The 72,089-nt window shown below is 39.4% G+C and overlaps 1 protein-coding gene across 1 annotated transcript; it reads left to right on the top strand.

The window, feature by feature from the left end:
- Window positions 1–38,537: 38,537 nt before the first annotated feature.
- On the top strand, window positions 38,538–70,172 carry ube2e2 (ubiquitin-conjugating enzyme E2E 2). The gene is made up of 6 exons (XM_017453856.3): window positions 38,538–38,692; window positions 45,937–46,119; window positions 50,345–50,395; window positions 65,673–65,805; window positions 66,998–67,145; window positions 69,400–70,172. The coding sequence occupies exons 2-6, from the start codon at window positions 45,944–45,946 to the stop codon at window positions 69,495–69,497; spliced, it is 606 nt and encodes a 201-aa protein (XP_017309345.1). The 5' UTR covers window positions 38,538–38,692; window positions 45,937–45,943; the 3' UTR covers window positions 69,498–70,172.
- Window positions 70,173–72,089: the final 1,917 nt, after the last annotated feature.

Genomic DNA, 72,089 nt, shown 5'->3' with positions numbered 1-72,089 from the left:
TCAGACACTGGCTGCACTTACTTACTTACTTAAATCGTAATAAGACCAGTTTATATAGAGACCTTTACAAGTGCTGCACCAGCCAAAGTTACAACTAGACTTATCGAAGATTGGTTTTAGCTGTGCGCGTTTACGTGAATGCGTATATAATAAAAATGGTTGCTAAGCCACCTTTCAAATGTCACCTATTTCATGATAGCACCAGTGAGATTTTTTTTTTAAATAAAAAGCATACTTTTTTTCATTTTTTTCATTGTAGATTTTTCTATAAACTAGTGATGTCATTGAATTCGACTATGTGAAAACGCTCCCTTTCTGAGCTAATTTAGCCCCGTAGCTAGTCTTTGTTCTAATGAGCTGGCTTCAGCTAAATAATTTACAGAAATGCCGGTTCATGTTTAGAAATATGGAGTTGATGAACTACAGGCAGTTTTTCGGTTCAGTTGAATGAAATACTTTGTTGGACTGCAATCTGTCTATCAGTTCCAGAAAGACAGAAAAATACCATTCGGTCAAGGAAAGAAATGATGTATGAGTTTGGAGAAAGCATCCAACCAGAGCAGGAGTGCTTTCTAATGTATCGAGTTAATATCATCTCCGAAGAAGTGCTTTTCCATGGATACCTTCAAGTTCCTCTCTAATTTCAAAGCCTGCTAGATATAAATTTGAAACACATTGGGCTGATAACTTTTAAAGCAGTTTCCATAAAAGCATGGTTGTCTGGGAAAACCCGTCGAACTGCCATTGAATCTTTGCTGCATGAATCTACAGCCTGGGCTAGAAAGAAATCAGTCTCAGCCTCGCCTTTTCATACCATCCTCTGTATGAAGTCTCTTATGACCATTAGTGGTTCCACGTGGTTCCACAAAATCTGTTTAAAAAAAATGTAACTTTTTATATTTATTTATTTATTCATCAACGAAAGACCTTAGCGATGCTCGCCCAGTTATCCCAGTTGTCCCTGCTCTAGCTAACGTACAGCGTCTCATGCGGGTAACGCTGCTCCCTTTCCGTTTCATTTCATCACATGTCCAAAAAACTGAGAAATTTGACTTTAGAGCAGATTCTATAGCTTCTTGCATTTCTTAAAATGTCTAAGGAAGACTAGACAGAAATTCAAGCATCTGTTACAGAGGTGAAGTTTGAAATGTCAGTGTCTGGATGATTAAGTACAAGAAGACGGCCGTCGCTGCAGGCTCTTTGCTCTTGCAAACACTGCAGTGGCATGTGTCTGGCTGATCAGCATCCGCAATGAGAATTATACCATGCTAATGTATTAATGTATTCGCTGTGTATTTAGCTTATAGCTCATTAACAATGCTGTCACATTCGGAGCTGGGTCTCAGGGGCGCACGCCTCCCCACCTTATCACGGGTCTCTGGGCGCATACACGAGCGCTTGTATTCTCGTGCATTAGCATAACGGTGACTATTATCCAGACCACCATGTGAGTTAACAGTTTCTTGAGTCATTATGTACCATTAACCCTGATGGAAGCTTTAAAATGATAATATAGTATAACATAATAAGGAAATAGAATTATGATTATGATACACCAGTCTAGTTTACGACATTACCATTACTTTGAAATATCATATTGAATATTACTTTCGACCAAATTAGGAGAGTTGCCAAGTAATAAATCCCTCTCTGGGTTTGTCTACAGTGATGAGCAATATGCCAAAAATATCCAAATATTCAAAGACATCTTCATGATATATTTATAATATTTACCATGATATACAGGTTTGCCATTAAAAATAGTGGCACGATATTATGAAAAGCCTAAAGTTCCAACATTTATCCAACATTTACAAACATTTTCAGGTATCCATAGCTTTGAAGCAACTGGCTCCAGAATATATGAAAATATTAAACATGGGAAATAAGTGGTCCAAAAATAGATTTATGATAATGAGTCTTTATTTATCACATATACATATTCACAGCGAAATTCTTTTCTTGGCATACCCCAGCATGTCAGGAAGTTGGGGTCAGAGTGCAGGGTCAGCCATGATACAGCGCCCCCTGGAGCAGAGAGGGTTAAGGACCTTGCTCAAGGGCCCAACAGTGGCAGCTTGGCAGTGCTGGGGCATGAACCCCCGACCTTCCGATCAGTAATCCAAAGAATTTAATAAATACACTTATACCACACTGCTGTTTAATTCTTGAATCTGATCCATCAGGAGATTTCCAATACTTATATTAATGTGCTTCTTCTAATGCATTGCCATTTGTATGCGAACAGATGATACTGCTCTATGGTGGAAGCTCTGTATAAATGGCTTTAAAAATGTGTCATTTTGGATAATTATAGCATTTTTGGAAGGAGTCTCCAGTATCAGTGCTTTGTAACAGTCTGAGGTAGAGTTTTCCACCATGGGAAAGTCTTCAGGATGGAGGACTTTGTGGTTTCTTGGTAATATGACAAGCGGCATTTCTTGAGCCTTTATCGTCAAGAAAGACAGAGAGAAAAACATGACAGAATAACTGCTCATAGCTGCTAGAAGGTAAGTTATAACAGGAACTAAATTGTTTCATGGATATTCCACAGCATATAATGTAACAATAAATGGTATCATTGGTTATCAAATTGCTCTGGTAGAAGAGGAATAAAACACTTCAGGATGTGCTGTTATTGGAAAATAATCAGGGATAAGCTGGTGTGATGTTTCCCCTATAACACCATGTCCGATTGTGTTGTATTCCATGTTGTACATGTTGTTTCTTAGAAAACTGATCACAGAATTGTGAGTGATAATCATGATCTCAATTTTACACTTCGGATTCTTATTTCATCAAGCATCATGCATCCTTAATTCAGTCTCCTGTATGAATTATACATGCATGTAACTTGTTATTTATTAATGAGACCAAGGAGGGGATCCGTAGTGAGTTTTTCCTCCATTTCTGTTTGGCAAACACTACTGCAATGGAATGCAGGGGAAAAAATGAAGAGAATACAGAAATGGAGCAATGCCAGAACCCACAGGATAAAATTGGTCCAAAATGACTCGAGCCAATCATTTGTTGTAAAGAATTTGCATAAAAGTAAGAACATTCAAATGTTGTGCGACTGTTGTTGTTGACAGGTTGTTGTTGTGGAAATAAATGATTGCATTTCACTTTGTTACTTGTTAGTGTAAATTCAGGACACTGGACAGTCATATCATGGGTTTGTCATAACGTCCCACAAAATGTGAAGCAAACCATTCCTGGTGGATTTCCAGTATCATGGCTATCTTGGCAACAATCCTAGCAACCATAAATTTACCGCACTGTATCCCCAACAGAGCACTCATCCACAATTTTATTTACAGTCTTCCAACGGCCATCACGCGACAGGCAACGTCTGGAGAGAGAGTGTCCTCCTTGTTACCGAAAGTCCAGTAAATCCTCAAACGGCCTCTGAAGCCAAGATGGATGCTCCGATCCACACTGCTACTGTCAAGGACGGAGATAAAGGCTTTTATATCACTCTCCATTCTTGCCTGAAGCCTGCGCAGAAACACACAATCCGCCCAGAATGAACAGACCCATTATTTCCAAGCTGACATTATTGTTATATGCGGTTCATTGAGGAAACTTGGACCAGCCCCTACTTCCAACTGACCTTAAAGTGAACTATGGTAGGCTCCAAAAATCCTGAGTCTACAAAAAAAAAAAAAACAGTTTTTTTATTTCATCATTGTTATTTATTAATAAAAAATACACTTCTGTGGAATTATATTTCTCATTATTGTATTGAACAGCCCTGTGCAACGGTAACTGATAAATGTCAAAATAGCGAGAAAAATTCCTCGTTTGAAAGGTATTTGTAGAACATCGCTGCTGAATTCTTGAATCTGATTCGATCAGACGGTGTTGATTAATTTTCTCTAACAGCAGGTCTGGCAGTAGCTCTGGCTCCAAGGCAAATCAAGTTGTTTGTATTAATGTGCTTATTCTAATATGTCATATGTTATACTTTATTACAGATGATTCACATAAATAATTTTTTTTTAAAAAGTGTAATCTTTGATATTCTGACATTTGGACGCTGATGTTGAAACCGCTGCATTGAGAAACAGTATTGACTGGCTGTCACTTTAACCTAAAAGCGTCTGCAGTCTGAAGACTGTGAAAGGAACGACAGCAGGCGAGAAATAAGGAGCAGGTGGAGAAAATGCACGAGATTGACACATGAGTAATGGTAAGCTCGGGGTCGGTGTGCTGCACGCGTTAGTCCTTGAAAATTTCCAACGAGCTGTTTATTAGGCAGACACACATCAGTGGCTGTAATTACCATTCAGCACCGAACGGGACGGCCGTGAATGATGGACGATTTGAGTGATGCTTCCAGAGCCTGAAAACAACGCCCTCACCTCGACCTTCAGGTTGTAGGCGAGTGGGAGTGTACGGACACGACCGATAAATCCTGCTTCCTGTGGAACCATTAAAGCCGGCGAGAGAAAAATCGGACTCGCCGAGCCGTTCGTCAAGTTTTGTACCAAACTATAAAGGTGTCGTAATTAATAAAATGGATATTGTAATGTAGAGCACCAAAGATCGCTGTTTATGCAGATTAACGGCACAAAGCACCAGCATTTGTGTTTATTATGTTCGGAAACATAACAGAGAGTAGGAAAGCATGCATCGTGTACTTTCCTTCACGTTCATCTAAGAATTGAGACACTGCATTGAAACATTCTGACTTTGACAGCATCTTCAACAGGCAGGAAGTGAAGCCATACTTTATATACATACTCAACACACTCTAGGGGTTGCTTTTACACTCACCGGCTCTTTTTCGTGAATCTTAAAACAAGATTGATAGCAGATTTATCTTAGTGCTGTGCACATGATCCAACAGTACAAAGCTGTCAGATAGAATTTAGCTTTAGCGGTAGTAAAGAAAGCGTCTCAAATCGCATTATGAACTTATGAACTCTTCTAGAAGTTATTTGTGCAATAAAGATAAATGTACTGCGATAAAAAGACTAGGATGGATTATATTTATCGAGCAAATGACATTTGCAGCAGAGGACACGATTTTTTTGCACTAGTGTCTCGTGAGTACATTGAACAAGATTGTTTTTTGGGCCTAAATGAGAACTGAGAGGCAGGGCTTCTTCAAAACTGACCTTTTTAGGTCTACTAAGAGTCTGGATAAGAGCCTAGGGGATCCGTTGACATACAAACAAAACCTTTATGCGTGGCCATCTGGGAAATCCCCTATTGGGTGTCTCTGTGGCTGAAATATGACACACTTTGTCACTTCGACTTTAAGAAATTATAAATATCCATCACCAAAACTGTTCGGAAATGTTTTTATTTATAGTTAGGGTTTCTGCAACGATCATGTTGGGTAAGGAAGCCCAGAGCCATAGATCACAATATTCTTCTACACAGACTAGATAATGCTGTTGGAGTTAAGGGAACAGCACTTCCCTGGCTCAGGTCTTATTTGACTGACTACTATCTGTTTGTAAATCTTAATGGTGACTTCTCTAGGCATATAAAAGTAAAGTCTGGTGTACCACAAGGCTCTGTTCAGGCTAGGTCAGACTACTGTAACGTCTTGCTGACTGGCTGTTCCAGTAGGTGCATAAGCAAGCTCCAGTTAGCCCTGAATTCAGCAGCCAGAGTCATTCCTAGAACCAAAATGTTTTTATCACATAACCCACACTAGAGTACACTGGATTTCACGTTTCGTGTTTATGATTATAAAATACTACTACTGTAGCAGGACCTGGTGATTTTTTTTTTTTTGGCCTACTATGATAAAATAAACCTTGGCTTCTTCTATCAAAAGGTGCAGCTTATTTATTAGTACCTCGAATAATGAAGTCTACAGCAAGGGGCCGAGGTTTGTCCTACAATGCCTCCCAGCTGTGAATCAGCCTTCCAATTTGAGTTCAGGAATCAGACACAATCTCAATCTTTACGTCTATGTTGAATACCTATTTGTTTAGTCAGACATTTTGTTAAATAGGTTTTCTCGCAGGTGAAGGTGTAGATCTGCGGGTTCATGGACACAGAGCGTTATGGTAAACTGGGATGTTTTGATGCAGGTTGGGGATTTGAAATGGCTTCTACTTCCTGTAATGCATTCTTTTTTATATTGATAGGCCCAGGGTAACGTTCATATGCAGTATAGTACCTCTATCAGCAATTCGATGCACAAATATTCTACACACATAGGCCAGAAATGCCTTTTGCAGAGCCCCTTGCATTGTTGCGTGCATTGGCATGTTGGCAAGTGTACACGTCGCTATCACCTCTTATGCATCAGGAATTTAGGGTGTTTTTTGTTTCATAAGAGTCAGGAACTACAGATGGTTAATTAGGGTTAGTTCAGGCTGTTCAAAGTGAAATTGTAATGATATATAAAATAAAATAAAAACATCCAAATCCGAACTTCCAGAGCCCAGCCTCTCACATTGGTGATTATGCAGTTAACATTTCATGCTCAAATCCCAGCACTTCCAAAGAGCTTCTGTTGAGCCTTCAAGCAAGAACCTTACCCCTAATTTGTTCAGCTCTAGGCATGGATTGGCCTCCTTTGTAAGTCGCTTTGGATAAGAAGATTTTACAAACATAACTTTTGTGGAATAGCTACTACGCGTTAGCACTTGTCTGGCCCTGGGCAGAGAGCGAGAAAGGAAACGAGAGCAGATATTATTAGAGCATACTGCAAAACCCACCTGAATGTTTTCTGCACGAAAGAATTAATAAGTAAAACACCAACGCTTATACATCAGAGAATATTCAGGACCTGAATTCTTTTAGTACCTTGCAATATATGTGTCATTCCATAAAGTTCTGTAAAAGTCACTGAATGCCTACATAATAGGACTTCATCTGATTTAGTTGATCTGATTTAGTTGCATAATAGTGATGCTAGTGATGGATCATTATAAAGGAGAGCAAGTACAGACACCTTTCTCTCTTCTTTTGTTCAAGTCGCTGGTATGAACACAATCAGAAAATATTAAAGCATGGTGTGTGTGTGTGTGTGTGTGTGTGTGTGTGTGTGTGTGTGTGTGTGTGTGTGTGTAGTCATGTTAGGATAATGGTGGTCTGGAGTATGTAAAAAATAAGTATGCTTGAAATGTGACCTAGAACAAAAGTTTCTATTATTTATATCATAGTACAGTTGAATTCTTGATTCTGATTGGTCAGAAGGTGTTGAATCATTTTCTCTAACTGCAGCTCTGAGAGTAGTGCTGGTGTCTATGAATGCAATCGTTCTAATACATGATCTTTTTTTTTTTTTTGTAAAAACAAGTTACGAGTACAAAAAGGTTTGTTTAAAGAAAGAAAGAAAGAACGAATGAAAAAGCAGTAATTGTCGATATGGTGAGGCTTAGAGATGTTTATTTAGCATTTATGGAGGAAGACTCCGGTGTCAGCGTGTTGTAACCATCATAGATAAAGCTGTAACTTTTCCTCATAGGAAAGTCTTCAGGACATACGACAAGTTAACTATGAGAACTAGCTAGATAAACTACAGTTGCAGGAATATGGTATCCAATTAAGGTGAGTATGGACGTATGTTCTAATTTGTGATACGCAGGTTTGCAGAAATGGCTTATACATGTCTGGTAATGTGGTGGTGGATGTCCAGAAAGAGTCCCATGAGGGCTAGGAATGTAATTGCTCTGACACACTCTGATCCACATTACTACTCTAATCAGTGCTTGTGATTTATTACATCTTTGTGTCCAATAAAAACTCTCTATAATGTGCTCTGAAACCAGCATGACCACTGGTGCTAATGTTGATGGCAATGTTATTCACTACACAATGTGCAAAAAAAAAAAAAAAAAAAAAAAAAAAACGACCAGAAACTTGTAAACTTGATTTTGTTGTGTTTGTTTAATTGACACATTGAGGCAGCCAGGAAACTATGGAGTGTCCTAGTTATGGAGAACCGGTGGAGCACCATGAAATTGGGACCTCTCACAGTTTTGGAAATAAAATGAGAAAGCTATACGCCAGCGCAGGCTGGATTTTACGTAAAAGAAACAATACCAGAATTACACTTCCTGCTGAGATACAATGAAGCCTGATGCACAATATGGCTCCAATTGGAAAAACTGGTTCGGGCATGCTAATTCCCCCCCGAAATTTCCTTATTTCGCTTGTGCAATTACCCTCTTAAAGGTTTTAAGAGGCTTGCGCTCGCCTCGGGCCAGCACAACAAAGAGACCTCTGAGAATTAAAGAACCTCATTTTAACACACAACTGAGAGGCAAAAAGAGATCCCTATTGAAACAGATGTGTTAGGATGTGGCTTTACGGCACAATATAGTATTCATGAGGCTAATGATTTCAAATTGACTGACTGAAGTCTCTTATTTGATTCCTCACTGACTTGGTGTTCATTACACTGCCTCTAATGGCTTATTTAATGCCATGTTTTTTACCCAAATTACTGCTTGAACATGCCATACAGGCCATACTCTGTCTTCAAACTGACGTTCACTCAGTGGATATTTCAGGCCCTACCTATACAACAATGTGCCAATGTTGGCAGTGGAGAGCTTTTCATAATATCCTTGCCCAAGTTGACCCGATACCTGCCCAGTGTTGGCAAGGCACCCTGCCACTGCTGACCCTCCTGATGTTGCTCCAACATTGGCAAGGTGGATTTAAAGATGGCAGAAAGTTAAAGATGGCCCTGCTGACCCAACGTCGGCCCAATGGACATTATTAATGTTGACCTGATAATGTTGACCTGACAGAATGGCTGGCATTCGCACAACTTTGGCAAGCTGGATTTAAAGGTGGCTGAAAATCTTTTGGCCCAATTGAAAAAAATACACGTAGACCTTGGTCTGATTTTCTGTTAAATACCCTTTCTCACCATTATTCTCCATCACTGTTCTTCTTCATAAATAACACAATCGTCTTCTCCAGTATGAAATCAGTACATATTTTATTACTAATACTGATCAGCACAAATAAATACCGCATCGCTGTTTGACTGAAACTCGAATTAATGTACTGTACATCTTCCCATCATTATTTTCTGCATCTAAATAATTAACAATAAGCACAAAATGGCCATTCGGTTGAAAATAAAAGGGGGTTCTCTAGCTTTTGCATAGCACTCTATGATTCTTATTCAGATGAACTTTAAAAAATGTGGTAGACCTTTCCCAAGACCGAGTTTGCCTCCGCCATGCTTCACAGAAATTTAATTTAAATTTAAGTACTGCTGGGACTCTTCTTAAGTAGGCAGGGTGAGGTTTTCAGACACAGGAACAAGCTAATCACACTCTCGGACTTGTTTCATTTCAGTGCATGAACATTTCATTGTCGTCCACGCCCCACCCGGCAATCGTCAAACCAAAGTGAACAAGCATGCGAAAATCCAATTCTGTTTTCATAATCCCGTTCTTAGTGCTATTTGCTGGCGCAAACGTCTCTAGCAAAAGTCACCATCGTCTGTCATGTTAGTAGGCTTGCTTTTATATCTCTGCTCTGGGTCCTCTTGCGCTTCAGAAACACAATAAACTCTCTTATAAAAGCAGCCTGGGGTCAACTAGAGGAAGTGTGTGTGTCAGTGATCAGACATCCTGCAGGGAAGCAGCTGGCAAGGATTTCCAAAAGCAGAGGTGAGCTCTGATCGTTCAGTATTGGGGGGAAAAAAACCTTAGTTTCCTGTCTAGGTTCGATTGTACAGAGTTAACGAATGAGCGAATGCGGCTAGAGACTAAACGAGCGCGTCTGGTTCTCAGCAGGTGTCGACGAAACAGGCGTATTTTCTAGCGCATACCTCGTGCTTGCGCGATTACTTCACTGTATCCATCAGTGCACAACAAAGAACGAGCGAGCTGGAGGTAAACAACTTTACAGAGCAGACCCTGAGACTTTGTGGAAAGAGCATGGTGCACCTGTTTTGTGTTTTCGGGATTGAAATGTTTCGCCGTGAAGAAAGAAAGCTGTACTGAGTACTGAGGGTTAAGATGGATGGTTGTACACCCTCCTCCTCTTCCTCCTCCTCCTCTTCCTCCTTCTCCTCATCAGGCTTTGACGATCGACCAGTTAAATTCCAGAAGAGTCCGGCCCTCGGGTATTTGTCATCCGTCATCTCTGCTTTGATCCCCTTGCAAATCTCGGCCTTCCAAAGCTCCCTTTCCCATCAGCCTTTTCTAATTAAGACCAGGCTCTCTCCGTGCACTCAACCCCGCTCTTCGGTCAACTCCGTAAAGCCAAGCGACTTTAAGCCGGAGCGACTTCTGCACACATAAATTAAAGCGGGTGCGTATTCATGTGCATGGAGATGGACTTTATTTATATTTCCATACGTTCTTCTGAAACAATGGTCAGGTCCTCAGGTGAGTTCATCAGCACTGAGAAGTGTGTTAGAAATGCTTAAGTAATAAAGTTGGTCTTGTTCATATCTAGTAGCTTATCATTGCTATTCTTAGGATGTATTTATTGTGTTTTGACGAACGCCTACATTGTCTCAATTCACTTTCATTCTGAATAAAATGGAGGTAATACATGCAGAGCACTGAATTGAATTCTTCAATCTGATTGGTCAGAACGTGTTGAGTAATTTTCCATAAAATGTTTAAGTTAATGTGCTCATTCTAAGACTGTATGTTGTTGTTTCTATAGTAACAGCTTATTCAATTGTACAGCAGGAACTTGATTAGAGATTTTATTTTATTTTTTAAGTGTAGCTGATGAAGTGGTGAACTTTTCAGTAAGGAGATGTTTATTTAGCATTTTGGATGGAGTCTCCAGTGTCAATGCTTTGTACAGTAGCATTCAAGCATAAAGCTACAGGTGTTCCTTTAAGGTTCATCATGGCAAAGTGTGCAGGACAGAGAGTTTATGTTTTGTGGTTTTTTGCTAACATGACAAGCTGCGATTTTGTTGTTGAAGGAACGAACTTGTTTCGTGTACGTTCTACAACATTAAACGTAACTATAAATGGATAAAGAGTGAGAGAGGCTGGTGAGGGATTTTTTTTCGTAATTAACTGTTTGTAAACAGATAAATGAATTTTCAATGAGTAAAAAAATGTATTGTGCAAATTGGTGTAGAATAAGAGAAATAAAACATGTCAGGATTCGCTGTTATAGGAAAATAATCAGCATTTGGGGTGGTAACAGGAACTCTGCTTCATGTCGGACCCCTTCACACCACCGTGTTGTTGATTATTTTCCTGTAACAGCACAACCTCAAATGTTTTATTCTTCTTTTTGAAATGTGAGGGAGCAAACAGATTGAGTCTTCTTTTGCGATGTCATGGGTCATACTTACAAGATCATTTTCATATAAAAAAGTTATTCACTGCCTCCAAAGTCGAAATTTTCTCCAACTTGAGATAATGTTAAATTAGCGGTCAATGCTAAACGTAATGCTAAGTGCCTTTTCTCAGTTATTGACCAACACATCTGAGGAAAATGTTGGTTTTTCTGGACCACTTTATCAACTTTCGACTGCCACATTGACTTTACTTTGTCGGTATATGAGTTTTAACAGCTATCTACTAGCTAGCTAAATTGTTACGCGCTGTCATTACTTAGCTTAGTGTTGCTAAGCTAGTGCTTCCCTCAGTGGTCATTGCTAAATGTAATTTTACTGTGTGATTATAATCATGCACAGCTTTTTCTCAGTGATATACCGACACGTCTGAGGAAAATGTTGGTACTCCCGACCATTTGATCAAATTTCCACTTTCATTCTGACTTCACGTTGTCTGACTATAACGCTTAACTATGTGCTAGCTAGCTAAATTGTTCGGCTCAGTCGTTCCTTAGCTTGTGCTAACTTTAACTGTGAGCACATTGTGTGTGCACCCTCTGATGATGAAATTAAGAATTTCTTATCATTACAGTAACATACAACATGAAAATGATACAAGAATATGTGCTCTCAAAAATTGGCTAAAAGTTTTTTTTGTCAAGTGTGCCCTGCTGGAAAAAAACACAAACACAATAGAAACCCTCATAGAATGTGTAATGGTTTTAATTGTTATAATGGGAATTGTATTTGTGTTAATGGAAACTGTAATGTTCCCTGTGGGTCTCTTAGTCAATTGTTTTGCCTTGTACTCTATAGGTGGCATGTTAAGTATAGTGGATACCATTAAGGACCAATAATGATAATGGTTTAATGATTAGCTGTTTGTTTGTAATGGTATTTGTAGTGGAAACCATTAGAATTTCTGTGATGGTTTCTATTGGTTTTTTTGTTTTGTTTTTTTCAGCCGGGCAGATTTTGGTATTTATTTTTTCAAGACATCTAGAAGGTGAAAAGTGCAAGATATGCAATTAAACTAACAAACACCTGGTCATGCGGGCGGTAAAATATAATAAAAAAGACAGCTTCTTTTAAGCATAGCACATTAGGAGAAGAGGACCTGCAACATTTATGGAACTCGTTTCATGCCATTCATGGGACTCGCATTTAATGCCAGCTGCATACCCCACAGCACCCAACATTATGACCTTTAGAATGAGTTGTGACTGAGTTAGCGCTACATCACCTCTAAGTCATTGTCCTAACATCCGGCAAGGCGACGTGCGGCCATTCGTCACGTGCCATCACTTCTACCGTGGCATCTCATTCTCTTTCCTCTACACTCCGCTGCCTTTGACCTTCCCAGAACAGCTGAGCTGCTGAATTAAAGGTTTACAGGCTTTACGCATGCTACGGTTACGGCTAGACCTGCTGTCTACCTCTGTGATTCAGGTACGTTGATACTCAGGGATTCTTTTACAGTAGGGTTGAAAAGTATGAAAGACTTAAGCAATTTTTTCCCTTTTGATATGTACGCTTAAAGAATACATGAATCCAAAAAGGTAAACAAAATTATATTATATTCACTAACAATTGGCTTGACATAGCAACAGAAATTAAGGCTCATCAAAAAAAAATTCTATAAATGTATAAATAAATGAAATAAAGGCTACGATAAGGTTTCAAATCCGTTCCTGTTTTACAGCCTTCATTTGCATACTGGAACAGGATTGGCTCTTATATTTTATGATGCAATAACTCTTGCTATTCATTCACATTCAGTACTAACTCAGATTTTCCAGAGCAGTTCTCAACTCCCAACTTTAAAGTTACTTTAAACCCCAATTTATAGGCAAATCCATGCTTAACTGTTACCCATGAATACTCTTCACATGAAAATCTTTTTTTTTCTCTCTACTTATTCCCCGAAATGTTTGTGACACCAAATATTTTATCTAAATGATAACAGATGTATTGCTTATTGAACTTGCCTACTAAAAAACATTTTTATTTGACATTTTTTCTCTCTCTAGTGAATAAGAATCCACTTTTATTGGGTTTATTTTGACAGAAATTTAAATATGACCGAAAAATGACAGAATCATGTTTGAGAAACTTGAGAATTTGATAGCGTATGAAGTTAAAACTGTTCTTCAAAGAGTGTTGTCCTACATTTTTGCCCAGTTTCCCCCCTAATTTTATCCTTACCAATCCCCACTTTGAGTGTTCTATTACTTTTATACGACAATTTACAAGGTACGGAAAGAAGTAAACTTAAAAATGAATGAATTCAAATCAAATATCAAGTTTCAAATATCTGTTTTTAACTACAAAGTAGTTCCATAACAAATGATTTCTGTAGAAGGATGAATAATAAATGGATTTTGTCGAGCCTGTAAACCAGCGGCTAGTCTTTATGCTTCATTCAGTCCCTCCAGGATATTGCGATCACAAAAATGAACACAAAGTCAAGGAGACTCTGTAATCTTCGCAGGAGCTTGAAATTTTTCAACATGACTCCAGGTTTTCTGCAGATTTGGGAAAAGATACGTCACGTGACGTCATCACGATGCCCCTTCGATTCACGTTCGTCGAACATGAGTACAGCTAAAAGGTCTCATTTAACAACGTACATCACTGTGAAAGACAATTTCACCAATTCAAGTAGTTTTCCACAAATTTTTTAAAAAGCCGCCAACGGAATCAAGCATTTTCGGCCGCAGCAATCACCAAAAAAAACGTGAAATCCTATATGGACTGTTCATTAGCTGGCTCTTTAGCATAATAGTTCATATAGTTATCATGTTTAGTAGAAACTGGTGATAAATAATGAATGGTTAATAAGTAATCAATAGCAGGTGGCACATTTGCCTCGCACCTCCAGGGGTGGGGGTTCGAATCCCTGCATGTTCTCCATGTGCTTCAGGGGTTTCGTCTCGGTACTCTGGTTTGCTCCCCCAGTTCAAAGACATGCGTTGTAGGCTGAATACATTTTGGCCAAATGTCAAATTTATAAAATTTTCACCTTCCTTTAATGGTAATTTTTTTTTTTTTTTTTACCAGAAGATGGTGTGGATTATGTGGATGATAGCAGTTCAATTGTAAACTTAAATATTCAAATTTGTCAAAATTGACTTTCCCTGATGTTTTAAAAAAAATTTTTTTTACAATATATTGAAAATGAAATTGCATGCCTTAGAAATCACTAAGTCGAGTACATTAACATTTGGCTCTGTATTTATGGAAGAAATTAGGTGAGAGACTTCCACTAGTTTTTGGAAAATGTGCTCATAATAAGACATAAGACGTAAAACATGGCTCGATTAAATTTCAGGTGCAGGGAAAATTGTGGGTTTTTTCCCCCCCGAACAATTCCGGAAAGATTTCCCATTCTGCTTCAGAAAGGCAGTGTGTGATCTGTTCTGACGCAAACCCCGTCGCAAATCTGCATTTCCAAAGCAACAAGCAAGGTGACGTCGGTGATATTTATTATTAGTGCTGTTGTTATTATTAGACAGTTTATAGAACTGGAACATGGAACAGTGGAAAACTGAATGGTAAAAGTGTGATAAAGAGCAAGGGAAAATCGCAGGTCTGAAACGAGAGCTTGACAAAAGTCACTGCAAATCATGAACACAGGAACATGAAGCAATAAAGATAAGCAGTGTGATGTGTTTGACATGCAGCTACATGTATTCTTCATAGCCGATTGTGGAAAAAATGTTGACGAGAGAGAGACAGAGAGAGACAGAGAGAAAGAGAGAGGGACAGAGAGAGAGAGAGAGATAAAGAGACAGAGAGAGAGAGAGAGAGAGACACAGAGAGAGACAAACAGCAAGAGAGAGAGAGACAGAGAGAGAGAGAAAGAGACAGAGAGAGACACAGAGAGAGAGACAGAGAGAGACAGAGAGAGACAGAGAGAGACACAGAGAGAAAGAGAGAGGGACAAAGAGAGAGAGAGAGAGACGGAGAGAGAGATAGATAGAGAGAGAGAGAGACAGAGAGAGAGAGAGATGGAGAGACAGAGAGAGAGAGACAGAGAGAGAGAGACAGAGAAAGAGAGAGAGAGAGACAGAGAAAGAGAGAGAGAGAGAGAGAGACAGAGAGATGCCACTGTCTGATAAAAGAACATTCCAGAACGTGTCACATCATCACTAGGTACACACACACACACACACACACAGACACACACACACACACACACACACATTTGAATTATCCCTCATGAGCCTACAGTAGGCTGAGGTTCCTATTTATAGTTTCCCATCTACCATATACAGTGCTGTGGTAAAGTATTTGCCCCCATCCTGATTTCTTCTGTTTTTGTGTAAATCTCATCCTAAATAGTTTCAGATGTTCAACTGAAATACAAAATAAAACAAAAGCAACCTGACTAAACACACAATACAGTTTTTATTTAAGCAAAAAAAAAGTTATCCAGCACCTATCACCCATGTGAAAAACTAATTGCCCCCTTAAACGTAAAATCTGGTAGTGCCATCTTCAGCAGCAAAAACGGCAACCAAACTCTTCCGATAACTGGAGATCAGACTTTCACATCGCTGTGGTGGAATTCTGGCCCACTCTTCTTCACAGAACTGCTTTAGTTCAGCCACATTGGAGGGTTTTCGAGCATGAACTACCTGTTTAAGGACCTGCCACAGCATCTCAATTGGCTCAAGTCAGGACTTTGACTACGCTACTCCAAAACATTAATTTAGCCTTTTTTGAGCCATTCAGACATGGATTTATTCCCATGCTTTGGATCATTGTCTTGCTGCATAATCCAGTTGCACTTGAGTTTCAACTTACGAACTGAAGACTGGACATTCTCCATCAGGATTTTCTGGTAGAGAGCCGAATTCATGTTTCCCTCAATTATTGCAAGTTGCCCAGGCCCTGAAACAGTAAAGCATCCCCACACCATCACACTTCCACCACCATGCTTGACCGTAGGTATGATGTTCTTTTTGTGGAATTCAGTGTTTAGTTTACACCAGACATAACGGGACCCCTGTCTTCCAAACAATTCCACTTTCGACTCATCAATCCACAGAACATTCTCCCAAAAGGTTTGAGGATCATCAAGGTGTGTTTTGGCAAAATACAGATGAGCCTTAATGTTCTTCTGGGTTAGCAGTGGTCTTCACCTCACCACTCTTCCATGGACGCCATTTTTGCCCAGTGTCTTTCTGATAGTGGAGTCATGAACAATGACCTTTATTGATGCAAGAAAGGCCTGCAGGTCCTATTCTGGAGTATAATATAATAGCGTGATCAGTAATAATGTCAGAATTATAAAAATAAAGATTTATAGATGGTTTAAGAAGAAAAGCAAATAAGATAAACAAAAACAGAACGTATACTTGTTAGGAAATGATAGGAAAAATTTGATAGACGTGTACAGATTTAAATCAAGGGAAATCCACACCTCATCGCCTTTCCCTAAGATAACAGCTGCCACTTGTCTGGTAATTTTGTCGATACCGTGATGCCATGAATATCAAATATAAGTTCTTCAGAAAGTTCAACAAAGACATGAGTGGTTTAAAGTCAGGGGGAAAAAAAACAACTCTTAACTAGCTGAAGCGACATAAACTTTGTCTATTTAAAGAACAATCTAATGCAATACAGATAACTATGCTAATTTCTGCTAGCATTGTCCTGTTACTGCTAAGCTAAGAATAACATACAGTGGTGCTTGAAAGTTTGTGAACCCTTTAGATTGTCTATATTTCTGCATAAATATGACGTAAAACATCATCAGATTTTCACACGAGTCCTTAAAGTAGATAAAGTGAACCCAATTAAACAAATGAGACAAAAATATTATACTTGGTCATTTATTTATTGAGGAAAATGATCCAGAGTTACATATCTGTGAGCGGCAATAGTATGTGAACCTTTGAATTCAGTATCTGGTGTGAGCTCCTTGTGCAGTTAAATGTTTGCGGTAACTGTTGATCGGTCCTGCACATCGGCTTGGAGGAGTTTCAGCCCGTTCTTCAGTACAGAACAGCTTCAGCTCTGGGATGTTGGTGGGTTTCCTCGCATGAACTGCTTCCATGACATTTCTATTGGATTAAGGTCGGGACTTTGACTTGGCCATTCCAAAACATTAACTTTATTCTTCTTTTTGGTAAAACGACTTGTGTGCTTAGGGTCATTGTCTTGCTACGTCTTGACCCACTTTCTCTTGAGACTCAGTTCACGGATAGATGTCCTGACATTTTCTTTCGGAATTCTCTGGTATAATTCAGAAGTCATTGTTCCATCAATGCCGGGTGCACGCAGGAAATTTAAACACGTTATTACTTTTTCTGACCCAGCTGTAAATTATTCCGTAAAAATATGCAGCTTGATATAATAATAAAAATGTCAGTCAGGAAGCTGGATGAGATAATATAACTATCTTTTACATTGTATTTTTTGTGCTTATGCCAAAGACTTACTTCAATATACGGGACTCAATGACACCCACATTCCCGTATATGGTCGTAAGGGCACGCCCACTCGCAGCTGCTCTGATTTTCATATACGATCTGAAAGACACACCTTCAGACCTTATTGTTTCAATCTGCTGCATACTTTTGAAGGCTGTGTGATTCACAGTGTCCTTTAAAGAATATTTTAGGTGATTTCCAGTTCATGATGTCAACGTGGACGAGATTATGGGCTTGCTACCCAGCATGCATTTCAACAGCACTATATCCCACGAGTTGTGCTTTATCAGGACGACCACAGCGACGATACACATGTATCGGTCGGGGGAGGTGAACACTCCAGATGTTTTCTCTCCGTATGCATGGCACATTAGCTGTTTTTTTTTTTTTTTGGCAATTACACATATTTTTCCAGATTTCAAAAGAATCTTATATTTCTTTCCATCACAGCCAAGCTTGCACTTATGATTCATAATTTATGATTCATAAAAAGCGTCACAGAGTTTCTTGGTTCTAAAAAAAAAAAAAATCCCCCCTTTGTCCAGCTGAGGATGTTCCTCTTCTGCATATTTTTATTCTGCAGAGTTTGGTGTGTATGGGCTGATGAATGGGCCTAGCCTTTGTCTTGGCACTGAAGCACACATGCTCTTTATGAGAACACACACACACACACACACACACACACACACACACACACACACACACAGGAATGACTATTCATCACTCTAAACTTCGTGCAGCTGGAGACACAAACGCACCAACCTATAAACACAAGGATTTGAGGTTGTTGTTTTTTTTTTAGCGTGTGTGTGTGTGTGTGTGTGTGTGTGTGTGTGTGTGTGTGTGTGTGTATAAGTGTGGGAAAGTTTAAAAATGAGAACGACTCGCTTTGGCCAAACCTTTCAAAGTTGGAACGTTAATCTTGGCTAGTTTTTTTTTACCTTTCTGATTAGGAGTGTGCCTGGAAAGCGTGAGAGAATATCTTTCCCTGTTCTTTTTCCAGCTCTACCTTGGACACACCTTTTTTTTTTTGCATCTATACACCCAAACATACACATTCACACACCTACTCTGCACCTACAGTACACTTTTATAAAGAAAATGTTCCCAAACACTGAGTATAATTAAAGGAACCAAAAAAAAAAAAAAAAAAATTTGCTGATAGGTGTGTGGGAAAGGGGCGGGGCTGAAAACGTTCATGCAGTTTTTTTCCTCCGCTGGACAGAAATACAGCAACAAAAAAACAGTAAACAAAGCGTTGATAAGTGTGCATGGGGCGTAAAAAAATGTAAATAATTATTGCAATAACTTATTTTAGAGCAGGAGTAATTTTATAGATAGATATGAAGCTTTCTGGACAAAGATAAGCCACGTTCATTAACTTGGGAGCATTTCGGATGTGTGCTTGTAAATTCTTTATCGTGATCAGGGTCACTTTCGTTTAAATTAGTAGTTAGTTTATATTTTGGGGAAAAGTACGTTTCAAAATATTGCAGATATTGCTGGAGTGGGACAGTACACTATGGTATGTGCAGCCAATCGGATCGCAGCCTTCGAGATCCTGAAGCTTGTGGCCAGAAAAGTGTAGAAAACATTTGGGGTGTTGTAGGCTGTGGGCGGAGCATCTGAGGTCGGTTACTAGGTCGGTTTAGAGTGTTTAAATGGCATTAGAGTTCAATAGGATGTAAGAAGAGAGAAAGGGAGGGTTTTTTTATTTTTATCCCTATCTTGAACCTAGAGAATACACAGAAGCATGTGTTTGGAGCAGGGAGAGAAGGATAGATAGGTAGATAGATAGAGAGAGAGAGAGAAAGAGAGGGGGGTCTGGAGATAATTTACTGAATGTCAGTTCCTCCTATAGAAGGTGACAGCTTGACACTTGCGTGCCAGAGGATGATGCGATTTTGTTTGAAGAGCTAAATGAGAATGTGTGTGTGCGTGTGCGTGTGTGTGTGGGACACATTATGCAGCCTGACTCCACCGTACCTGGCCAAGAAGCTTCACAGAGGGACGACAGGATGGAGAAGGGTGGGGATTCACCATTCATTACATGCACCGCTACCTCCAGCAAAGCCTCGTCTCCGAGACACAGCCGTCACCCATGCATGTCCCCCTCCGGTCCTCCAGACACGGACCATTTCTCTTCCAGAGGCCTACGGGCTCGATTGTGATGTTAACACACACACACACACACACACACACACACACAGAGCCATCATAGTAATTCTGACCAGCTATTTTACTCCACACACAAGATGAAACACTTCAAATTGAATCATTGTGTGTTTGTAATCACTCACAAATGGCCGAGTGCTGTTCTTTTGTATCATCGTTCTAATCTAAAACGAGACCTTTTCTCCGCCCAGACGACCTGTCAATAGCAGATCCTTCGATCACGCTAGCATCATCGTCTCGCCTCCCAGAGGTCGTAGGTCACGTTGCATACTCCACTTTATTCATATTGACAAAGCATACAGTGCTGCGAGACGGAGCAACAAAGAGGCCATGCTGAGGAGTCTTGGCCACTGCCCAAGGTATTGACTTGCTGCTGGATAGTAGACTGGAATCGCAGTAAATAAATAAAAATGGTTCCAACGCACTAAAAACTGTAAGCATATAGCTAGGGTTCACATCAGCGTAGCAAGCCTGTTCACGATATCAAGCGCTAGACTAGACTTGCAAGCCTGGTTAAAAGTATTCGCTAGAGAGTCTGGTATGTTTAGTCAATAAACGTGGCCAAGAACCAACAACTTTCACAGAAAGAGGCAATTTTATTTATTTGTTATTATTAAAATATTTGTTTTTCTGTCTCAAACTGCCACACAGAGGTGCAGAGAACCAATCAGGATGCAGCCTTCAAGATTCTGAAGCTTGTGGCCAGAAAAGTGTACAAACCAGATCAGATGCTGTGTGGTCTATGGGTGAAGTGTTTGACTCTGAGGTTAATGAGGTGCTTTATTTCTGCTTTATAAAGCACTATTTCGCCAATTAACTAGTTGTTTACTGGTTAACTCCTGAACTCACTGCAATTGTACAAAGTTATTAAATTTCTTCTCTACTGATAAGGACTCCACATACTAGCATCCATTTTTGGATGCTTGCTACACTAGCTCTGATTTCGTTCGATCTGATCGACGTTCGGACAAATCAAATTGCTAGGCAGATTTGGATGACGGCGCTTGACAAATGGCCGTGGGACTTGGATGGATTTTTGCACACGTAGCACTGTCTTCATCATCAATTATGCCTCTGTTATCAATATGTAATTATCTCCAGTGTGTGATGATGTGGGGTGGGGGGTTCATTAATTTTAAGAGAGAGTGCGTGTGAAGTGGTTGATTCTCAGCTATATTTTGGCTATTATAAGGGCTCGATGGCAGGTTAAACAAGGCAGCTGTATGTCTGAACAAAAGCACTTAAGATGAATTGCTTCATCAGATAGCAATCCCGGGAAAATGGTTCACGGCGTAAATCCAGCAGTATGAGCCAAGCAATGATTTCTGTAAGGCTACAATGTCAAAGGTCACATTTCTCTGTGACAGTAAAGGTAGTCCTGAAGATATGTTGCACCGTTGAACCGGATTTTAAATCATGCTGCTAGCTCTGGACAGTTTTACCTAGAGTCCTGGTGAACATCATACTTCAACATGACCAATGATTCCTCAGCTCGGTTCACATGAGCGATTCATTTCCTACATTTTCGTTGTGCTGTTGAAGTCTCGAATCTGATTGGTCAGAAGGTGTTGAGTAACTTTCTATAACAACAGGTCACAGATTTATACGAATTATGTCACTTTGCATTTAGTAACATATTACACAGAAACCAATGGGAAAAAAAAAAAAACACGTGCGTAATTGTTGATTTTGTTTCTGTCAGGAGACGATTATTTAACATTTTTGAAAGGTCAGCATTTTGTAACAGTCAGAGGTTACGTTGTAACTTTAATTTGTCATTTTTTCTGACAGTCTTCAGGACAGAAGAGAGAGAACTTCAAGAGAAAGAGAGAGAGAGAGAAAATGTAAGTGATATCGGGAACTAACTTTCGTGGATGTTCCACAATATTAAAATCCCTGTGAAGTGCCTTGGAACGTGCATTGTTATTCAATGTAGTGATGCAATTTCCACTGAAACAGGAAGTCAGGGCAGGACATATCGAGCGGCTCCGCACCCTTTTAAAATAGCATTAGCAAATAGCAAATAGTGTTTAGCTTATTTCACAGCACGGGCTAAGCCGTACTTGAGAGTTAGTACCATGGGGTTTTATAATGTTGGGGGCGGGACACTTCAGATTCTAGAGAGCATTTGATTGGGCAGAAAATCGGACGAGGAGCTGAAGTGCAGAACGATGTCGTGAAAATTGTTGACCCGTATTGGTGGTAGAGAAAGAGTGTAAATGCATATATCTTCTAAATGTTCCAAATTGTCATTGCTTTGGAGTACACTAGCTTATAGATAACCTTAAGGCTAACATGTTTATGCTAAAAGTCACAGAACTCCAAATTTGATTTCATGCGGACTTTACAATAGACGTAAGTATGAATGGATAAAAACTACGACGCGTCGTTCTTTAATAAATAAAAAGAAACCACTCAAGTTGGCAAATTGCTGTGGTAGAAGAGGAATACAAACATTTGACATGTTGTTATAGGAATATAATCAACTTTGAGTTAACGGTAACTTTATTGAGTATTGATTATTTTCCTATAACAGCATGAGCCCGGTGTTTTATTCCTTATGCATCATATATAGTAACGACTCAGAGGTGATCAAGTTTGAGAAGTACCGGGTGTCACGAAATCCACGTAATGGAGGTTAGGACGGATGCAAACGCAGATAAGAGCTTTTAATAGAGAGAGGCAGGCAGACAAATCCAAATCATGAGACAATAGCGTGGTCAAAACCGGACATAAACGAGGCAAGGCAGGACTCGAGAACGAGGAACAAGAAGCAAGATCAAAGAACATGAACAGGGTACAAACGCTTGGTACGGTGATAACACTCAATACTTCGCAAAGTCATTGTGTTCAAACAGTCTCTTTATACTGTGGTCGTGAGTGCTGTGAATTTGATGCAGGTGTGCGTGATTAGAATGACTGTGAGTGTTCTGGGAATTGTAGTCTATGGCGGCCATGTTTGTAGGCCGCAGTGCAGGATGGGAAATGTGGTCACTGGTTTGCTGTGATATGACACCGGGCCTCGTCTACGTGAGGTTTTCGTTCCTTTTTACATACAAGTAAAGAAAATAGACATAAACTTGTAAATTGTACAGACTTTGAGTGACATTTATTACTTCGTAGGCATTTTATACTTCATGCCATTCAGTCACATTGTTTTGTTCCGTGTGCTCTCGGTGATTTTGCAGTAGCAGTGTGGGTTTTGAATAATGTTTTCGCTCTTTATGTGGAGAATCTTCAACGATTTGAGTAACTCCTGTAAAGGCAGGAAATGGTGCGAGCGTTTCCTTTCTGAAAAGTTTTCTCTTTTCTGCTTTTTCCGAGGAAGAAGATCTGTTGAAAATTTCTCATGAAAATGTTATTACTTTATGACTCACAAGCCTTTTTTTTTTTTTTTTTGGGATAAAAGTAAGAGCTTAGAGCCATGTTCCAAATAACTCAGTTCCACAAAACATGGGTCACATACTTGGCTGATCTTCTATAGTTTAGTGGATTGGATACAGATATCAGCATGAAGCTTCGCATGAATGTGGGAGAGGGTTGTGAATAAACTGACAATGAGGTTAAGAGTATCAGGTCAGTAGCTGGTGTCATGTTTACTGCATGGATGTCTTAATATGATTTTTATTGAATTCCCTACTTCTGCTTGCCAGGCTATCCTGTTAAAGAGGAATGAAAGTGTTTGTGGTATGTTGGATTGTTTTTCTGTGCATTTGAATCAAAAGCAGGCAAAATAAATAATAAGAATAGGAAAGAACATCAGTTATGAATATCAGACTCTTCACTTATCACAAAATAATGTAATCAGGTCGTGTGTTTTCATTGCATGGAATCTTTATGTTCAGATATCTGAGGCACAAAGGTCACACTTCCTTCCCCAAGACTTACCAACAGAGGCCATGCCTCCTTCATTAGAACTGACAGGCACAGAGGCAACACCTTCTTCAATTTGACTGACAGGCACAGTGGCCACGCCCCTGTGTGACTAACAGGTACACACCTTCTTTAATTTGACTGACAGGCACAGAGGACACACTTCCTTCAATTTGACTGACAGGCACAGAGGACACACCTTTAATTTGACTGACAGGCACAGAGGCCACACCTCCTTCAATTTGACTAATAGGCAAGGGGTCTACACCTCTTCACTGAAACTGTCAGATACAGAGGCCGCACCTCCTTTAGTGTAACCGACAAATGCACAAGCCACACCTTCCTCAATGTGACTGACAGGCACAAAGGCCACACCCCTCATCACTAGGCCTGGCAATCAGAGGCCACGCCTTCTAAACTGGGACTTACAGCTACAGATGACCTGCCACCAACAGTCACAAAAGCCACACCCCTATTTAGTATGCCTGCTGGTCACAGAGACCACGCCTCCTCCACTGTACATTGTAAAACGACTGAGGATGTCATCGCTCATGTGTTTTATTTGTTGATTTAATTATCGATTTTAATTATTTTTACTTAAATCTAAATCTCTGAGGTTTCTTGTACGGCATCGTCTGTGTTTAATCAGGAGGAAACAATGAAATCCATTTTTATTCTGTTTAAAATGTAAGACCATGTCCTGAGTTATCTTTTTCCTCAGAGACTGATGTGAATTATCTCTGTCAGACTCGGAGTGCATGGAGCTGAGATTCTGCGTTAGATGTGAGACAGCTAATCAATGTGGCCTCCTGTCGCCCTGCCGCTATCTACACAGGAAGCTTGAGCCACCAGAAGAGCTTTTTTTCTACTGAAAGCTGATTACAGATGAGCGGACAAGCTCCTGAAACCTGTTTCTCTTCTCACGTTCATCTCTATAGCCGGGTTTGACTCAGTATAACTACAATTACTCTTACAGTGTCTTTCACATAACACTTTTTATTTTATTTCATAATTCATTCATTTGTTTTTATTTTATGGATAATTTCAACACTTAAACACGCATTCAAATTAAACACCCATTTTTCATAGCACTATATTTGATTTAATGTTGTTTTATTTTACCGCTGTTGACGCCTGTATTCCATATACCACTACTTTTCATATCTCAAATTGTTTTCAACTTAATTGAAGTGACAGAAATAAAAAATATTTATTTTTATTTTTTATTAAATTATCATTTAGTTTCAATTTTTATTCTTTTAAAATGTATCTCATACTAGTGACCTTGATTTTCCACATACCGCAAATTTTAAATTTAATATTTCATTTATTATTATTATTATTATTTTTTTTTTTTTTTTTTTTTTTTTTAAATTTATTTTATTATTATTCTTTCAACTAATGACTAATGATGGTTCAAACAGTAGCTTTTTATGTTAAATTAATGGATTAATATTTTGGTTAATAATTTTGTTTTAATAAATGTTTAAATATTTAGCATTGGATTTATTACATGTAATATTTTATCCCTGTTGTCCTCTTCACCTTTTTTAATTGTTTTTATTTATTTCATCACTAGTGACTTCTATATTTTACTTTTTAATTTTTTTTATTTTAGCCAAAACTTTTTAAACATACTCTAAATTTAATTTTATTCCATTTTGCGTTCGTGTTATTATTTTATTCGATATAGTAAGTATAATATAGTGACTCTTTTATCCTTCACGTGTGTTTCTAAATATGTTTCTTCATTACTTCACCACCTTTCAAACAGCACGCACTTTATTAGATTTTATATTTCGATATTATACAGTATTTATTGTGTGTTTATTGAATGTATTGTACCTGTCTCTGGATCCAGACAGATCTCTGCTATCTGTCCCATCTGATAGCGGCACTATCTGATTATCCTCCTCAGATCAAGGCAAGGTCAAGGTCAGATTGCTGCACATTTGAGGTGAGATAACGATGCTGTCATCTGCTCTCATCTCTGCTAGTTCAATTCAGCAGATTTACAGAGCGCGGGTATCACACACAGCCTGTCTCACTACCTGTCTTACCTCCTGAACCCTCCCCTGATTATCCCTAGCATCTATTCCTCCAGTTTACTCTTGTTGTGTCTGATTAACCTGTGTGTGTTTAAAGTGTTGGGTTAATTACTGAGCGAATGTAGCCCAGCTTCTGACGGTTAATTACCTCACTAAAGATTTCATCAGTATTGTAATGATTTATATTTCTAAATATGTGTTTTATTAGACTTCTGAACAGAATAATCGTGTACTGTTTGTTCACTGACTACTTTTATTACAAAAAAAGAGCTGATGTGTTTCTTTGCATGGGTAGGTTTTATTATTATTTTATTTATTATTATTTTATTAATATTCTATTACTAAGGTTTTATTATTATTACTTAAGTTGAAACACCAGTGTCAGGTTGTTGGTTTGTTTATTATTATTATTATTATTATTATTATTATTATTATTATTATTATTATTATTATTATTATTAATCGTCCAGGTTTGTTATTTTATCTCAGATCCTAAAATAATTAATAAATAAATAAATAAATAAATAAATAAATAAATAAACAAAACAACAACCTGACACTGGTGTTTCAACTTAAGTTACTGTGACACTATTTATTTTTTTCTATTTAATACTATAGTACTTTCTTCTTAATCTAATATTAACTTTAAATCTCTATTTTATCAAAGTACATTTAAATAATAAAATGTTGATAAATAAGGATTTTTAGCTAAATCCCTTAAATATACATGTGTGCTTATGTCACATATATTTAAGGAATTTAGCAAAAAAAATCCTAAAAAATTTTTTTTTTAAAAACCCAAACAAACAAACATAGGTTAATTGTTAGAACCTCATTATTATTTATTTATTTTTATTACTACTACTACTACTAATAATAATAATAATATTCATAATAATAATGCACATTTTCACATGATTGTTTTTCTCTCAGTAATTAAAAGTTTCACTGCAAGCATAATGACAGAATAAGAAAGGCTTACAAAGCCATTTAGACACCAATAAAAAAAAATTCAATAAAATTATAAGTATTAACTGGCACCCTTTAAGTGAATGGACAAATACTGTATACATTGTATAAAATAAACAATTTACAATTCGAATCTTTCACTAAAAACAATCAGAGACACTATTTACATTTCTGTTCCTAAGAACTTTTTTCTTTTCATAAATAACAGCATTTCCCTGGCAGGTAGAGTTGGTGACTCACAGTTCCACGACCCAGCCTTCGTTCATGTCAAAATGATTGGCACCCCACACATAAATTTGTAAAGCACATGCCAACAAATTGTCATCATTTAAAAAGCCCAGAGAAACTTTATTGTTGGTTTTGGCTTAATTTGAAGTTGCACAGATGCAAAATCCATCCATCTCCAAGAGCAAAACCAAACTCTGCCATTGTTATTACAGTATTTATGCAGTTACATGCAGTAAATTCTATGATTTTTACAAAATATCATATCTGCACACTATCCTTATCCATGTGCTTTGTCAAGTCTTGTGTGTTTTAGTGCTGCAATTCTTAGCCACTTAATTCTTTAGGCTGCTAAAGATCCAAGTCACGATTATATCGTTTTCTGCTGTTGACCCAAGGCTGGTTGATTTGCATGGTTATGGATTCGTCTCTTTACTGTGTGTATCAGTGATCTGACCCCCGCTCTGCACTATGACCATAAATATTGGATGAGCCCTAATGAAGAGACTGCACTTACGTGGAAGTTCCGTACATTCGTTACAGCATAAAGAATGCAAACAGCTGAATATCAACGCTCATTTGTATTCTGTATACTCGTATGTACTTCTACAGACACTCCACTGTTTAAAACCTGGTCTCTCTTTTTTTTTTTTTTTTTTTTTATGAATATGGATTTGTATGTTGGATTAAAGAAAATGTTTGGCTTAATGTTAAAAGTGACATATTTTTCCTCTTATTCAAATAGTCGTCTAACAGCCAAGGCACGTTAAATGTGGTAATAATAATAATATGTTTCACTTATATAGCACCTGTCCAGAGCTCAAGGACGCTACACAATAGCAATGCAGTGATACCTAAACAATGAACAGTCGCGGACAAACACAAAATGTGGAAAGCTATGAGCAATCAAATACAGAAAATGAACTGCACAGTACAGAGAAAAAAGCATAGCAAGAGATTACAACAGAGAAAAAAGTAAGTACAAACATACAGTGCCATCCACTAATATTGGCACCCTTGGTAAATCTATATTGTTTATTGTTTAACCTTTTGTTTAACCTTTTATATATATATATATATATATATATATATATATATATATATATATATATATATATATATATATATATATATATATATATATATCTTAAATATAGGTGTGCAACAATTATTGGCACCCTTTTAGACAATACTTTGCCCTGATGAGGTTGGAGAATACATGGCCGTTCCTCCATACAGAATCTCTCCAGATCCTTCACATTTCGAGGTCCATGCTGGTGGACTCTCCTCTTCAGTTTACCCCACAGGAAACCTTCAGGTCAGGGGACTGGGATGGTCATGGCAGGACCTTGATTTTGTGGTCAGTAAACCATTTTTGTGTTGATTTTGATGAATGTTTTGTTTTCATTGTCATGCTGAAAAATCCAACCACGCCCCATTTTAAACTTTCTGGCAGAGGCAGTCAGGTTTTCAGTTAATATCCATGATGCCAAGATGAGTCCGTGATGCTATGTATTCTAACAAAATGTCCAGGTCTTCCGGCAGAAAAACAGCCCCAAAACATTAAAAAGCCACCAGCATAGTTAACCGTGGGCATGAGGTACTTTTCCGTATGGCTACCTCTCTGTGTGCACCAAAACCACCTCTGGTGTTTATTACCAAAAAGCTCTATTTTTGGTTTCATCTGACCAGAGAACCCGATCCCATTTGAAGTTCCAGTAGTGTCTGGCGAACTGAAGACACTCGAGTTTGATTTTGGATGAGAGTAGAGGCTTTTTTCTTGAAACCCTTCCAAACACCTTGTGGTGATGTAGGTGACTTCGGATTGTAACATATGTAACATGTAACTAACTTCTGCAATTCTCCAGCTCTGATCCTTTGGAGAGTTTTTGGCCACTTCACAGTGCGTTGAGACGATATAGCCACGCGTCCAATTCCAGATTGATTCATAACATTTCCAGTTGACTGGAACTTCTTATTTATTACCCTGATTGTGGAAATGGGCATTTTGAATGCTTGTGCTATTTTCTTATAGCCACGCCCCATTTTGTGAAGCTTTCATTGTTATAAGGTTACACATAATTCTCGCGTTTTCTGCAGTTTTACTTTTTATTCTGGAGTTGCCTGTTGTTTTATGCTTTGACATACATATATGTAATGTATATTTATATGTATGTCTAAATTTCACTTTGCGCATTTTTGATGTAGCATGGCAGTGATTATGAAGTTGACTGTATCTTGCTACCAATGTTTCTTTTTTTCCCCCCACTAGCAATGATGTGCCATGTAATAAACTAAAAAAAAAAAACCTCACTGAATATGAATATTTACTCAAACACTCAGTGAAGGTGATGACCGCTTAATAAAATATGCAGTGAAGTGGAGTTCATTAGCTAAAAAGCCATCATTATTGCAATTTTACATAATAAACGATGCATCTATTATGGTAATTAATGATAATACTGGCACTTGACAATAGACCACACTAACCGACGGTAATGTAATTCTTACCATACCTGATAACAAAAGGCCTCTTTATTTAAACACAGCTGAATATTAAACTCTAAGCACGCATTCACTCTGGAAGAGATTTGGAAACTTGTCTTTAGTCCTAATATTTTGACCTGCTAAAAGCCAGCTCACTGCCACGAGCATGAAAACACTAATTATCAGGAGAAGCAGAAGCCATTAAAAGTTTCCTCTCGACAGAAATGACATTTTGACATTTAAAAAAAAAAAGTGTGTATCAAAAATGCAGAATTGAACTCTACCAATTATTACCTATTTAAATTCAAATGAACTTTATCAGCATATTTATGGCCAAAGCAATCAATCTAGATCATAGAAACATAGATAAGAGACGGTATAACAGGTCTGTGTTGCCAGGTCCGTGAATTTTCCTCAGAATATTTACATTTGATTTTAACCTCTTCCTGCATGTTGAATTTGTGTGTGTGTGTGTGTGTGTGTGTGTGTGTGTGTGTGTGTTGGTCATTTCACATACATGAGATGAATTATACAGTACGTAACTGGAATATTTTTTGTTTGTTTTGTTTCCTGTGATTATGATTTCATAGAAATAAAAGCTCCAGTAACTATAGTAAATGCAATAAATGCCATAATTGTGGGAAGAAAAAGCCGAAGAAAAATGTATTACATCATAACACTGCTGAATCCTCAATTCTCATTGGTTAAAAAAAAAAGAAGTACTGATTAAGCTTCTATAACCACAACTGCGACAATAGTTCCTTTGTTTATAAATCACAGGTTTATATAATCCTTTCCTAATCCATTATCATTCCTATAGTAACATATATATCTAATACATGTATGGCCTGCTTCTGATCGCTAATTGAACCCTTCGCCTGCCACTGTGATGTTACACACCATTTAACATTATCCTCTTTGAGGATGTGAAGTTTTAAGCAGATACTGCGATGTTCTAAAAACCAGAGCCGCATCCAAAGCTTGTGTTAATTATTTACAGCACCGAGGCTGCGTCTGGGCCAGATAAGTGTGTGTTTGAAACCCCGCTGTGCTCTCTGGGCCGTTTAGTCTGAGCAGAGTGCACCATCATTCCAGTTATCAGCCACTTTATCTTCCAGAAAAACATTCTTCTATCCAGACAGCCCCAGTGTCTGTTAATAAACAGGGACTCTGTGTGTGATAAGCCGTATATGATTCCAAATTCAAAAGAATTCACAGAAGCCAGTTTGTATAAAAAGGGGGGTTTATTTATTTATTTATTTATTTCAAATATATATATACAGTGCACTCCGCTAATATCAGCACCCTTGGTAAATATGTGCAAAGAAGGCTGTGAAAAATTCTCTTTATTGTTTAACCTTTTGTTTTGTTTTGTTTTTGTTTTTTTGGGGTTTTTTTTTTCAGACAGGATTACTGGAGGGATTTATGGATATTACTTGAAAATCCCTTCAGAAATCCTGTCAGGTTACATATTATGAAGATGTTGAACATGTCTGAGTGGCCAACAAAATATGTAATTATATATATATATATATATATATATATATATATATATATATATATATATATATATATATATATATATATATATATATATATACACACACACACACACAGTATGTGAACATAGGAATGGGAATGTTTTCTAATGCTAGTTAGTGCTTCTCTAAAAAAAAGTGGTATCTAGTGTACACCATTTTGTCCAACATGTGTGTGTTCGAGGTGTACAAACATGTTTCCAATTTTCTTTCTTTCCTAAGATCTTCTAATTGTGGTGTATCTAGATGTTTCCGTGTTTGAGCCCTTCCTGTTTCATTTAAACTGATTTATCACTGGTGTCCAAGTGAACTACCCACTACGCTGAGCATGTCGTTGGCCTCCTGCTGTTACAGCTTCATTGCAGAGTGTCCTTGGGTCTTACTGTATGAAACTGAATGTTATTATTTATACTGCAGTTGTTGTTTTTTTTGTTGTTGTTTTTTTAATCATAGAAATGACCAGGCGAAATCTCTGCACTCTGTAGTAAAAACCACAGACTGTTAAGGGTTTTTCTTCAATTCTAACCACTAACAACTCCTTTTGCTTCAGAGCTCCTGTATGTGTCACTGCGGTTCTAAAAGAAATGCCCACTGCCTTTGAAGGAAATGGGAGATTGTGCTTTTTTGTTGTTGTTGTTGTTGAATCCATTTTTCATGCCGGATCATATCTGATGATGGGTTACTTCTGCTCAGATGTTTTCCTCGGAGGGAGGAAAGGAAAAAAGAAACAGAGAGAGAGAGAGAGTATGTGCTTGTACCAGACGCAGAAATCTTTGCTCTCTGCAAGACCTCCATCATGGCGGCTCCGAACCGTGACCGACGTTGTTGTGTTGCGCTGCTGCTGTGCTCCAATGAACAAATTAATTCCTGCAAACACAGAGTACCTTACCCATAATTCCACTCTACATACTGAATAACAAAAGCCAATTTCTGCATACATACTTCATATTACTCCATATTACTGCATATTAGAGTCAGATGAGTAAAGGTTACTCGGGGAATTGACCCTTTTGTTAGAATAACAGCAATGGAAATGACTAAAGAAAGACTTCACTACAGTGACTGTGAAAATCTCTCTTACTGCCTGTCAATCAGTGGGAAATTATAGTGCTGAAAAAGTTGAGTTATTATGGCTAAAGTTAGAAGAAGGAAAATCTGTCTACAAGTGCGCTACTACCATCTGCTGTGTGTATGCTGCAATGCAAGACAAATCAGTTTTTCGCCTGTATACTCTTCCAAGAGCTTCTAATTTCTCGACCAGGGTTCCAAGGACTCCTTGTGGTATGTGGCATAATTACAGCGGCGCCGTGGGATTGTTTCTAAAAATATGTAAAAGTGGTATTTTTGTTAAATATGAAAGGTTTTTTGTTGTTGTTGTTGTTGTTAAAAATGATACTTTAAATACATTTGTCGGCCCATTACATTTCAGAAAAGCTGCAGACTTACTGTTTGTTTGTTTTTTGTTGTTGTTGTTGAAAATTTCAAGAAAATCAGATATGAAGCTTATACAGAGACAAAGAGATTAGAAATTAAGGTTCTTATTAAAAAATACACCTTAAAAACAAATTATACAGTATATAGACATATTTATCTCATTTTTAAACTTTAAAATTAATTTTTAAAAATCTAAAAATATTTCTTAGTAATAATCTCCTAAGGACATACAGTATATATATAAGCAGAAACATTTCTAGACTATAAGAAATAAAGCCGTTCAGTGATAAGTTATAGACTATAGCTTGCCTCCTGAGACTTAGCATGCTATCACGAGCTAATCTCTTCTGAAGGTCATCATTGCCTCTGTAAACACATAATTACAGCTGATAAGAGTTTCCTGTTCTAATATGAGCCATAAAAGCTACAGCCAGGATGGTTTACTCAGTCATGACCCCTATCATTTAAAACACTTGGAATTGGACCTAAATAAACAAACCATCGATGCTAATTTGCAGACACTGCAAAGGTCGTGGAAGAAATGCAGGTCCATAAATAGCAGTTTTATCTGCAGCAGTTTTCATGAAGGCTGTCCAGGGTGTCACGGTGTTTGAATAAGCGTCATGGACATAGTAACTAAAATAGGCTCGTGTTTATGCTACTGACACTAGCGCTAGGAAATTTAAGATTGATTTTAACCCCATGAGTTCATGAACATTTCTAATTTGAACACTTTTCTATGTTCTTTGGAGTTTCTGTCAGGCAGGAAGAAGGCTTACTAGTTAGCCTAGTGTGTCCAGTTCCACAAAGAGCTAGCTGCTTGTGACAAAACCAACATTGGTCTAATGCTCTAAAGGTGACAAAGATTTCATTTCAAACTTTTACTGACTCCCCTCTTCATTCCCCCTTTGTTAAAACCCTGATGGCTTTTTTTTTTTTTAACAGCCATTATGCTATGTTTATCATCTAGAGAAAGAAGAGGTCTGAAGATTAGCCAGCTAGCTAGACAAAACCAATTAGCATGTCAGTTACTTAGCATGTTGTACATAATTAAACAGTGTACGTAATTAAAACTAACTTGGAAAATCACCAAAAAAAAAAATGGCGCCATGTAATCAAACTAGCCGCCTAGTTAGCATACCATACGCTGCACTTTTTACAGTACGTACACACTCAAAGGAAAAGCTTTAAGTACGTCGTAGCTTGTCCAGCTAGTCAACAATTTAGCACCTTGAACAAGCTTGAAGACATCAAGGAAATGGATTCGTGTACAGTATATTTGTTTAGGTTTTGAGGATAATGAACATCTTCAAACAAAACGACTTCAAGTACGCTATCTGATAAGCTTATCATTAAGTTAGCATGCTGGATGAGTTAAAAGGACTAGCTTGTTCAAACAGTATATCTTCAAGTAGAGCCGCTGTAATGATCATAAAAACAAAATTCACTTCAATGTGAAAGGGAAGACATGAAAAGAGGGTTTTTTTTTTCTTTTGGCTCATGAATATTGATGTGACAGGGTTTGATTTAGATTTTCTAATATAGATATTTATGTTTATAGAAGATCATTTTATCCATAAAGCACTTGTCAGAGCTCCGTGCTTTAGACATATGGGAAATATGAGTGCTTTCATTGTGTGTGAGCGCGCGTGTGTGTGTGTGTGTGTGTGTGTGTGTGTGTGTGTGTGTGTGTGTGTGTGTGTGTATTTGTGTGTTGTCCTGTCAGATAAACAGTGAGCAGTATGAACAAGACCCCTGATCCTCCTCATGTCTCTGTACACATGCTGAAAGCATTGACAGAGTGCTGACTGACACAACACACAATCATGTACTGACAAGGCTGGAGTGTAAACACACAGGCTGTCTCTGACTGACACCAGAAGACACACACACACACACACACACACACACACACAAAACAGAGCAGAACCCACTCTGGGTTTAGTCGCACAATGCACTTACACGGTTTATCCTGATGATAATAATAATAATAATAATAATAATAATAATAATAATAATAATAATGTACTGATATAATTGCAGGGGAAAAATAATATTTATATTACAGCGCACTTAAATCAGTCTAATACATTATTAATTGCGTAGTAACAAATTACACATGGACTTGTATGGTGGACGTTAAACATAAACAGATTATTAAAATGGGTGCAATTGCTGATAAGTTTATTATAAATGATTATGCTTATGTAACGTTTCTGGAAGGAGTCTCCAGTGTCAGCGCTTTTTATCAGCCAGAGGTTAAGATTGTAACTTTACGTTTTCTGACACGGGAATGTTGTTGTGATTTGTGGTTTCTTCATAACATGACAAGCTGCATTTAAAAAATTTTTTTAATTCATTTCAAGAGAGAGAAAATAGAGCGGTTGGTGAGGGAATGCACTTGTTTCGTGGACGTTCTACGACGTTAAACGTAACTACAGTTGGGGTCATACGTTTACATATACCTTGCAGAATCTGCACAATGTTAATTTTAGAGACAGGTCGGGGGCTCGATTCCCATGCTCCCTGGGATAGGCTCCAGGTTTCCCCGTGACCCTGAAAAGGATAAAGCGGTATAGAAGATGGATGGATAGACAATAAAAGGGGTCATAAAAATGACATTTTGGGGTTTTTTTCCTCAAGAAGGCAACATGATACATTAAGAGCCCGGGGGTGTAAAATTTTGAACAGGATGATCGGTGTAAATTGTTACTCCACTCTAATGGACTTTATAAATAATACACAATACAGATGCTTTTAATATTAATATACTGATTGGACAGCATTGTATTCTGTAGTCATTTTCTGAGTTATTTGTGATTTATTAACGAGCAATCGAGTGAACTTTGACTAATATAATCTCCTCTATCATGTGCATGAGGTCCCTAAAAACCAGCTTTCATCCATCTGAAGAACCCAATACAATTATTTTTGCAGAGAAATATGACTTTCATTTAGTTCTTCATTTTATGCCATCTAGTGGACGTGTTCACATTCATGTTATGTGCAAATATAATGGCACCTAGGCGACCAGGCCTAAGTTTTTTTTTCCGCTACTGTTATAAAGTATCGCTGGATAAGAGAGGCCGCCAAATATTTTCTTTTTTGAAGTAAAAAAAAAATATTACAAAGAACTTATTTACCCACCCATTTTGTCCACACTTGATGCTTACAGAGGAGACAAACAGAAATGTGGGATATGCAGGACATAATAGTATGCATATTTACTACCTTTAAAAACCTGATATCTCAGAAAGCCATGTATATCCTTTCCTGTGTCCGAAGGCAAGCTAAGTTTTGAACATTTTGGAAACCCTCATCGTTTCTTTACCGCTCAGAACCCTTCTCTATCTGGCTTTCCATCTTTCCATTCTTTCCAAAGAACCCCAAGTGTCCCACATAACCGATATGTAAGCAACAAAACATTTTGAGGTGTGCAGAAAAAGTAAAATAATCAACAGCGGGACAGTGTGATGTGGCCTGACGTCAAACAGAGATACTTTTACGACCCAAAGTAGAATATCTTCCAATAGTAGCAGGTCCTGCATTTTTATTCCTCTTATAACACCAACTGTTGCGCTTTTTTCATTATTAAAGGACGAGACCGTTCATACTGATTATAGTTATGTTGTGGAATGTCCACGAAAACAAGTTAGGTCCTGTTATCAGCTATAAACCGTTGTTCCCTCACTTTCTTGTGACGTTAATAAGACAACAAATCCAGCTTGTCATTTTGCCAGGAAGCGCTGACACTGGAGACTCCTTCCATAAATGTTCAATAAATGTCTTCGTTCAGAAAACTCCTCCAGCATGATTTTAAATTTGTTTATTATTAAACTTATAAAACATTTCATGGCGCGTCTGTCATACAGGCGCCTGCAAATGAGCCGTTACTATATAAACAGTAACGTGTCCGAACAAGCGCGCTAATATAATATGCTTGTGATTTGCCTCGCAGCCGAAACTACGGTCAGAGCTGCTGTTATAGAAAATTAATCACCACTTGCCGACCAATCGTAATCGAGAATTCAACAGTGTGTACGTTTCATTTTTTTTGTCCGATCTGTATCTTTAATCTTCTGCTTTTCCGCCTGTTCATTAATGCCAAGGTGATTTAAAGCATGTAATAATTCACTCTCCTGGTTAAAGCAAGTTTAAAGAATAGGATGTTCCCCTGTCCTCAGGCTCTAGAACCTTCTGACGTGAGACACACAGCCCTGGAGATTTATGCGCTGGGGTTTTTAAGTCATGCTTCAGGGGGAAAAGCATTCTACAGGCTGGGTGTGTAATAGATATACATGAAAAGAAACCAAGAAAACATACACCGAAGAAGAAGTGATGCAATTTGAGTCAAATAATTTGGCGGTTTCTGTAAGTTTCTTTTCTTTCCTGGTCTGCACTTGGTCCAGTGTCCTTTCCTCCACCTTCTTTCTTGCTTTTGCCTGTCTGTTGAATTCTTCCCCTCTTTCACCCCCCCATGGAGTGTGTGTTGTTGGTGTCTGATGACTCGCTGGGTCGCTGACTCAACACTGACACTGACATCAGTGCCGAAAATGTGTGTCAGACTGATCAGATAAATATAGACACAACATCACTGAGTCTGGGAAAAGAGCAAGGATGTGACGACTTCTGTCTTTCACCTTTTATTTATTTATGTATTTATTTATTTTTAATTAGACACATTATTCCATTGGCCAAGTCCTGATCTGGGATCAGGGTTTGCATTATACATATGAAGCGTGACATTGCATCTGTGCCAAAACTGACAATTTTCTATCAGTGTCAAAAATGACGACGTTTTGTGCACCACCAGTGGCCAAAAAAAAAATGACGCTCAAAAAAATCTGGGCTGAAACGGATTTGGTTCCTTCAGGGTCGAACAAACTGATGGAATTTTACTGATGAGGATCCATCAGTGCCAAAAAGGTTTATTCGGTGCCGAAAATGATGACATTCACGCTAAAAATACTCCATTTTCATCCATCGACTGAACATTACGCATCCGTCACGACATCGCAGCTTTCACAAACGACCAATCGGATCGATCCTACGGAAGGAAGGTGTGGTCCGACGTTTCTTCAGTTCCCCACTCCGAAGAATAGTTCCTACCTGCAATAAGTTCCTGTTTACTATTGGATTAATAAAAATGGAGGGAAACATTAAGCACAGCCTAGCGCTTTAGTCTTATTCTGTCACATACGAACAATGTTCTTATTAAATGTGTGGAAACATTACGATGAAAAACACACCGATCGGCCATAACATTAAAACCACTGAGAGGTGAAGTGAATAACATTCACCTGTTATAGTGGCACCTGTCAGGGGGTGGGATATATTACTGGAGGCAGCAAGTGAAGTCAGTTCTCAAAGTTGTTGTGTTGTAAGCAGGAAAATGGGCAAGTGTAAGGACTTTGACAAGGGCCAAATTGTGATGGCGAGACGACTGGATCGGAGCGCCTCGAAAACCTCAGGTCTTGTGGGGTGTTCCAGGTATGCAGTTGTCCAACAAAAAGTGGTCCAAGGAAGGACAACCGGTGAACCAGTGACAGAAACATGTGTGCCCAAGGCTTATTGATGTGCGTTAACATCGTGCGTTAAAAAAATGCATTAACATCTCCAGTTTCCTCCTCCAGTTCAAAGATATGCACTGTAGGCTGATTAGCATTTCCAAATTGTCTGTAGTGTGTGAATGTGCCCAGCGATGGGTTGACACCCCGTCCAGGGTGTCCCCCGCCTTGTGCCCCGAGTTCAGTTCTGGAAGGAACGTCAGACGGCGTGGCATGGGGACATAATGACGTGTGCCGTTAATCGATCTACGTTCTAAACCACGGGAACATGACAGGAATATTCTAAAAGCAACTCATGTAAACACTTTAATCAGAATATTATACGTCTTATTCAGAATAAGGTCAATGATTAGATTACTGCTGTCCGTGTAAACGTAGTCAGTGAAGGAATATTTTCGAGCTGAACTGACTCACACGAGTACAATCACTCAAAAGACCCAAATGTAACAACTCGAGAGACTCCAACACCCCCCCAACAGCATCAGAGGCACGTGAACGCGCCGCGCGCTCACGTGTCGGGAGCGCGCGTGGAGGCGGTCTGGCTGCTTCGCTTTCTGTTATCGGTTTTTTTTTCCAGGCTCCAGTTAAACAGCGAGGAAACGAGGGCGAGCGGACGGCCGAGCGAGGACAGCGATTTACCGTCAAACCAAACCGCTTCGGATTGAACGTCGACGGCGGCTCGACAGGTAACGTGGTCGCGTGCCACCCGGTGTGCTCGGGGCGCGCGTGAAAAGTGTATAAATGTCTCGCGAAAGTGTTTTTCTTTCAACGAGGGCATGTGTGTGTGTGGGTCGGGACGAGCCTGGCTGTCCTCGGGTGTTGCCAGATTGTGACGGATTCCTCCTGCAATATTCTACTTTTGCTTGAATGGGGTATATTGCAAGGGGGTTAAAACAACAAAACGTGCACAAAACGAGCGGGAAGATTTAGGAATCTGGGTGAGTTTTCTAAGGAAAAATAAAGCCTTAAAGAGTAAATTGTGCACGCAACTTATTCAATAACTCCCACAAGGCCATGCGTTATAAACAGTGATTGACTGGCATGGTAAATGCGTCCTCGTGAGAGGAGGTAACCTATGGCCACACCCACCTTCAGGTATTTGTGATAGGAGCGTATTGATATTACAGCATTATGATATGTTTAAAAGTCATTCGCGAAGGATTTAGAACAATCATTAGACTGCAGAGCATCCGAACAATCTGGCAACCTCCTTCCCTTTGTGTTAATGCTGGCCACTTTGGTCATTTCGTGGTGTTTTTTTTTTTTTTTTTTTTGGTTGCAACCACGACTATACAGGGTTGCCAGAATGAATCTCGGTTTAAACCCCTAACCAGTTCACTTAAAAACATCCGAGTTTGTTATCTGAATATAAATCGTATGTATCACCGAGAGCTTTTTTTTCCTCTTCAACCTAAATGCAATTAAAAGATCCAGAGATTTTGATTTTGCACAATCTGGCAACCAGTGGCTGTTGTTTCTCGGTTGTTGGCGTTATTCTGTTCAGTGATCGCACCACCAGTCGCTCGCGATGCGGGTTACAGCCGTATATCAGCATTACAGGGTTGCCAGATTGTGAGTGAGATGCACCAAACTTTAACTTTGGGTTTAAAGTGGTAAGTGTGAACCCAGTTTCAGCAAGTGTACTTACAGTGTACATTTATTCAGCATGATTTTGCTGTTGTGGGTGGAAATCTCACGTTGTTAAAGACGTCTTGGGAGATTAGTTGAGCTCGGTGGTCTTAAAGTGCATAATGTGACGATCAGTACCTGACAACAAAGTTGTGCCAGAAATGTTCATGAAAATCTGAACCCGTGATCTGCTATGACGTTCGTACAAAAGCCCCTGATAGCAGGACGGACGACGCGAGACTTGAACCGCAAATTGATTCGTTTAAGTTTTAAGTGATGGCTTTAAAAAGCTGACGGTATTTAATAGAATGTTATGAGCATACATGCTTGACCACTTGTACAATACCTTGCAGGCATGCTCATGCCCAGAAAAAGATGTCCTTTCTACCTCAAGCTCACCTCACTTTCATCCAGCTACGAACGACCCCAAACTCCATTTCTTCACTTTTCTTCTGACGCAACATTGCTACTGTTCTATCGTTTATGTTTGTGCACCTCCATTTGCTGAACAACCCCAGATCACGCTGATCTGATCATCGTAAGTCTATCGTGAGAGGAACTTCATCATGTAGTCAGATGCGGAGAACACGTAACGGTATAGAATTCGCACAAGCGTTTATCGGGATCATCTCGTACAGTGTGACGAGTATTAGTGTTAAACAGTGTAAAACCGGTGTAATGTTTTTTTCTCCCACCTTGGAATGATTAACAGCAGAACACTGAGGTGACACTACCCAATCTGGCAACATGAGCAGGATCTGCGTTTGCATGCGCTGCTAATTACATTCCCCCATTTCTCTGTGACAGCCTTCACACCCCCTCCTTCTCCTCTCATTCTGTTACCTTATTTCATTTTTTCACCCAGCACCGAAGACAGAAGACAGCTCTGGTTTTTAGGGGCCACCAGTCCAGGGTTTTCTGACCCTGCTCCTTTAATCGCTGTTGTAGTGTGTGCTGTATCTCTGACACATGTGTTTTAACCTCGTGAAAGATGTGTGAGTGAGGGGATGTGTTGGGTGAGGTGTGTTAGAACAGGAAAACAAACAAATGTGCCATGCATCAGGAATGATAAAACCATCACTGTGTTTGCAGTGCCTTTTTAATAAGTGTTCAGAATAAGGAAAACTTCTTTATTGTCTGTCTGTCTGTCTACCTGTATCCATCTCTCTGTGTGTCTGTGTCTGTGTGTTCATCCATCTGTGTGTCTCTGTTGTTGTTTTTCTATCTGTGGTGTTTTTTTTTTATTTTGTATTTGAGTTGGTCTATCAGTCTGCTTGTCTGTCTCAGTCTTTTCCTGTCTGTCTACCTGCTTATGTTCCAGCCATGACATCTGCACCAGAATATTCTTCTCCTGTGCTGTCTGTCTATCTATCCATCCATCCATCATCTGTTTGTCTGTCTGTCTGTCTGTCTGTCTGTCTGTCTGTGTATCTATCTGTCTTTATCTGTTCATCTTTCTGTCTGCCTGTCTAGCTATCTGTCTGTCTCTGTCTGTATGTCTATTGATCTGTCTGTCTATCTATCTATCTATCATTGTTTGTCTGTGTATCTATCTCTCTGGCTGTTTGTCTGTTCATCTATCTGTCTACCTATCTATCTTTCTCTGTCTGTCTGTTTCTGTCTGTGTGTCTATCGATCTGTCTGTCTCTCTATCTAGCTATCTATCCATCCATCTGTCTGTCTGTCTGTTCATCTATCTGTCTATCTTTCTGTCTGTCTGTTCTCCTGTCTGTCTGTCTGTCTGTCTGTCTGTCTGTCTGTCTGTCTGTCTCCTTCCATCTATCTCTCTGTCTGTTTCGTTTGTCTTTTCAGTTACCTGTCAGTTTATAAGTACGTCTGTCTGTCTGTTCCTTTCTGTCTGTCTCTCTACACGTCTGTCTGTTTTTTGTATGTCCGCCTGTCATTCGTTCACTGGGGCCTTTCCTCAAACCAGTTCATTTTCCACACTTCACTTCATTTGCATTATTTTACTTATTCTATTTCATTTGCTTAGCCTTTTATTTCTTTCATTTTATTTCTTACTACTGATTTTTATTTTCCCATATCTACTGTATATCTTCCGTAAAGCACTTTGTAAACATTTGTTTTTCAAAAAATGCTCTATAAATAAAGCTTTACTTACTTACTCAGTTACTATCCATCTATCTCTCTGACTGTTTGGCTGTATTGGTCTGTCTGATGTTGTCTTATTTATATTTATATATATAATATATACACTTGGTCTGTCAGTCTGCTTGTCTGTCTCAGTCTTTTCCTGTCTGTCTATCTGCTTATGTTCAAGCCATGACCTCTGCACCAGAATAATCTTCTGTTGTGGTAGTATGCAGCTGAGGGTTTCAGTGGCTGAAGTTTTAGCAAGAACACTCGGTGTGAAAGGGTTGTCTGGTTTGGGACCGGGCCCCAGTCTGCGCTGTTTAACAGGCCTTTATTCATCTAAGCCATGATTTGTGTAGTGATGCTATTGGGTCCCGGGTTTTGTGTTAAAACTTCAAGTTTGAATAAGTGACCCAGTTTGAAACGGTGTAATTTGCCTCGTTGACCAGTAACACGGTCGTTCATAAACAATAGCAATTGTTGATGTAGATCCAAAATGGAGAATTTTAGCAATGTGCAGGCCCAAGATTATATAAAACTCCCTTCTTGAATAACACTCTAAATCATTCCAGAAAATACCACCTAGCTAGCTAAAATTCTGACCGCAATATTCTTAGCCCCAGCTAAAATACTAGCATGTAATATAATAATATAGTAAATAAAATAGCTAAAATACTAAGTTATATCTAAATTGCTGACTGGACAAATTGTGAAATTTTTGTCCATCTATTTTGATCTGCAAATTCTCTTTTCTTTTTCTTTTTTTGGATTACTTCATCAGCTTTAAAGCGAGACAATCCTAATAGTCTCTGTTTATGATGTTTACACTGATTGAGCTGATAGATTTATTTATTTACTGCTAATAAGGCAGAAACCAATCTCAGCAGTTGAATGCTAGATGTTTTTAGCATTTTGGCTGAAAATGGTTTGTGTTCAATTTCCATGATTGCCAGAAGAGTGGGTGGTGGTTTTTTTTATTTTTTTTTTATTTTTTTTTTTCCCTCTCCTTCTCTTTGAAATATTTGCTGATAGAAATAGAAATTGAATTTATTAGCTATCAGTTATTTTTCATTACATTAGCAAATAAATTGTTTGTTGTTTTGTTGATACGGAAAATCCCGAGGGGGAAAAATGTAGTGGAAATGTTTCTGACAGGGAAAAAAAAAATGCTATAGACGCATAAATGTAGTGCCTCACCTACAACTAACCAACCAACCAAACCAGCGCAACTGGACTGACTCTAAATATCATAACACAGAGCAGTAGCTGGTCTTATGTGATTATAATCTGTTTGGTTTTGTACCATGATGGAAATTAGCTGAGACAGAAGATGGGGAAAGACACCAGAAATAAAAATTCCTGATGCTAATGCATCAAACACAATGTTCATTTTCTTTTTATATAGCAAAACCAACAGAAACGTAGCTGCACTGCTAGCCTTCGTTTGGGGGGAAAAGCATTTCCCAGATGAAAAAACAGCTGTAGTCTCATTTATTTGCGACCACATCCGGATATAAAAGAAAGTATTGTCCCCCCCCATATTCTTTAAGTGATTCCCACACTAGTCTTAATTTTTCTTTCTTTCTGTCCAGTCTTTAGCTTAATGCCTTGTATCCCTTTCAAAAAAAAACCCCTCAAAGCGAGCCGATCATGGCCGGGTCACAGCCGTTCTATAAATAACAGATGGAAAAGCTTTTCCTCATAGTCACAACATGATCTCTTATGCAGAAATCACTTCGGTATTCGCATTAATGAGTCAGTGTGTAAAGAATTCACAAGCCCAGGGCACTGAAGAGGAAATAAATCACCCGACATTCAGGCGGCGTTCGCTGTAAAATGTCACCGACGGCCGTTATCTATAAAATCAGCGATTGATAGACAAAAATTACATTTAATCCGATTGTTAAGGGCCGAGTCAAAATGAGTGGAAGTTCAGACAGATGAATGGCACTTAACTTTAACGCGCACCTATTATGGATTTGAAACGTGCCTAATTTTGTTTTAAAGGTCTCATACAATAAATTTACATGTATCCAAGGGCAAAAAACACTTTAACGTGCTCATAACTTAAACTGCAGCATTACCCTTTTCCCCTCAGTGTCACAAACGACTCGTTCAATGATCCGTTCTAAGGATTCATTCTGAACTCCTCCTTTCAGAGAGCATACGCTGATCTGATTGATCAGATGTCCCAGTCTGTTGTGATTGGTCTACCGCTGTTTAAAAAAGGAAACGCAGAGGCGGGGCTTCTTGTTACAAACCTAAGTAAGTTAGTACAGGAAGTAAAGTCTGGAATCACTAAGGACTCGATTCAGCCATTCAGAATCGGTTCCTTCTTTTGGGAGTCGTTTGTCGTGCGCTTTGATTTTTTTTTTTTTTTTAAACTTTGCAGACTTTTTACATTCACAAACAGCTCTATAACACACTACATGAAAGGTAATATCTGAAAAAAACATAATAGGTGCACTTTAAGCGGCCTGGTCGTTAAGCCGACCGGTTTAACGACGACGAAAGTGCATCACGATTCTACAGGTTCAAATACATTTGTACTATAGCGCTGTTGAGTTCTTCAATCTGATTGGTGTGGATTCATTATCGGTCCTGTTGTAACAACTTGCACAGGGACTTCTACATAATCTAATACTACTAATAAATGGATTGAAAAATGTGTCGTGGTGATGTGAAGTTTTCTCAAAGGAGTCTCCAGTGTCAATACTTCGCAACAGCAAGTTTTCCAACATGGGAAATATTTCAGGATAGAGGCATCTACGCGTTCAGGTTCCTCTAATAACTTATCAAACTGCAATTTTTTATTCCGATTGAGTTCAAGAGAGAGAAGAGAGTGAGACTGGTGAAGACAGACTTTTTGAGGATGTATCCCATAAGAAATAAATAAATAAATAAATATATATATATATATATATATATATATATATATATATATATATATATATATATATATATATATATATATATATATATATATATATATATATAGCGCCTTTCTGTGGTGACTTCTGAGCATTTAGACATTCTGAGCATTTAGACAGATAGTAAACAAGGTTATCTTTACATCTGCCAATTTACATACAATAGTTCTGGAGATATCTAATCTTAAACACGGCCTTCCAGATAAGATGCTTTTTTAAAATGAGAAAATATGATATGTTTTAGAGGAGTAGGGAAACAAATATAATGTTAGAATCCATCCAAAATACTTTACAGATTTAGTTTTTAGTTCACAAGCAACAAATAAAGTTTTCTTCTTTTTTTTTTTAAAAAAAGAATGAACACAATCGAAGACACGCTGCAGCAACCCTATCTATGAATGGATATAGGATAAGAGGAATAAAGCACTTCGTTCTGGGACGTTCTGTTATTGGAAATCAATCAGCCGGGTTGATTGGGCGGTAACAGTAACTCACAGACTTGTATACTGGACACTTTACATCAATAGGTTTGAAAACGTGTGTAATTGTTAGTGTAAGTATATGTTCATTGATGAAAGGAGTCTCCAGTGATGACAGGAACTACCTCGGACATTATCGGACGTCATGGACGTTACCCAACATTAATTCAATTAGATTCAATTGTATTTGTGTAGCGCTTTTAACAACGGACGTTGTCTCAAAGCAGCTTTACAGAAACGTATAAACACAGGATAGAGATTTTAAGTGTGTGGATTTATCCGTACTGAGCGAGCCGGTGGAGACGGTGGTGAGGAAAAACTCCCTGAGACGATATGAGGAAGAAACCTTGAGAGGAACCAGACTCAGAAGGGAACCCGTCCTCATCTGGGTAACGACGGATCGTGTGAAAGTAAAAGAAAGTTCATTATAGGTCAGACATGAAGCCTGTTTGTTGAAATAGTCCGCTATTCACTAAAGGAGACCCGAGTGCATAACTGCATGTGGTAATTGCAGTAACAGTAGATGTTACTGTAAACGGATAAAAAGTTCAACGGTCTTACTACACACCCGCGTTGTCGATTATTATCCTATAAGAGCAGTCCCCGCTGAACTGATTTATTTATTTATTTATTTATTTATTTTTATTTTAAACTCTGCTTGTTTAATGCTTTCATTCTTCAAATTATGAATCGAAGAACTGACATCACTAGTTTGTCAGGTTGAGGTGAATTATCCCCCTCGTACACAAAGATTCTGGTGTCTGGAGCCGCAGTGGATAATGCGTCGCTCTGTTTTAGGGCCAGGATGTCCAGTGAGGTGCAGAGAGCAGACGACAGCCCCAGCACGAGCGGCGGGAGCTCGGACCTCGAGCAGAGAGAGACGGCTCCTCCGGAGCAGGAGCGCGAACCGGCCCAGCCCAAGAAGAAAGAGACCAAGATCTCCAGCAAAACGGCGGCCAAACTGTCCACCAGCGCCAAGAGGTGAGTTCAGCTTGCGTACCGTCGCTTTGTGGTGTTGTAATGTAATCTCACTTTCCGGGTCAGTAGGATTTGAATCGAGTTTCAAGTCATTGACATGACCGCCTTGAAGATAACATTCTTGTTCTTGCCTTTCTAAACATAAGCTCAGCTCGATACTTTATGAATGTAAGTTAAGAGCTTTTTGAAATAACTAGCCCAGGGGGGATTTATATTTATATTTATATATATATATATATATATATAATTTTTTAGCCAGTAATGCCATTTTAAGGGTCGAAAATATTATGTGCAGTCACAACCGGCTACAGGCTGAAATATCATCCATGTGCTGTTTAGATCATATGTGTACACTGCAGAGTAATATTGTATTTTGTAGTGATTTGTATTTAGAAACCACAATTGTGTCATGCAAAAAAAAAACCCAAAAAAACAACAACCCCCCCCCCCCCCCCCCCACTCGTTTTTATTTTAAATATCCGCTCTGCACGCTGACGTGAAGGCCACTTTGATTAACAACTCGTCGGACGTAAACGTTGAGCTCCAAATTGAATGAACGCTAATGGAAGTTGAATCATTACTCTGACAGTTGAAATGATTCTTTTAGAACGGTTCATAAATCAATTTCATGTGCATAGAACTACATTAAAAAAAAAAAACAAAAAAAACAGTTCTCCTGCGACACTGTTCGCATCTCAGCCGACCGTAAGGGTCAGAACGGCATTTTTATGTTGTTTTTTTTCTTCCCGCGTTCTCGTTAGAGTGATATCTCAAGAATGAGTGGTTTGTAGGATTTGTTTGAATTGAAACCAGAAGATGAACCGGTTAGGTTTTGGATTTGGCAAGGTCACTGCAAGGTCAGATGCCTGAAACAGTTTTTCTTCAATATCTTCCTTCCTGTTTGAAGTGTATTTTAAGGGTATTTCTGGCATACAGGTTACTAACAGAAGCGCTAGACTTGGTGGTGGTAGAGGAATCTGCATCGAGGCTACAGCTTTATCAAAGGAGAAAAGAACAGTACGATGGAATATAACTCGATTTGCAGTGATGTTATACAATACTGTATACAGTTTGGAATATATATATATATATATATATATATATATATATATATATATAATATTCAGCCTTTGGATGGTGCTGTTAAAGGAAATATTATACGATTGGAGAGTATTTGTAAAATGAAACAATTCTGAGTGCACAAAATGGTCAGAAAGCGTGCAAACAAATATCTCCATACATGATTGACATTGAAACAAAATGTACACCGACACTGTTGTTCTATATTTCATATTTGGCCATGTATGCGAGTTTACAGCCCTGAGCACTAAATGTGCAACTCACATTTTACTTTGGTTTTAACTTCCCTCTCTTCCTTTGTCTGATTTGTTGAAAGCTCACCCCCACCCCCACCCCCACCCTCTCTTATGATTCATCATTTCGATTCTTTGTGAACCCGCCAAGCTTTTTTTAACATGCGCAGTAGGATTGGGCTGTCATGATTAGTGATTTACTGGCGGTGAATGCAGGGTGTGAGACTTCGCTAGGTAATAAAGCTGTCATCGCAATTCTGTAAACAAAGCACCGATTACGAGTCATCATACAACTCAAAAAAACAACAACTCCTAAATAAGTATGTGACAGAAATATCATACATGCCGATCAACCATAACGTTAAAACAATTGGCAGGTGATGTGAATAACATTGGTTATCTCGTGACAGTGGCACCGGATATATTAGGCAGCAAGTGAACAGTCAGTTCTCAAAGCTGATGTGTTGGAAGCAGGAAAAATGGGCAAGTGTAAGGGCCAAATTATAAAAGGCTAGACGACGGGGTCGGAGCAAAACAGCAGGTTTTGGAGGATCTGCTGCTCACGTCTTGGTGCCAGATACCACGGAACACCTTCAGAGGTTTTGTGGAGTCCATGCCTCGACGGGTCAGAGCTGTTTTGGCGGCACAAAGGGGACCTACACGTTATTAGGCAGGTGGTTTTACTGTTATAAATGACGGGTGTATTATTACACTTGCCATTTTATTTGATGAAATTTATATTAGAAAAAAGGGCAAAGAATTGGAGGACAGGAAATCGAACGGATTATAGATTCTTCTTATTAGCCGTAGCTTCTGTGGTGAATAAACTATAGCCTCTGGGGGGGGGGACCAGCACTGGTTTGTTTTATTTATTTATTTCGTCGTTGTTGTTTTGTCTGGTTTGGCTTAGACAAGATTATATTTGTTAACATGAGGTCAGGTCAACCTGAAGAGCAGTCCAAAATGAGACCTCCTGATCGGAGTAAAATGGTTCTAACATCCGGTGATTAGACAATACGGCTTCATTGTTTGCGTAAATTATCTGAAGAAAGTCTCCAGGATGAAGGTCTTTGCGTTTTGGTAATTTAACAAGCTGTGTTTGTTTGTTTGTGTTTTTTTTTGTGTTGTTTTTTTTTTTTCAATCTCAGTAACTTCAAGAAAAGAAAAGATGCTGACGAGGGAACTAGCTAGCATTATTATAGCTGATAAAACATAAGTGTTCCACAAATGTAACTATAAACAGATTTTAAAAATAAATAAATAAGTATGGAATACTTTTAGACCCGTTCCTCTTCGTGTTCATGCCGTTCCATCATTTGGTATTTTCCTGAAACAGCCCTTCAAGTGTTTTCTTCCTTATGTAACTATTTGTATGTGTATAAAAGACGGCTGGTGGGCATTTTCACTTTTGCATAATCACGAACTCCAGGAGGGACCGTCTAAAACAGTTATTGTGATGCGATACCAGTGGACATGGAAAGTGTAGTATGTGAAGCAGCACACCCAACAACCTGTGTGGTAACTGTTGAGAAATATAATGTCCGTTATTGGGAAGAGATTGGTTTAATGGCCAGGTGTATTCTGTACGTTAGCGCCACTGTCACTGACTACGTTTACATGGACAGCGGTAATCTAATTATTGACCTTATTCTGAATAAGACGATATTCTGATTAAGGTGTTTACATGAGTCGCTTTTAGAATATTCCTTTCACGTTCAGGTTTTACACGTTATAGAACATAGATCAATTAACGTCACACGTCATTACGTCGCCACGCCGTCCGACGTCCCCTCCAGAATTTCACGTATCGACATACAGCTGGTCTTCGTTATGGTACCGTATACAGTTTTGAGTGTTTTTATTTTAACATTTTACGAATGCTTCAAGTGCGGTTAATTATTTGTCGTGCTATACGTGTACATAGATGACTACTTGAAGCCGTGGGCTGCGTCCCAAACCGCGTACTTACCGTCTATATAGTAGCTGAAAGACATGTATTTCTCCTACAATATAGTAGGCAAGTACGCGGTTTGGGACGCAGCCGTGCTCTCTTGTTTGCCGTCAGACGGTCGAGCGCTGCCGTGTGTGTACGTGTCCTGTCGCAAAATGCGGTGAAAACTCCCACACGACGTTAATAGTGTGATTAAGGTGTGTACGTGTCTGTAACGCACGTCGATAATGTGATTAAAACAGGAATACTCCACACGTCTTCATTCCATTTGTGTTTACTTCGAGTATGACTTTAGTCGGATTAAGGTAATAAAAAATTTCCGTTTACATACTAGTTTCTTAATCAGAGTATCGGGTTAAAATCGGATTATTGTTGTCCATGTAAACGTACTGACTGTTTGCACCATTTACTCAAGATTGTCATATTGGCTATCATTAGTAAATATAAAGAAAGTCGGAGGAAGTGGTCAATTTAGTTATTTTGGTGTGTCAGCTTTGACCTTCTCCCTGGTAGACGGGACCAAATTACAAACAATCCCAAAATAACTGATGCTAGCGATCCTTTTCCCAATCAAATGAATGCAAATAATTTAACGAGAACAAGCTTTTAAAAGGATTTGTCGTGTTTGTGAAGATATTAATACGATTGTGGAGTTAAATCTAAAAGAAGCAATACGGTTACGCAGTTCAGATGAACTCTGTGCACTTCAGTCACCTGGGAGGCGTGTTTTAGATCAGACAATACAAGCTCTCTCCAGCCTGGATATAGCGTGTCGGTTCATTCGGTTTCCTTTAGATGTTCATCGGGTGCAAAGCACGCTCTGCTCTGTCGGCTGTGTAAATCTATACGCTAGTTAAACGCGCTGAATGTATTAAACGTAAATTGAATTGTTCGTTTAAATGCGTTACTGCCTTCGAGATAAGACTGAATACGGCTCCTAATGTGTCTTGTTGTTGCCTTGCAGAATTCAGAAGGAGCTAGCCGAGATCACTTTGGACCCCCCGCCCAACTGCAGGTACGCTCAAGCTCTTTACTCGACACGCTTCTGCTGACAGACAGTGAGATGCATGGAAACCTTTTTACTCGTGTGAAAGAGTTAGTAAATCAGTTTGCACACTTTTGTGGGTGTTTTCAACTTTCCATAAAATCAAGACCAAATTACGAGAGACTCCAAAAGAGATGAAACGATTGAAAGAGGAGGAAAGAGAACGAGAAATTAAAGCGAGGGAAAGATGCATAGGAGCGAGAGAGAGAGAGAGACACACGCACGCATACGGATCGAGCAAGATCTGTGCGGGAAAGGCCAAGAGAGAAAGTGTAAAAGAAAAGATTTCAATAGAACACGATGCGGAAGCACGAGAAACAACAGGGGATCCTTTTTTATCGTGTGCTTTTTTAAATGCAGAGACACTGAGAAGCACAACCAGAGCGACAGTTGCCGTCACCTGCGATAAGAATGTCACAAAGAGACCGAGAGAGATGTACAGAGAGAGACACCGAGAGAGACCGAGAAAGAGAGAGGGAGAGAGATAAACAGAGAGAGACCGAGAAAGAGAGAGATGTACAGAGAGAGACACTGAGAGAGACCGAGAAAGAGAGAGGGAGAGAGATATGCAGAGAGATATAAACAGAGGGAGACACCGAGAGAGGGAGAGAGATAAACAGAGAGAGACACCGAGAGAGACCAAGAAAGAGAGAGGGAGAGAGATATACAGAGAGATATAAACAGAGGGAGACACCGAGAGAGGGAGAGAGATAAACAGAGAGAGACAGAGAGAGGGAGAGAGACACACCGAGAGAGACAGAGAGGGAGAGAGATGGACAGAGAGAGACATCGAGAAAGAGAGAGGGAGAGAGAGACACCGAGAGGAAGAGGGAGATAAGCAGAGAGAGATACTAAGAGAGACCGAGGAAGAGAGAGGGAGATGGATGTACAGAGAGAGAGCGACCGAGAAAGAGAGAGGTGAATGGAGAGAGACCGAGAGAGATGGACAAAGAGAGATATCGAGAAAGAGAGAGGGAGAGACACCGAGAGAAAGAGAGAGATAAACAGAGAGAGATACTAAGAGAGACTGAGAAAGAGAAAGGGAGATAGATATATAGAGAGAGCGACTGAGAGAGAGAGAGAGATGAACGGAGAATGACGGAGAAAGAGAGGGACAGAGAAATAGATATACACACATAAATGGAGAGAGATACTGAGAGAGACACAGAATGAGACGAAAAGAGAGTCAGAGAAGGAGAAGGGGAGACAGAGAAAAAAATAGTTGGGGAGAGAGAGAGAGAGAGAAAAAATTAGCTGTCCTGATTAGCTTATTGTTCAGATGAGAGCGTGGTTGACAGACAAGCCCCCAAAAAAAGTGTGCTTCTACAAAACTCCAACTCCCATGAGTCTCTGCGTGAGATGACCAGGCTTTTATAAAAAATGACTAACACACACTGACACAGTCATTGATTATCACTCGGGTTTATATGGAGCGAGTAATAGCTGCATTCGGAAACCCATTAAGGAAGGAAATGACGGGATCGTACCGAAAGCGAGGCCTTTGTTATCAAAAATCAAATTTCTTAGCGCGGTCACTCGGGGTCATATGTTAATCATGTGTATGACATGATTGCGTTTGAACGGCTCACTGGTGAGATATTGACTTTGGAAGTGTAATTTTTAGGGGCATTTCTCAGTGTGACAGAACGCTTGGCAGTTTAGATTAACTGCTGCTAAGCTACAACGTAATTACAGCGTATTTTTACAATGGAGCTTTTTCTTAGAGATGTAACACCACATCTGAGGAAAATGTGCATATAAACTATGGATTTGTCTCATTTTCATCATCACTGTGTGTTTACATTGTCTGTATACAGCACTTCATGCCCATGTGCTAGCTAGCTAATGTGTTACTTAGCTAGCATTGTGTTGCCTAGCCATGTTTTTACTTCTTAAGTGATTTATTTTGATCTGTTTATTTTTGTGTATGTTTTCCGTAATCTTATTCAGAGAAAGCGGAGTCTTTAGATCGTGTTGCTTTACTGCTGTTACAGTTTCTATCACCTGAATAAGGAGGACACTTTTACACCTTATAGTCCCAGTTTGTGATTTTTTTTTCTGTTCTGCTCGGATTTTTGCTCAATTTCAGACGCTTTCGTTCGATCACAGCTTTAGCGTCTGAGTAAGCTGCCGCTACATACTGCTTTCCCTGATTAAATCTATAAATCGCTGTAATTGGGTGGTGTGTGTGATCTAAACTGTTGGGTTTTATGACTTTTTTTATGACAAAAATTGGTCGTCATAGTAACAAGAAACGCGAAAAGAAAATTGTTACAGGATGAGATCTTTTTTTTTTTTTTTTTTTTTTTTTAACCAGGGGCTTTTGCTTCTTGCTAATTTAATGCCTTATTAAGGAACTCCTCAATGGTGCCGTTGGATGATTACTAACGAAGGGATGCGAATATTTTCTCAGTAAGAACTATGATTTTATGCAGTATCTCTCTCTCTCTCTTTGTCTTCCTCTCTCTCTCTCTCTCTCTCTCTCTGTTTCTCTCTTTGTCCCTCTCTCTCTGTCTCTCTCTTTGTCCCTCTCTCTCTCTGTCCCTCTCTCTTTCTCTCTCTCTCTCTCTCTCTCTCTCTCTCTCTCTGCCCCTCTCCCTCTCTCTTTCTATCTTTGTCCCTCTCTCTCTCTCGTCCTCTTTCTTTGTCGCCCTCTCTCTCTTTCTTTGTCCCCCTCTCTCTTTCTCTCTCCTTGTCCCTCTCTCTCTCTTTCTCTTTGGCTCTCTCTCTTTCTCTTTGTCAACCTCTCTCTCTGTTTCCTCCTCGCTTTCTCTCTATGTCTCTCTCTCTCTCTCTCTCTCTCTCTCTCTCTCTCTCTCTCTCTCTCTCTCTCTCTTTGTCCCTCTCACATTCTCTCTCTTTGTTCCTCTCTCTCTCTCTCTCTCTCTCTCTATTTTTTTTGTGTCCCTGTCACACTCTTTCAGTCTCTGTCTCTCCCTCTGAGGGTCTCTCTCTATCTCTGTGTGTCTTTTAATGTCACTATCTATCTTCAGATCAGAGAGACGGACAGAGAGAGAGAGAGAGAGAGGGAGAGAGGAAAAAAGACTGATCAAAAGACGCATTCTTGAAGCAGATCCATCACTCTTTACATGATGGAAGCTGACAAATGTTGAAATGTTTTTTTCCTTCTTTTCCTCAAATATTAAAAGCCGTCACACTGCCTCGTTACATTAGACCATTTCTAAATCGATGTAGCGCTCACACCCGATGTAGCTGCTGTAATGATATGTTACTGCAGGCACTGATATTGTGTGTGTGTGTGTGTGTGTGTGTGTGTGTGTGTGTGTGTGTGTGTCCGCGCGCGCACTGTACCATCATTAAAAGGATTTCATTGAGGAGACTAGAGGTGCTTTTTCAGATCGACAGTGGTGGGGGGTGTAAGGAAAAACATTTCTGTAGCTCTTTATTACATTACATTACATTACACTGTCAATGCTAAGCCAGTTAGCATTTAAGACAATAAGAAATAGCACATTACACGGCAAGAATTCAGACTGTTGAATCGAATTCAGACTATAGGTGCTTTGTGCCTCTTCTTTTTCCGCTGAATGCGATCGTTTCTGCTGTTGCCGCCTTCCTCTCCGAGCTGTCTGATAGAAATGGCACCCCTTCTCCCCCCCTCCCCCTTGAAGCTTCACGTTGTTGATTAGCACCAGAGTCCTGCGGGAATCAGCCGGAGGCCATGAATCTAATCCATTTTTCACATCCTGGCTATTAACTGCAGCATGGAGCATATCCATATTCATAAGAGGGAGGAGAAGTGCACGGGGTCTCAGCGGGGTGGGGGGAAATGTTCAGGATCAGTATTTCAGAGGCCTTCTCTGAGCCAAAGCACAGCAGAGAAATCTATTAGCTCAGTATTCAGGCAAACACAAGATGAGAGTAGACAAGAAAAGGTTGTTGTTTTATTGTTTGTTTTTTTGGGGGTGGATTTTGCTTCGAAACACCAAATGCGTTATTGAAAAATGGCACGATTCAAGGTCTCTGTATTACTCTAATAAAAATGTTGAAACACACTATTATCCGGTATAATATTGTGTTTCAATAACAAAACATGGCTAAAAACGTAAGTTGACTTAACAGTATAATCCCTTGATTGCCCCATTTTGCATATCATTCTATTACTTATTTGGGGTCCAAGCACCGAAGCTTTTTGTTTTAGATTTTTCTTTTTCAGCCCTTTAACAAACCTAATTCATCGAAACAAGAAGTAGACGATTCATCCTATAGGAATTCTAGAACGCAGCTTTTTGAGTTTTTGTCCCATATCTCAACATCCAGCGAAAAATTCTGTGCTCGTCAGATTTAGACTTCACTTATAGAAATTCCCATGTCGAACGCTTAATCAATGCAGCATGGTGAAAAGGTGTGGAAACTTTGCATGATGCATCATACTTTTTTAGCGATTTTATAGTTTCATGTTGTGGAGCGTCTGTGACACAAGTTCCCGTTATCACTTACGTTATAATAACTACACACGGTTATACCATCGGCGGCCATCTTTTTTTTTTCTTTTCTTTCCCCTTGAAGTTAATAAGACAAAAATGACACCTGGTAATGTTACTGCAAAGCATTCCCATCTTGAAGACTTTCCCATGTTGGAAAAGAGTGCTGACTCTGGATACTCCTTCCATAAATACATAAAAGTCTCTGTGTACGTTGTTAGTGTAAAAACGTTGGCGTGTTAGAACGAGCGCATTAATATAAACCCGTGATCGGTCTTGCAGCCGAAACTACTGTCGGAGTGGTCGTGTTAGAAAAAGCTGTGGAGCACGCTGGCTAAGTGGATAGCACATTTGTCTGGATACTCCGGTTTTCTCCCCAGTCCAAACACATGTGCTGTAAGCTGATTGGCATTTCCAAATTGTCCGTAGTGTGTGAATGGGTGCGTGAATGTGTGTGCGATTGTACAGGTCCAGGGTCCTGTCCAGAGAGTCCCCTGAGGTCCCTGGGATAGGCTCCAGGCTCCTCGTGACCCTGTCTAGGATAAATTGTGACTACTTCAGTGTTGTTTGTGGTCTTGTGTAGTAAAAGCATGCAGATGGATCTGCTCGACCACACCAAGTCAAAAGAATCCATGAGAATCCATTATGCCCTGGATACTCCGTTTCGATCCCTTCCTCTGAGGTACGGTTGATCGATACACATCGCTTGCAGGGCTTTATTTTCCACCTCTATCCGTGCATCAGGATGATCTGCACCACTGATGATTCCCGGCCGCAACCCTCAGCATATAAAGGCCGCTTGCGCCGAAGGAGACGTGAAGGCGCCGGAGCTTCGTGTGCCATCGAGTGTGAGGAATGATTCACACAATTCACGTTTCATCATGGCCATGTCTCATTGTTTCGTCTTTCAGGAGTCGGGTTGCTCATGCACCTTATGCAAAGCCTGGTTATTAAACGAACAGTCGGTGATGCATTATGCATAAGCGGCCCAGAGCAAGAGTTCAGTTGACGGTTCTCACTGATGCAGGCAACTGCAGCATTAACTGAATCAGAGCCCACCCACACCCCCTACAGCGCACTGATACGCATGGAAAACAGATTACAAGAATAATCAAAACACCAAAAGAGGTTTTATCATGCTACTTTGCAAAATAGAATTATCTAACACCCCCCCCCAAACACACCCCCTCCCCCCTTCCTCCCGAACCCTGGCAGCAACCGGCATTTATTTTGAACTGACGCTGAAATTTCTATTTCACCATCTGCGTCCTTGTGAGACTGACACTAATAGGATATGCTCTTGGCCTTGCATAGAGCAAATATTTCCCTCTTAAGCACTCGTTTCAGCACTAATTGCTCACATCTAACTGTGGCATTTGTGGTAGAGATGAGCTTTATAGTGTATAAAGATCCAGGGCAGACAAGGACTCGGAGTAGCAGTCTTCCCCTCCTCCCTTTTGTGCTGCGGATATAATTGGTGGCGGGGTTGTTCACGGTCAGAGGAAGAAAAGATTGCTTCATTAACTTCCCGTTTTGATAATCACCGCAGGCCTGCCGTAATGGGAGATCTTAATGGAACGAATACGGCGTTAGAAAAACTGGAGGTTTCGCATGTCTCCGAGATTATTTAAGATCAAATGCTCTTCACAAAGCCGCAACAAAAAAAAAAAAACGATGAAGGTTAACGACACGTTTTACTGATATCATCTTTCCTGAGAATGTTTTCTACTTGATGTGGCCATGAATTAGCGGTCTTTGTTGGCCTTCTTTTCATGGAATCTGATTGCAAAACCTATTGGGCATGTCGACTCAAATACTTGGGGTTCCAAGGGGCCTTCTACAAAGAAATTTCAGCTAATAATAAAGATCGGTTTGGCTAAAAAGCAGATTTGCTGAATTTTCACATCACCCCGAATGCCAAAACGTGTTTGCCGTTTGAAGTTTGCTTCAACACTAATGAGTCCCTCCAGGATTTAGTGATTTTGCGATCGCAGAAATTAACACCGAACCAAGCAAACGGAGGAGCTTGCAATTTTTCAAAATCACTGCAGGTTTTCTTGCAGATTTGGGCCGAGACGCGTCATGTGACGTCATCACAACGTGCATTCAGCGAGATCCCTCTTCCATTCGCGTGCGTCGAACATTAATACAGCTAAAAGGTCTCAATTACCAACAAACATCACCGCGAAAACAATTTTGTGCGATTGCTAGCATGTTAAAAAGCTATCATAGTTACATGAATAATGTAAATACAGTTACATCAGATGTCAGACAAACATGGAGTTCTTGGCTAAATTGAAACACACACTTTTCCCAATCCATCGTTTACCATATTTTGAAATGGAAACTTTCCGATCCCAATGCCTTCTGGGTAACATCCTGCTCCTGAGATTTACTGCAATGTTGACTTCATTCCTCAGCCTTCCAAGGGCACATCTAACCAATGCTTGAGCTTGGCTAATCGAGTGTCGGAACAGCTTTTATGATGGCGACAGGGATTCCCTAGAGGGGAAGTGGTGCGGGGAAGTGGTGATTGAATGAGAGGGTTGTTGGAACGTAGCGAAGGACTTTGGTTCGGTCAATTACTGCGCATTTTGCCGCCTCAGCCTCCCAGCAACACATGTCTCCAGCTAATTAGCTTTCCATGTTGATGGTTTGTCTGACCTTGCCCTCAGCCCGTGCATGAATTATCCTTGTTTCATTGTGCTTAGGTTTTCATTTTGTGCTGTAATTAGGGGCATGGATGCAAAAAGCAGAGAGAAAAATAGTTAGTTTGTTAGTTTGAACTTGAGCTTTTGAAACTCTGAACTGGTGCAGAAACTGAGCTAAGTGTGGTGCTTTTTTGATTAAGTCCAGTTCTAGTGTCAACAAATTTAGGATACAATATCATGCCTCCAAACTATAAAGGGGTTGAAATTTAGCCACATATAAAGGATAATATTAGCATGACGGGTAAATGAGGATTAGCGAGCTTATTGCACATTATATTTCTGCTGGCCTGGATGGTGCAGGTGGAGAGGAGGACCTTGTCTCATCGTTTAGGACAGGTGGTGAGGAGTCAAACTGCCTGGGGGAAGTACCTGATAAAGAGCCTGTCAGGATTGGCTTGGATGCTCGGGTACTTTTTGCCAGACAGCAAGTGGGTAAGGCGTGTGCAGGATAAATAGGAAAGGTCATCCACAATGCTAATCGACAAGACTGCTCCGAGCTGCCTGATTAATAAGGCCTCGTTTGTATCTGGATCCAGACCAATTCCATGTCTACCAAAGCCAAGCAGGTTATAGTATACACCAGCGAATGGTTCTACTTGTAAGATTGCGCCTGAGACATACTAATCCCCCCAGTCGATTATAATCAGTGTTACATTTGGATTGCGATAAATGAATCACAATGGGTGTGTGCTAGTATAGGAAAATAATCAATGATGGGGTGAAGCAGAGTCACTGTTACCACCCTGAATTGGATTTTTCACAGCACACCTCAGCAATTTGCCAACGATTACAGTTCTCATTCATTAAAGTAGGACACGTACTTTTTAATCGTTAATTGTTCCCTTTGAATGTTGTGAAACGTCTGATCGTTGTTATTACTTATCTTAAAACAGTCGTCCACTAACTTTGCTGAAGGTAACGTCCTTTTACCTCTGACGGTTACAAAGCGCTGACGCTGGAGACTCCTTCCTTGTACGTGCATGAAAACATCCTACAGAAAGCTTCATCACACCAACAGTTTTAAGTTTTTTCTTTATTTAAATGTAAACACATTCTTTAAAATACGTCTTATTAGATTTATTGTTATTATCTGTAGAATCCGCCGTACAAGTCCAGGGGTCATTTGTCACTACGGAAATGGTAACGTTAAAACGAATGCATTGATTAATATATAAACCTATTTAAATTGCAGCTGGGGCTTTAAGAGCTGTCAGAGTTGCTGTTTGTAGAACACCTTCTGACCAATCAGAATTGAGAATTCAACAGCGCAGTGGTATAAAAACCAGTTGTGTTACTCTTTGGTGGTGTTCTAGTTTAATCGGTAGTATTTGGATTAGTTTGGCTGGATGATGTTAGACAAACATGCGTGTTCCAGAAATGGTATAATGTCAGGTTAGAGTGACATATGTGAGAATGTCTGCTGATATGATGTACTGACCTGATTTACTGATATATCAAGGCTAAAACTCCCAGAGACCTGTGACCCAGAGTCCTGATTAGGTAGCGTTTGACATAAATGTGTATTTGTCTATGTGATGTCCAGGATATTTCGTTTGACCAACCATGTTTCAATTAGTGCAGACCAACTCTCTGAACAGAGCAGAGAACCTTTGATCAGACAGACGCCCATCTTCATCTTTGGAAGTTTTTAATATCGACGTTCCTTTGAACATCAGAATCTGGGATCAGAAGCAGAGTAAACCAAAGACTTTTTTGGAGATCTTTATGTATATAATATATTTGGCCCAATGAGATATCTTGCATACTTTTCTCACGGGGATCATCTAGGAACCTGTTATATGAATACAACCTTCTGTTGTATGGTTCGTCATGGAATTTTTAAAGGTTCTTATGAAAACAAACATGAAAGTGTGTTTTGGTTTGGTACACAGTCCTGCAGGGTTTTTTTCACTCAATTCTTCCTGCTACAAAGTCATTTAAAGGAGTTTCTTTCCAGTATTTGTATTATGGTGCATTGTTCTGAAGCATCCAGTTCTTCAGCTGCCTTTCATTTACCATGGGAAGTTTGCCCTGCTTTTGTGTTCATCTACGAAATCACTTCCTCTTGTATACTTCTACTCATGCTTGCCGGCTTTGATACATATAACGCATACATTTTCCCATTCTGATGAGGCAAAAAAACTAAATAAGCTCGTGGTACAGCAATATGTATCACGGTATTTAATTGCTGACGCTTGGTAGCAAAATGGCAGTCAAACTGTTGAGAAATATGAAAAAAATATTCTGTAACAATGACACAAGTGCATGTATGAGGAGGTTCGGAGTCTCTCACCTGTCGAAACATCTGATGAACTCAGTGGTGATAATACGTTCGACGTTGAAATATAGATTTTCATATTTTATCTCGGGAGAGACTGTTTCCCCCGTTTTGTTGTTTTAATTCTCCAGCTAAAATTGGAATGATTTCAATAATGAACTGTATTTTAATTAAGTTCAAGAATGTATTATGGTTCCGTCTGCTTCTTAAACGCAAACCAACTTTGCTAACTTTAATTCAGAGGTGTGAAATCAATTCCTATGCGCACTAGGCGATGTTTTGTCCTCTGAGAGCTGTTAAGAGTGTGGATACTGGCATCGGGTATCGATTTACTCGTACCTGTACTCGGAAAAAGTGCTCCGATACCACGCGATACCATGTGACGTAAGCCTCTAATGAACAGACAACAACAAATGACGGCGATCTGGAGGTATTTCATGATTAACGCTCAAAGCTAAGAGGACTTAGCACTGAGCGCTGGGATACGCCTACTTCCTTTCTCCACGGTCTACAATTTGCTCGCAAATCGTCACCGTGCAATTCACGGCACCATGCGCTCATTTTTAATGATCACCCTCGCTGACTCTGCTCTACTCAAGCGGTTTGGTCGGTTCTACCAAAACTATCGCTTTTTGGCTCTAAAAGTGTTGCAGTAAATCGCACCTGGCCATATTTTTTTGGAACGTTATTACGTTTATCGTCCTTATAAAACGTAACCTTTTTACATTGAGACGACGTCGTCTTCCGCCTCAAGAACTCGAGGCTGTGGTGTTTTCCCTCTCTAAACTGGAAGAAAAATGGGTCAAGGTTCGTCTTCTGTAGCTACAATTATGGTGAAATTCTCCAATTATGGTGGAAGTTTGAGGAAGACGGTTGCTGGGGAACCACGAGTCCTGGCATGTGGTTTCAACTATTGACTTCGCATTTAGCCAGAGGTCACAGAACATTGGGTTCACCGGGGCCAATTCTCTGTAGGCTGTCTCCAGTTCTCAGTCTCTCTTTCTGGACTCTGTGATGGATTTCCAGCCAGGCTGGTAATGAGCTTTGAGGAGATTTTCTCAGTTATCTTAGCAGACAACACCATTTCTCTTGCTTCAGCTCAGACTTATTGATGCAGCTAAAGCGCTTCCTGAGTTTAATAAACCCTGGGCTTTCCCACGATTTCTTAATTACAAGCACAGAACTGAGCAGTTAATGTTCTTGCTCAAGGGCACAGCAGAGGCTTTCTGGTAGTCCTGGAATCTGATTTCACGACCTCCTGGTCAATAGCTGAGCTACCATCGAACACTACAGTTCATGCGGAAGAGTGGGGCTTGACTCTGGGTTGTCAAACGTTCTCACCCTCTCCCATTTAGATTGCTTTATCTTGGTCAGGGTTGCAGTAGATCCAGAGTCTATTTTAGGAATACTGGGTGTGAGACGGGAATACACCCTGGATGGGACGCCAGTCCATGGCAGTGCTGTCAGTCTTTCTTTGCTATGTTAATGTCTGACATGTGGAAGTGTTGGCTTAGTGGTTTATTGTTCCTCCCGAGTCACTGGAAGGTTGTGAGTTCAAATCCCAAGATGACCAGAGAGCGTAGGGCATTTGAGTAAGAGATCCTCAACTCTTCAGCTCAGCGCTTCCACTGGATTCATTTGGATTGCCATTTTGTTACTTCCCAATAGGATAATAGAGAAAGGCATAAAAATACTTAGAAATTCACTTGGAAAGTCCCACTACACAACAAAATGTAAATCTTTTCAGTAATTGACCAAACTAAAAAATGTGTAATTTAATTCAAATGACAGCTAGTTAACTAGTCCGATGTTTAATACAGACTGGTGTTAGTCAGATATAGACTTGGGTAATTCAAATTAGTTTATACGATTCAACTTGATGCTATAAATGGAGTTTGCTGCTCGTTTCCAATCCCCGCCGTCTGCTGCACTACACCGCAATCTATAGACATCGGCCGAGTACACACTCTGGTCTATTTTTATGAGAGAGTTTAATTATAATAATGGCAGTTTACATTACTAGCTAGCAACTAGCATGTCTTTCTTTTGTTCATTTCCATTACCTGGGCTTCTAAATAGCGCAACTGGAAAAGCATGTATGTGGAAGAGGGCGGTTCGCTCTTTCCTCCAAGTGAAAAGATGTCGTGACTGACTTCACGTCTTAAAGAAAGCACATGCTAGCCTTCACCTTCCCCGGTCGATAGCTTTCACAGTGGATTAGCTAATGGGTGCTAATAGGCATGGGTAAATTAGGATAAAATGGAGAAAATTAAAAAGTACTACTATTAAAAGTACTGTTATCTACCATAGTTGATGTTGCTAGCTAGCTAGCTAGCTAATAAAATGTTAACGTATTTCCTTGCTAGCTTATAGGAGGTCCTCAGTCTTACAAAAGAAATGTTAAACCTTGTCTAAATATACTGTCATATACTCAAATATTTTGTTTCCTTTCAAGAAAAACTGGCTAGGGCTGATAGAGCTAGCATATGTTGCTTGCACGTTTAATCGCCTGTCAGGCAAATTCGTTTATGTCCCCTTCAGGCAAAATGGAGTACTAGCTATTGTATGACATTACTCTTAGTGCAGTGTGGAAATGTACTGCATCACCTCACGTTTAAACACGTATCGAGCAAAAACTATGAGTCTACATGCCGTATTTTACCACAGGTGTACATGTGATGCTAGTTTACACAGCTAATAGGCAAAACGTTAACATTTATGAAATCTTGTGCATTTGATGTATTTTAGAATCTCCGCAAACAAAAGATTTGGATCATTCCTGTTTTAATCAGTTTAAGATGTCATTTTTGTTGTTGTTGTTGTTGTTGTTAGCATCAAAACTAGCAGTTTAGCAGAACAATCTGATTTAGCTGTTAGCCGACACAGTCGGCTTTACTTCACGCTCATTAGCTCTTGTTTCCTCAAAACAGTCAGGCAGAGACGTTCTCATCATCTGAGCGTGGATTTATGACAGTACATCTGCTGCTTCCGGTGCGTAATTGGCCCCCTGATCGCTGCAGAGTATCACGCCTACCAGCTACCAGATGTTCCTCACATCTCATTATGCACGTGGCTTGCTCATTTATTTAATACCAGAAAGTAAGACAGGAAGTCCTTGTGTGTGAGATTTATAAGGCGGGATTCTCAGCGTCTCTCTCAGCAGTACCGTCGCGTTGCTCTTGGTGATAGCTTGTTCACCACCTTCGATCACTTTTATTGATAGCGCGCTCGGCTTTCAGGGCTAATGCATTTCCAAGCCTCTGCCAGGAACCGGTGCTCTCGTTAGATGTTCCAAACTGACTAGGGAGAAATTTGTCATATTTTCTCTGCTTTCATTCCCCAGGCCTGAGAAATGAGCGCTGGTGTTTGTGCCAGCAGTCTCACACTGATAAGCCGCTTGATTTAGTTCTCCGCCATTGCTGATTTAAATGTTCGTGATAATCACGAGAATTACGTTTCATTCCCCTGCACTCGTGGGGTTTTTTTTTTCTTTTTCTTTTTCTTTTAAATGATTTAGTAAAGAACTCATCACAGTGCTGGTCATGTCTTAAATCTGATTGGTCAGAAGGTGTTAATTGATTTTCCATAACAGCAGCTCTGATAAATGCAAATCAACCTTATTATTATTATTATTATTATTATTATTATTATTATTATTAATAATAATATTATTATTATTATTATTATTATTATCATCAACCTAATATTACCTAAATAATATTTATTATTATTTTAAATTTGACCACAGCCTGAGTTTTGTCATATTTGATCATTCTGAACCTGATAGATAGAAATGTTCATCTTTTTTTCCTTTTTTTCTTTCTTTTTCTTTTTTTTACATTTATTTTAACGTCCATTTGAACATATATTTCTTAAAAATTACATATTTCAATTTTGTTCATTTATAGATTTTAAAAATCATTTATTTGATTTGCTTTTCAATAATTTTAATGTAAAAATATAAATACAGTAAATGATTGTTTATAGATTTGAACACAGTGAGGTTTGTCAAATGTGTTCATTCTAAACCTGGTTATTAGAAAAGTAAATAATTGTAGCATTTTCTTAATGTTTATTTTAATATCCCCGTTATAATATTTGAACTGTATATATTTCAGTTAATTTAGATTTATTATAATTTGATACATTTTTAAGTAATTAAATTTTATGTCAGGAAGAATTACTCTTCATAAGTGTTATCCTGTGTATAATATATATATAATATAATATAATATAATATAATATAATATAATATAATATAATATATAACTGCACTAATTCTACCAGACACTCCCTTTTTTCTTTTTTTCTTTCTTTTTTCTTTTCTTTTTTTTTTTATAAAGCAAATGGTCATCACACCAAATATTAGGTTTGTTTCATTTATTACTGTTTACTGCTCTTTATAGTATTTTTAATGCATCTTTGCTCTACAGCATTTCTTTGCATGTGCCTAAGACTTTTGCACATGTGTGTGTGTGTGTGTGTGTGTGTGTGTGTGTGTGTGTGTATAAAATGAGAGAAAGAGAGACATACATATTTTTTGTTTTTGTTTTTGTTTGCGTTATTTTTCTTAATGCATTCTGTTACATTTTGATTTGCACTTCTCCTGAAAGCATCATGAGCTACATGAAAAGTGACACATTTTAATAAGAGAGTGGGAACTCCAATAGAATCAGAGAGAGAGAGAAATTTGTCATTTTGACCCCTGACCATCGATAACTAATGATTTACACCGGGTCGTGTTTGTTTATAGAGTGAAACACAAGCCGAGTCGAGTCTATAAACAGCGCTGCTACTCTGAGTATTTATTCTCGTCTTCTAACCGAATCGACGGTTTGATGAATGCCTTAGTTAATAATTAAGTTGTAATTAGTTTCGTGTGAGAGCCAGATTCTGTGATCAATCTCCAAGACTGAATCCAAACTCAAACACATTTCTATGGTAAATCCCACATTTTCTGACTCAGTAAAAGTTCTGCATCCGACCACGCCGCCTGCTTTCGACCCTCAGTCAGAGGGATGTTAACGCCATGATTCATGCATTTATAGCCTCGCGCGTCTCCCTTCTCTGCTACGACAGCGTAGGTTTTGGCAGATTTAGAACGCGATTTTGTATATTTCAGACACGAGTCCGTTTTTGTTTCGTGTTTTGTTTTTTGACTGTGCCAATACAGCACGAGTGATGAATTATTCATTCGTTCACAGAGTTTTATTGCAACATTAATCACATTCAGATGTTCCTCAAGGCTGGGTGTCAGGTGTGTTGTTTTAACAGTTTGTAGAGAATTAAAAACTGAACAAATAGCTTAGAGTGCATCACAACACAGCAATGGAACAGTCTAGAAATGAACATATTTTGTTAAACGAGACAGTGATGAACGGTATCTGTAGAATCTGCTTTGTGCTCCAAATATCTGGATCTGGATTTAAACCCTAAGTGGGTGTGGCCTAAACTGGAAGGATTTTTTTTTTTAAATAAATAAATATGACCCCGTGTACTCTGCCCCTGGAAACCGGTGGTTGTCGGGGGGTTTCCAGGGGCAGAGTGCACGGGGTCATATTTATTTGAGACATTTTAAACCTCAAAACATTTCTTAAAACCTTTTGTACCGGTTACTGTAGCCGTGAAGTCGTTTTCTTCTCCATTAATTAACCGTTAGTCCTGTGCAAATTATTTTCCTCTTGCTCGGTGCTACATTTTCCTAGAGCGGACGTGCAGAGAAGCCTTGGCTGTGTTTCAAACCTCACAAAACGTGCACCGAGTGTCAGCTGTTGAGCAGCTATTAAGAAGGCATGTCCTGTTTTTGTCCACAGCGCCGGTCCTAAAGGAGACAACATCTACGAGTGGAGATCCACTATCTTGGGACCACCGGGCTCCGTGTACGAAGGGGGTGTCTTTTTCCTCGACATCGCCTTCACACCTGATTATCCGTTTAAACCACCCAAGGTGAGGGAAACTAAACTGATACCGGTTCATATTTATTTTCTTACACTCTGATGCCCTTGGCATCCTGGATCGTGGATTGTATGAACCAGGGCGAGCTCAATGGAGTGGAAACGAGCTCTTGCACTAAGTTTTATGTCAATTTAAATCCTAGCATGTAAGTAATCCTCCACTAAAGTAGTTCTCTGTCATCTTAGAGTGAGATTTTTTTTTTTTTTTTAATCTTTGCTGTCTGGTTTTTAAACCTTTCAGAGCACAAAGTCGGGTCTTGTTAAAGGTGACCGAACTGTTGCTTGATATTGATTCCGGTAACTGGACTGGAATATGAAATTCTTTGGGCCTGGACAAACAGCTAGCATGACAACAAGGGCGGCTGTCTCTCTGGTGGTAGAACGGGTTGTCCGCTAATCATAGGGTTCGATTCCGGCCCACAGCTCTGCTACCATTGGTGTGTGTGTGTGTGTGTGTGTGTGTGTGTGTGTGAATGAGAACCAGCGTTTGGAGCCGCTAAGGTTAAAAAAGCTCTATCTAAGTGCAGACCATTTACCAATGGTTACCTTTCAATATTTAACAATTAGTAGAGGACTATCACACATCGATACACGTTGTGCAGTCTTGTGCCATTATGTATGCAAATGTTGTTCTGAACAAACCTGTGTTACATTTACGCCATGTTCCTATAAGCAAATCAGCTCATGTTTTTAAAAAACCTCAAGGTAAAGTAACTGGTCCATTCCGTCTGTGTGCACTCTGTTACGTCGGCGCTGAAGAATTTCGTCCGATCACAGACACAGGAACATAAACTTGTCTTTCCATGGAGACGCAAGGATCCGCCTGTGTTTCCAAGCATTCGAATTGACGCCGTAACTTTCCATAACACTTCCAATGAGCCACAGTGAAGAAGCACGCCGTGCAGCACGTCAGCACATTTCTGTCTGGAAAGCTGATGTAGACCTTTAGCTTGTTGACGTAGCGACATGACACAGCACAAATCCGTCCTTTCACTCGTAAATCTGTCTGATTGAACCAAACGAAGGTGGAGAAATGTCCGAGTCTTGACTTTAGAGTCAAGTCTTCACGTTTTTTTTTTTTTTCTTTCCCCTTCCTTCCTTAAAAAAACGCATTAGCATGCAGCTGGCTAATTTGTGAATGCTTATCTGTATTAAGGCTAATTAAATCTCTCCATCTCTCCAAGGTAACGTTTCGCACACGGATCTATCACTGCAACATTAACAGTCAGGGCGTGATCTGTCTGGACATCCTGAAGGACAACTGGAGTCCTGCACTCACCATCTCCAAAGTGCTGCTGTCCATCTGCTCGCTGCTCACCGACTGCAACCCAGGTACGAGGCCTCAACCTCAATCATCTGCTCAAGTCGTAATTAATTACAGCAGCTTTCACTGACCGACTTTTTGATTCCATAAACCTGGGCGTTCGTTTGTTTATAGCCCCCGTAAGCATCGAGGTCTTCTAAGGATCCTTAATTACAATCATTTGAAACGCGTCTCCGTCTCGGAAAAGGCCGACCCTCAATTCTGTTCAAAATATCGGGACAGGACCGTTGCTCCGACTGAGGAGGAATTTGTTCGTAATGTATTTTATTATACTGTGATTTAAAAGTTACACAGTCATTGTGTAATGAATCGGGAGTTACTGTTCCCAGCCCAACGTTGATTATTTTCCTATAACAGCAGGTCCTGGAGTGCTTTATTCGACTTATATATATATATATATATATATATATATATATATATATATATATATATATATATATATATATATATATATATATATAACCGCACAAGGACGTCTGTGTTCGCCACGTAAAAAAAAAATTCCACTTCCTAGTTCGAAGCCGTTACTTCGGCTCCGGTAGCGCCATCATCAGCTTTTCAAAGATACCCTTCAGGAACATACTCTAACTTTCGACTTGAAATATGAAAGCTGGTGAGATGAAGGTGAAAAGGAAGAAGGGACGGCAATTTGTCCAGAAGCACCTTTTTACGGGAATGTACAGATCAATGTGATCGTAGCTCCTTCAGGATCGATTCCCGCTAGCGGAGTAAAAATAAACAAAACGTTTGTCTACATCGTGTCCGCAATGTTGCTTAATCCATATTAATTTCTTGTTTATTGAACAGTGATTAGGTACGGCTACGGCCGAATCACGGTCACGCCGTTATTCAGTATAACCGCGCTCTCTTGTTGAGTTTAATGTTGTGGAACGTCCGTGAAACAAAATCGTTCAAGTCGGTTGTAGCAGCCATAACGGCCGTGCTTTCACTAGCCTCTCTTTTAAGTTATATTTGCATCTCGTCATGTTGTTGAGAAAATGGAAAGCGCAAAGTGCCGACACTGTAGACTACTTCCAGAAATGAGTCTCATTACAGAAAACACCATTTCAACCATTACACAATTTAAAAAAAAAAGTCAATTTACGTATTTATGATGCGTCAACCGTGCAAGTCCGTCGTTACTATAGAAGTGTAGAGTGTAGTGTATAGAACTTGTTCGAAGGAGCGCAATAATATAAACATGGAATAACTGGAACTATTGACTATGTTTACATGCACATCAATATTCCGATATTAATCAGAATTTAGCAATTCGCCACAATCCGATTCAGATTAAGACAATATTCTGAGTCCCACCCCTGGAATATGTCTGTTTTAATCAGAAATCTATTGCATGTAAACACCTTATTCAGAAAGTCCACTATAAGCAGATATAATGTCCCGGTATAGTGACGGGGACACTACACTATACTGTAGAAACGGCACAGTCTTTCGGATGAGACGTCCTGACTCACTGTGTTCATTAAAAATCCCAGGACACTGGCAGTATTCCCCCATTGGAGCTAATCTATCATGGCCCCCTAATAATCCCCATCCCTAAATTGGCTACATTACTCTCCTCTCCACTAATAGCTGGTGTGTGGTGGGCGTTCTGGGGCAATATGGCTGCCGTCGCATCCTCCGGGTGGATGCTACACACTAGTGGTGGTTGATGAGACCCTGCCCCCCCGGTTTCTAGAAAAAAGCGCTATATAAATGTTAGGAATTATTATTATTATTATTATTATTATTATTATTATTATTATTATTATTATTATATGAGCATGTTCAGGAGTCATGGGTAGCAACGGCAGTGTCACGAATCTCCCAGGAAATAACAGCGGGAAAGGAAAAACTCATGCAGGTCGGCATACTGACAACGACGGTGTATACGGGAATATTCTGATGCCTGTACGCATATAAACATCGTGTTCTGAATGTAGCTGCAACCCGAACATAGACCTTAAACTTGTGGAATCTGATGAGCATGTAAACGCAGTCGTCGTCAGAGCTTCAGTTATAGAAACCTTCTGAACTGCGGTTTCAACAGCACTGTGGCATAAATATTTTTTATATATATATATATATGTATATATATATATATATATATATATATATATATATATATATATATATATAAAACGGTAAAATGTCTGCCGTAACACAAATGCATCATCACAGAAACGGCACGCTACTTTTTGGCCACGTTATGCTCTTTTCTCTTTTATGCTCTCAACACAATTTGTTGTGTTTGTCCCACAGCTGACCCTCTCGTCGGGAGCATCGCCACACAATACCTGACCAACAGAACCGAACACGACAGGATAGCCAAACAGTGGACGAAGAGATACGCCACATAAAGAGAAGTCTTCCCTCCGAGCCTCCCACTATAAATTGTCCCTCTTTCCGACCCCACCGTACCTGTCTACCTCTGTCCCCGTCCTCTCAGAGCACACTCACCATATATAATCTCCGCTTCCCCGACTGCCCTGGCCGCTTTCGGTGAACAGAACTGTCCTTTATTTGTTCCTCGTTGACTTGAAAGCTTCTTTTTTTATACAAAGAGTAGACTGGGATTTTATTTTCCAATTATCTGAATGTTTGAATTATCCTAGGAGGAAAATATTGTTGTTGTTCTTGTTGTTGTTGTTGGTATTATTATTATTATTATTATTATTATTATTATTATTATTATTAATGTTGCTCAACCTCATGTATGTAAGTGGCATCAGGAACAAATACAGACTATAAGAACCCACCCACACACACACACACCACCAAGTGACCACGCTTTAGTTTTTTTTTCAGTCATGGTATGTGCATGTTAACAGGATGCCGATTTGCACCCACGACAACATGAGGCTCCTCTCTGTTTGTAACGTATTTTTTAAACACGCCGTCGAAAAGCAGCCACTGGGAAAGTCTGGCTAGTGGATAGATGGGAAATCACAGGTTTGTATATAGTGTGTGACACAGTGAGGTTTGTTGTGCACTTGCTTTATGGACAAACATCCAATAAAACACTGTGGCTGAAATGTATGAAATGATGTGTTCTGTTTGGGTGTGTGCGTGCACTTTCTGTTCCTCTAGTACTCCAGTCAGGAACTTTCATGCTTTAAGTAAATAGGAGTTTATATTTTTCTACTTTAACTTAAAATTTGGATGACCCAGAGAATTTATTTTCGATCGAGGATTTGCACTTTTACTTGTAACCCTTCCATCCATATTCTGTACCGCTTATCCTACACAGGGTCACGTGGACTTGGACACAAGGTGTGTGATACCCTGGATGGGATGCCAACCCATCCCAGGGCACAATCTCTCTCTCTCTCTCTCTCTCTCTCTCTCTCTCTCTCTCTCTCTCACACTCACACACACACACACACACACCCATTTACACACAACGGACAATTTAGATATACCAATCAGCCTACAATGCATGTCTTTGGACTGCGGGAGGAAAACCGAGTACCTGGAGGAAACCCCTGAAGAACATGCAAACTCTCTGCACACAGGGCGGAGGCGGGAATCGAACCCCTGGAGGTGCGAGGCAAACACGCTGTCCACTAAGCCAGTGGTTTTCAAAGTGGGGGCCGCCAGGGGGCCTCAACAATTTGGTGTGAAAAATAAATTCTCACTCTGAGACAACCACACACACACACACACACACACAATCAATTCCTAATGTAATGTAAAGATGTAAGATAAAAAATAAAAAAGAGGGATATATTCAGAAGTCTGTATTTTTAATGTGTTTTAAAGACATCTTGCAAAAGGGGGGCCTCGGTCAGATGTTAATGCCATTTGGGGGGCCTTGCCCTGGAAAAGTTTGGGAACCCCTGCACTAAGCCGTCGTGCCCTCCTAAGCAGTATACAGTGGGGGATTTCATGAATTTCACCTGGTTCCTTACCTTACCTTGCCTTGAAGAACTGAATTTTCTTAGCGTGTTCAATACTTTTTTCCCCGTGTCATTCCACTTCATTACACATAACTTCATTTATGGACTTCAATGTCTTGAATTCTTTATATTTCCAGATTTCTTCAATTAATACCGATGTCTGGTGAAAATTTCACCTCATTGGAAATATTATATTTACTGATAAAAATGTTGACGTGTCCAATACTTATCCCCATCCCCCCCCCCCCCCCCCCCCCCCCCCCCCCCGTATATATAGGATTATAACATTATAGTACTTTTAGCGCTAGATCTAAGTCTTCAGTAAGACTACAATATTAGAAAATTTTATAGATTAGCTAGAGTTAACATTAGCAAATGTTCCCTGTATTATCATTGTGGGTCACAGTACTTATCTTTTTAGTACTTGGCAGAAAAGTTCAACTCATTCATGCCGTGTTGTACTCTAAAGGTCGCCTCGGTTCACAAGTCGCCTGTGATGTCACGTTGAGTAATGGTGTAGTAAAAATGCACATAACATTATCACGCCCTGGATTGTCATCTAATAAAATCCAGTAGACTTGATCAGAACATTGCTATATCCTAAACTTATAAGTTGGCAAGTATGTAAGACCGTATTGATCTTCATGCAGTATATACCTATGCATTTCATAATGTAATATATTTAATGTGTAATTTCATGATAGTAGTAAATTAGCAGTGTTCTATACACATTGTAGCTACAATATCAGGTACTCTTGCTGAATAGGTACCATGTGTAGGAATACAGTTACTGACTCTAGACCACGGTGTATCAGTATATTAACTAGTTCATGTAGATAAATAACTAAATCCACATAATTCTAGATTGACTTTTTTTTTTGTTTAAACTTCTTTCACTGACATGGTCTATTTTCACTTTGTTACCCACAATGCATTTTGCACACAGTGGTGCTGTAGGACGTAGCCCTCTCGTCATCTTCACCTAAAGACAGCGATGCAGCAGCGCTTTAGTCATTTAATCTGTCCAGCGCTCACCTCCTCGATCTGTACACT

The sequence above is a fragment of the Ictalurus punctatus genome, chromosome 23 (assembly GCF_001660625.3).
Source record: "Ictalurus punctatus breed USDA103 chromosome 23, Coco_2.0, whole genome shotgun sequence".
In the NCBI taxonomy this organism is placed as follows: Eukaryota; Metazoa; Chordata; class Actinopteri; order Siluriformes; family Ictaluridae; genus Ictalurus; species Ictalurus punctatus.
The sequence above is the reverse complement of the archived record's forward strand: the minus strand, read 5'-3'. Positions and strand labels throughout refer to the sequence as shown.

Excerpts from the sequence above, each read along its gene's own strand:
- ube2e2 (XM_017453856.3), top strand. The coding sequence starts at position 45,944 with ATGTCCAGTGAGGTGCAGAGAGCAGACGACAGCCCCAGCACGAGCGGC. Across the intron at positions 50,396-65,672 it reads GACCCCCCGCCCAACTGCAG|CGCCGGTCCTAAAGGAGACA; the intron begins GTACGCTCAAGC and ends TTTTGTCCACAG. Across the intron at positions 67,146-69,399 it reads GCTCACCGACTGCAACCCAG|CTGACCCTCTCGTCGGGAGC; the intron begins GTACGAGGCCTC and ends TTTGTCCCACAG.